Source organism: Elephas maximus, chromosome 12, assembly GCF_024166365.1.
Source record: "Elephas maximus indicus isolate mEleMax1 chromosome 12, mEleMax1 primary haplotype, whole genome shotgun sequence".
Lineage (NCBI taxonomy): Eukaryota > Metazoa > Chordata > Mammalia > Proboscidea > Elephantidae > Elephas > Elephas maximus.
Genome location: NC_064830.1, coordinates 89,399,125 through 89,467,815, shown reverse-complemented (window position 1 = coordinate 89,467,815; position 68,691 = coordinate 89,399,125). Strand labels below are relative to the sequence as shown.

Below are 68,691 nucleotides of genomic sequence, written 5' to 3'. Positions count from 1 at the left end.
CAAAGAAATTCTCTGCACGCAGCAGTAGGGGGGCAGAGATTTTGTGGTGGTCAAGGACAAAGGCGGCTCCATGCCAGAGGGTTACATAAGACTGCCTCAGCAAGGTCACATAACAGAGGCTTGGAAAACACAGTGAACTAATAGAAACTGCAGTGAACTAACAGAAAGCATGAGGGTAACCATGTTCAGCCTCGCAAAGTTTGTTTCCCCCTTCATTGGTGAAGGAAGGTGTGTGTGTGTGTGCATGTGTGTGTACGTGTGTAGGGGAGCAGTACTAGAGTCCATCTTATGTAGAAATAGGAAGCTATGAAAACTACAAGTGGTTCAGTACAGCTTAAATACAAAGTACAGTTAGTCAAAAGAGATGAAACCCCATAGAAAGATGTCATGAATGTCATGCTAAACAATTTAAACCTTATCTTATGGGGAGCCAATGAATCAAAATTTCTACCTGGGGATTGATAAGATTTATATGAAAGCATCATTTTTTGTGGTGTAAGTGGGGAGAATGGACTAGAAGTGAAGCAGGTTGAGATAAGAAACTAGTTAAGAGACTAAGCCTAGTCTAGGGAGGATGAGCGTTTGAACACAGTCAGTAATAAAGAGAGGAGGGAAATTTTTGAGAGATTGTGGTGAGTAGACTCAGAATGACTTGATAACTGAATGCATGAGGTGAGGGAGGGAGGGAGAGTCTAGGAGTACCTCCATGTCAGTCTCTTGGGCAACTTGGAAGAAAAGGATATCATTTTCTGAGATGGGGAATACAAAAGAAAAAACTAATTAGCTTTTCGACCAGTCAAGTTTTGATGTATCTGTGGTACGTCTTGGTTAAGCTCCAACATTAGGCAGAGGGATATTTGTGTCTAAAGTTTAGTATACAGATTTAATATAGAGCTGCAGATTCAGAAGTCATCAGCACATTGGTAAAGCTCAAATGATGGATGTGGCAGAAGTTACCCAGGAAAACTACAGATATACAAAATGAGAAGGCTGAAGTCAGAGGATTGGGTAATACCACCATTTGATGACTGATCCAAAGAAGAGGAATCAGCTAAAGAAGTAGAGAATGGACTGAAAGGTAAAGGGAATGAACAGTAATGCTTTTTTTTTTTTAAAAAAAAAGATAAAGCTAAAGTCCTCTTGGCCACCACCCCAACCTTCTCCCCTCCCTTCTTCCAATAGATAAATATATGGCAGGGGAAGAATGATGTTCTTGAAGACAAGAGAGAAATTTCAAGGAGTGGTTAATACCACTGAGAAACCAAGAAAAGAACACACTTCTGTCTCCTCTGGCTTTGGCAATCATAAAATCATTAACTATTGTGACAAAGAAAGTTTCAGTGGATTGGAGGAAGCTGAAGCCAGGCCAAGAAATGAATTGGAGGTTAAGAAAAGAACGGGAGGTAAGGAAATACAGGCATCCAGAACTGAATATTTCAAAAGTTTGGCTCTGGAAAGCTAGAAAATAAGCTGGTAAGTCATAGTTATGAGGAGAAGGAAGGTTTTTGTTGTGTTTTGTTTTGTTATTTTCTTTTTTTCTCCCCTCTTGGACAGGAAAGACATGAGCATGTTTATATGATGAAGAGGATGTTGCTCGAGTAGAGGAAGAAGCTGAAGATTCAGAAAGAGAAGATACTTGATGGAACAAGGCCTCAGAAGATATTAGGGAGGATGTTTTATGCAGGTGCTGGAGGAGGGAATCTTTAAGAAAGGAGGGACAAAAATAAAGATGAGTGAAGGTATAGGTTAGCTCGTATGGGGAGTGGTGGGTATGGGAAGTATAACTTAAGAGAATTAATATCTAACCTTTACCTGTTCAGTGTAACGTGGCATAATGACTCACCTAAATTCCTGAGGGATAAGAATCGGGATCAGCACAAAGTTGGTTTCTGTGAAGTGGAGGTCAAACATACTCCCACTCTCCAATTTTTCACCATTTCTGACACCAGCTTCCCCCCCACGGCACTCTCTACTTCTTGTTGGGTTCAAGAATTAGTTACAATGGCCGCACAGAACTCACAGACCATACTCACACTCACAGTTATGTGGTTTATTAGGGAAGTAACAGGCTACAACTTGGGATCAGGATCAGGAAGCACACAGGCAAGGTCAGGATTACTCCCCCCAAAGTGGGGAGCACATCCCTTCCTTCTTCAGTACAGGATAGCCTCCAACCAGGACAACTCTTTCAGCTGCTTTCTATAGCCGCCTTCAGGCCTCTCCACTGCTAACTGGCCGAGCTCGTGGACTCTCTGCCTCCAGCTCTCCACTGTCTGCCTCTCTACTGTAAGCCTCACCTCTGCTAACTGGCCCAGCTCATAGCTAGTGTAGTTGCCTGTGTAGCCATGAAGGCCATCTCAGCTGTGTAATTCAAGCCATCCAGTGCAGGCAATCTCAGACATGCAGTGCCAGGCCCTTTCAACCACTGGCTCTGCCACTGGGCCCCTTCCAGGCCTCTCACCATCTTCAGTATTACAACCCTTGACTCTTGACTACAGCTGCTTTAAGAGTTTCCCTCACAGGAACTCCGGGTCCAAACTTCCACTTAAGTCTCTTCTTGTTCTTGATATTTCCTCCTCCCCTTCTCTAAAAACCTCTGTGATGATGGCTGTCTACATAAGCAAATATCTTGTCAATCCCATGGTGTGGCCACCCCAACAGGACCAAGAACTGACCAATCCCCTCAGTGGACCACAGGTTGCTCAATCTTATTGGGTGATTTTACACACCACCTTTCCAACTAGTAAAGCAACCAATTCCTGCAAGGTGAATAAAATAGACCAATCACAGGGCAGACTGTAGCCCAACCTAATCACTTTCAGCAGAATTACAAACTCAGGGCCAGAAAAGCCATATATAAGAGAAACCCATTGCACTGCATTCAGTTAAATGAGAAGTAAAGTTACCTGCTGCATCAATCAGGGCTCTACCAGAGAAATATAATCAACAGAAAATCATTTGTTTGTCTCCATATTGCTTGCAAGGAATTGACTTATGCACTTCTGAGGGCTGGCTAAATAAGTCCTAAATTTGTAAGGCAGGCCAGCAGTCTGGAAACTCCTGGGCAAGAGGTGATGCTGCAGTCCTCAGGGAAATCTCGGTTATGCTTTCAAGGCCTTTTGACTGATTGGATGAAGCCCACTCAGATTATTCAGGATAATCTCCTTTATTTAAAGTCAATTGATTGTAAATGTTAATCACATTTACAAAATACCTTCATAGCAACACCTAGATTAGTACTATAGCCAAGGCAGTGCTGTTTCCTCTCACCTTACTTATTCAATCTGTATGCTTAACAAATAATTCAAGAAACCAAACTATATGAAGAAGAATGGCATTAGGATTGGAGGAAAACTCATTAACAGCCTCTGATACGCAGATAACACAACCTTGCTTGCTGAAAATGAAGATGACTTGAAGCACTTACTGATGAAGAACAAAGACTACAGCCTTCAGAATGGATCACACCTGAAAGTGGAGAAAATGAGAATTCTCACAAGTATATTGATAAACAACTTCATGATAAATGAAGAAATTGAAGTTATTAAAGACTTCATTCTACTTGGATCAACAACCAATGTCCATGGAAGCAGCAGTGAAGAAATGAAACAACTTATTTGCATTGGGCAAATCTACTGTGAAAGATCTCTTTAAATTTTTAAAAAGCAAAGATGTCACTTTGATGACTAAGGTGCACCTGACCCAAATCAGGGTCTTTTCAATCACCTCATATGCATGCGAAAGCTGGATAGTGAAAAAAGAAAGCAGAATTAATGCCTTCAAATTGTGTTATTTGCAAAAGGATATTGCATATACCCTGGATTGCCAGAAGAATGAACAAATCAGTCTTAGAAGAAATACAATCAGAATATTTCTTAGAAGCAAGAATGACAAGACTTTGGCTCACTTACTTTGGACATGTCATCATGAAAGACCAATCACTAGAATAGGACATCATGATTGGTAAAGTTGAGGGCCAGCAAAATACAAGGTAAACCCTCAACGAAATTAGTCACAAAATGGACTCAAACGTACCAATGAAAGGATGCCCTTTATCACCACTCTTATTCAACATTGTGCTGGAGGTCCTAGCCAGCACAATAAGGCAAGAAAAAGAAATTAAGGGCATCCAAATTGGTAAGAAAGAAGTCAAAGTACCCCTATTCACAGATGATATGACCTAATAGACAGAAAACCCCAAAGAATCCACAAGAAAATTACTGGAACTAATAGAAGATTTCAGCAAAATAACAGGGTACAAGATAAACATACAAAAATCAATACCATTTACAATAGTCCCCAAGAAGATAAAATACTTTGGAATAAATCTAACCAGAGATGTAAAAGACCAATACAAGGAAAACTACAAGACACTACTGCAAGAAACCAAGAGAACTGCATAAGTGGAAAAATACACCTTGCTCAAGACTCAACATTGTGAAAATGTCAATTCTACCCAAGGTGATCTACAGAAACAATGCAATCCTGATCCAAATTCCAACGGCATTTTTTAATGAGGTGGAGAAACAAATCAAAAAGCGAAGAGGTCCCAGATAAGTAAAACATAACTGAAGAAGAACAAAGTGGAAGGCCTCATATTACCTGATTTTAGAATTTATTATACCGCCATGGTAGTCAAAACAGTCTCATACTTAGAAGGTTTAAACAGACTTTCAACAACAGTTACGTTTTATGGTACATTGTTGTTGTAATTAGGTGCCATGGAGTCAGCTCTGACTCATAGCGACCCTATGCACAACAGAATGAAACATTGCCCGGTCCTGCGCCATCCTTACAATCATTGTTATGCTTGAGCTCGTTGTTGCAGCCACTGTGTCAATCCACCTTGTTGAGGGTCTTCCTTTTTTCCGCTGACCCTGTACTTTGCCAAGCATGATGTCCTTCTCCAGGGACTCATCCCTCCTGACAGCATGTCCAAAGTATGTAAGACCCAATCTCCCCATCTTTGCCTCTAAGGAGCATTCTGGCCGCACTTCTTCCAAAACAGATTTGTTTGTTCTTCTGGCAGTCCATGGTATATTCAATATTCTTCGCCAACACCACAATTCAAAGGCGTCAACTCTTCTTCGGTCTTCCTTATTCGTTGTCCAGCTTTCACATGCATATGATGTGATTGAAAATACCATGGTTTGAGTCAGGCACACCTTAGTCTTCAGGATGACATCTTTGTTCTTCAACACTTTGAAGAGGTCCTTTGCAGCAGATTTGCCCAATGCAATGCGTCTTTTGATTTCTTGGCTGCTGCCTCTATGGCTGTTGATTGTGGATCCAAGTAAAATGAAATCCTTGACAACTTCAGTCTTTTCTCTGTTTATCATGATGTTGCTCATTGGTCCAGTTGTGAGGATTTTTGTTTTCTTTTAGGTGTAATCCACACTGAAGGCTGTGGTCTTTGATCTTCATTAGTAAGTGCTTCAAGCCCTCTTCACTTTCAGCAAGCAAGGTTGTTTCATCTGCATAACGCAGGTTGTTAATGAGTCTTCCTCCAATCCTGATGCCCCGTTCTTCTTCATATAGTCCAGCTTCTAGGATTATTTGCTCGGCATACAGATTGAATAGGTATGGTGATAGAATACAACCCTGACGCACACCTTTCCTGACTTTAAACCAATCAGTATCCCCTTGTTCTGTCTGAACAACTGTCTCTTGATCCATGTAAAGGTTCCTCATGAGCACAATCAAGTGTTCTGGAATTCCCATTCTTCGCAGTGTTATCCATAGTTTGTTATGATCCACACAGTCAAATGCCTTTGCATAGTCAATAAAACACAGGTAAACATCGTTCCGGTATTCTCTGCTTCCTGCCAAGATCCGTCTGACATCAGCAATGATATCCCTGGTTCCATGTCCTCTTCTGAAACCAGCCTGAATTTCTGGCAGTTCCCTGTTGATATACTGCTGCAGCCGTTTTTGAATTTTATCAGCTGCTACAGTCTGAAATTGATTGAACATGCAGTCAAGATACATTGATAATTACTGGAGATTGGAATGCAAAAGTTGGAAACAAAGAAGAAGGATCAGTAGTAGTTGGAAAATATGGCCTTGGTGATAGAAACAATGCCAGAGATTGAACGATAGAATTTTGCAAGACCAACGACTTCTTCATTGCAAATACCTTCTTTCACCAATATAAACGGCGACTATACACATGGACCTCGCCAGATGGAACACACAGAAATCAAACTGACTACATCTGTGGAAAGAGACAATGGAAAAGCTCAATATCATCAGTCAGAACAAGGCCAGGGGCCAACTGTGGAACAGACCATCAATTGCTCATATGCAAGTTCAAGCTGAAACTGAAGAAAATCAGAGGAAGTCCATGACAGCCAAAATATGACCTTGAGTATATCTCACCTGATTTTAGAGACCATCTGAAGAATAGATTTGACGCTTTGAACACTAGTGACAAAAGACCAGATGAGTTGTGGAGTGACATCAAGGACATCATCCATGAAGAAAGCAAGAGGTCACTGAAAAGGCAGAAAAGAAAGAAAAGACCAAGATGGATGTCAGAGGAGACTCTGAAACTTGCTCTTGAGCTTTGAGCAGCTAAAGCAAAAGGAAGAATTGATGAAGTAAAAGAACTGAACAGAAGATTTTAAAGGGCCTCTCGAGAAGACAAAGTAAAGTATTACAATGACATGTGCACAGAGCTGGAGATGGAAAACCAAAAGGGAAGAACACACTTGACATTTCTCAAGCTGAAAGAACTGAAGAAAAAATTCAAGCCTGGAGTTGCAATAGTGAAGGATTCCATGGGGAAAATATTAAACGATGCAGGAAGCATCAAAAGAAGATGGAAGGAACACATGGAGTCATTATACCAAAAAGAATTAGTCGATATTCAACCATTTCAAGAGGTGGCATATGATCGGGAACCAATGGTACTGAAGGAAGAAGTCCAAGCTGCTCTGAAGGCATTGGTGAAAAACAAGGCTCCAGGAATTGACGGAATATCAATTGAGATGTTTCAACAAGCAGATGCAGTGCTGGAGGTGTTCACTTGTCTATGCCAAGAAATATGGAAGACAGCTTCCTGGCCAACTGACTGGAAGAGATCCATATTTATGCCTATCCCCAAGAAAGGTGATCCAACCGAATGTGGAAATTATAGAACAATATCGTTAATATCATACACAAGCAAAATTTTGCTGAAGATCATTCAAAAACAGCTGCAGCATTTAGGTAACTTATTGATTTTTTTTGTTTGTTTTTTATTGATGTTAAATTGAGTTAATAGATATTTGTCATAATTTAAGCTTATATAGTTTTGTTTTATGTCACAAGAGAAAGGATATGTGTGTATATATATATGTACACATATATGTAAGTCTGCTAATGAGTGTGTTCATCTTTGCCATTTTAAAAGAATGTACTATAAGGGGTAAGCAACAAAGACAATGTTTAAGAGGTTTATTAAAAAGAAATACATTTGATATGGTCAAAAGTTTTATCTGTCTGACTAAAGTTTAATGGTTTAATTTATGAGATTTTTAGGAGTTTTAACACTAAATAAAATATAAAACAAAGAATTGGGTGTCTTGCTGTTAAAATAACAAAATTTTATTTGGTTTCTGAGTTAAAGGGTTAATTTTTTCTTTGTGTTACCTGCCTCAAAGACAAATGTTCGGTCTCTCATTAGACTAAGAATCTTGAGTTGAAAATCAAGCCATATGGCTTTAGGAAAATTTAAAAAATCTAAGGTTTTTATCGTTAAGATTTTTGGTTAGATAACTTAAATATTATTTCTCAGTGACATATAATAAACTCCTAACAACTTTGAAACTTCATGGAAAGCCACAAGAAAAATTTCTATAAGGAAAAAGTGCTAAAAAGTTTTATTTAATAAATTACATGAAATGTGTTGTCAAAATCAAGAGAAATGCCTGATTGTCTTTGGATTAAAATTTTATATGTTAGTATTTCCTCTTGTGTTTTTGCCTAATATTATATAGCAAACACATATTATATGATAATATTATTATTTCTTAATTGCTAACTTGTTTCCAACTTTATCAAAGCCAATGGTTTGATTGGGAATTCACACTTACCTATGAATTTTTTTTTAATTACTATTCAGGTATTTAGAGATTTGGTAATCTTAGTATATTCTGACTATATGGTATTATGTATCAATATCATTATGTATTGTAACTGAAACTCCTTAAAATATGGTTCATGGTTATATTTAGAAATTTTTTTATCTAAAGTTTTTTTTAATTGATTTTATTTGGCATTTATGTTATGCTTGTAATCAATTTCTATCAGGTCTTTCACTATAAGAGTATTATTTATATAAATTAATGATGGCCATATTAAGTTTTGTCATCCACAGATAAGTTTTTACTTTGCTGATTTGCTGAAAACTTTTGATCAAAAAAATGGACTACATTGAACTTGTGAAAAGGGCTGCAACTAGACTGAACAAAATTTCCAGAACTCCTATGCAGAAGCTGATGGGTTCACAGACTGTGACTGACCCAGGATCACATCGAACAGAAATTAACTCCATAAGACTGAGTAAACAAAAAAAGAACTATGGATTTAACATGGGAACATTGCTGATGTCTTAAGGTCCTACTTTCTGGATATAAGAAACCATTTTCCTTTCTCCTAAACTATCTAACTAATAGGTTTAGATATTGAAACTCTTAAATTAGAAGTTCTTGTTGGTAAACTTAGCAAAGTTATAACTATCATAACCAGGTAAGTGTCTAAAGTTTGAGCTATGATTCCACAAAATAGAACAACATTAGATTTCCTATTCATTCTCTTGAGGAACAGTTTGTGCCTTAATAGACATATTTTTGCTGTGTTTATACTAATACTCAATCTGAGGTTTTGCAAAATGTAGTAGCTGCCGAGACATATGAAAATCCATTACGGATGCTGCTTGTGTATAAACAAACGCCTCATAAGATTTCTTTCCTTGGTTCAAAGACCTTAGGGTCATGGTTTCACAGGTTATTTTGGACAACTGGCCTAATATTATTTTTAGTGTTTATATTCTACCTGCTAGTTGGCTGTATGGTGCCTGGTATCTTAAAAACCAGATGGTGCCCAATTACCATTTATTGAGCATTTTTGATCAAAGATTTTATAACAAGATTATGATCCAAAAGAAAGAATGATAAAAGAATTGTAATTCTCCTGGAATCCAGATTTCTGGCTTTCATGGAGGTTAGGCTAACGCACACAGGCCATAGCCTTTGGGTGTCCTTTTGAACCTCAAACCTCAGAAAAGAAAAAAAAACTTTAAGAACTTTATCTATCATCATGGGACAAATAACAGGTGAAGTTGCTAATGAGATAAAAACATAACACTAATCTCTGACCTCATTAGTAAAGGTGACATGAGATAACAAAACAACCTTAGTTTTTTATTAGCCCAAGAAAGTGTAGTCTGTGCTGTAGCAAATACCTCTTGTTGCATTTGGATAAATAACACAAGAGATGCAGAACAGGATACACATAGAATTAGACAGCAAGCTACTTGGTTACACACTGTAACACCCATACAAACACCAGATTTATTTGGTTGGTTACCATCAGAATAAATACCTGGGCTAGATCACTACTGCAAGAGATAGTAATATTCTTCCTATGTATCCTGATAGTACTAGGCATAATAAAACTTATCTTCAGTTGTATTATACACTTAAAAAACCTCAGTCACCTAGGACAGTGACTGGCACACTTGAGTTTTATCCCCCCAATCTGAAACTCAGTACCCTTTGAGCAATAACCTCCATCCCCCTCCCTCAGGCCCCTGAACAAGGTGTTTTTAATGTCTTTCAACAATGTTTTATCGTGTTCAGTGTACAAGTCTTTCACATCCTTGGTTAAATTTATTCCTAGTGTCAGAAAGGAAAATTAATAGCAGACATCTCACTTTGATTTTAAGGTTTTTCTTATCTACGAAACCAAATAATAACCATAAAAAACCTGACCCAAACTGCCAAAGCCTGCCAGAAACTGCTCTACAGCAATGTGAACTTGTCTTATCCTGCTAGAAAGGGATAGTTGTCAAACCTTTGCCTCCTAATTTAAATCTCAAAAAGCCTCATGGCTGCAGCTGGGTCAAAAAAAAATAAATCCAATGGCATTGAGTCATAGCGACCCTGTAGGGTTTCCAAGGCTGTAAATATTTATGGAAGTAGATTGCCACATCTTCTCCCAGGGAGCGGCTGGTGGGTTGGAACCACCATCAGTTAGCAGCCAAGTGCTTTAACAACTGCACCACCAGTGATCCTTGCAGGGGGTGGAGGGCCAGATTATTACCAGCCAGGCCGGAAGTAACTTGATGGCAGTTGACCTCAGTCAATGGGGGAAGGCAAGGTTAAGCCAATCACATTAAGATCAGCCAATGGTTGATCTTCTACATTTCTCCCTCCTCTTCTCTTTATAAGCCTCATTGTACCCAGCTTCTTTGAGCCATTTGCTTTTTCTGGAATCACAATGGTTTCCCTATATTCATATAGAATAACTGCTCATAGTCTGGGGTCATCTAAGATACTTGACTGATCTCACCCCGTCTGGAGCAAGGGAGAATGAAGAAAACCAAAGACACAAGGGAAAGATTAGTCCAAAGGACTAATGGACCACAACTACCACTACCACTGACTCCACCAGACTGAGTCCAGCACAACTAGATGGTGCCCAGTTACCACCACCAACTGCTCTGACAGGGATCACAATAGACGGTCCCAGACAGAGCTAGAGAAAAATGTAGAACAAAATTCTAACTCACACACACACACGCACACACACACACACACACACACACCCAAAAAGACCAGACTTACTGGCCTGACAGAAACTGGAGAAACCCCAAGAGTATGACTCCTGGACACCCTTTTAGCTCAGTGATGAAGTCACTTCTGAGGTTGACCCTTCACACAAAGATTAGACAGGACCACCTTGAAGACTAAGGTGCGCCTGATCCAAGCGATGGTGTTTCCAATTGCCTCATATGTGTGCAAAAGCTGGACAATAAATAAGGAAGACCAAAGAAGAAATGATGTCTTTAAATTGTGGTGTTGGCGAAGAATATCGAATACACTATGGACTGCCAAAAGAGCATACAAATCTGTCCTAGAAGAAGTAAGACCACAATGCTCCTTAGAAGCAAGGGTGGCGAGACTACGTCTCACATACTTTGGACACGTTATAAGGAGGAATCGGTCCCTGGATAAGGACATCAAGCTTGGTAAAGTAGATGTTGTTGTTTTTGGGACCATTGAGTCAGTTCCAGTTCATAGCGACCCTATGCACAACAGAAGGAAACATTGTCCAGTCCTGTGCCATGCTCACAGTCGTTGCTATGCTCGAGCCAATTGTTGCAGCCACTATGTCAATCCATCTAGCTGAGGGTCTCCTTCTTTTTCACTGACCCTCCACTTTACCAAGCATGCTGTCCTTCTCCAGGGACTGACCCTCCTGATAACATGTCCAAAGTATGTGAGACGTAGCCTTGCCATCCTTGCTTTTTTTTTGTTTTTAATTCATTTATTTATTCAAATATTTATTGAGCCCCTGTTGTGTATCAGAGACTGTATGAGGCACTGGAGTTACAATGGTGGTCAGACACAAAGGACATACTGACTATATCCTCACCATTTAGTGAGGGAGGTTGTATGATAGTCTATTAAAATTCAGTGAGAAGAGGGAATTTTTTCAGTAGGCTATGGTAATGGGCTAAAATTAGTAGTGATCAGGGAAAGCTGCTCAAAGAAGCTGAGGCTGGAGGCAAGTGTAACAGTTAGATGGGTGGGTGGTAGGACAAGAGAGAGACAGGAGGAAATGGGTGTTCCAAGAAGAAAGCAAAACCCAGAAGGCAAAAGAGGTTGTCATGTTCTGGAAATTGCTAGTGCTTCAGTTCGTATGAGGCATACAATATGATGGGGAAGTGGTGTGTGGCTGCCAAGGGTGGAGAGGAGGTAACAGGTATCAGTTTACATAAGGCACCGTATGCCATATTAAAGGATCTGGCCTATGTGCTCTTGGTGATGGGAGATTACTGAAGGAATTTTTTTTTTTTTTAATTTTTATTGTGCCTTACGTGAAAGTTTACAAAACAAGTCAGTCTTTCATACAAAAATGTATATACACTTTGCTACGTACACCTAATTGCTCTCCCCCTAATGAGACAGTCCGCTCCTTCCCTGCACTCTCTTTTTGTGTCCATTCCGCCAGCTTCTAACCCCCTCTTCCCTCTCATCTCCCCTCCAAATAGGAGATGCCAACCAACATAGTCTCAAGTGTCTACTTCATCCAAAAACTCATTCTTCAGCAGCATCTTTTTCTATCCCATTGTCCAGTCTGATCCCTGTCTGAAGAGTATGCCATCCTTGCTTTTAAGGATCATTCTGGCTGCATTTCTTCCACGACAGATTTGTTCGTTCTTTGGCAGTCAATATTCTCCGCCAGCACCACAATTCAAAGGTGTCAATTCTTCTCCAGTCTTCCTTATTCACTGTCCAGTTTTCGCATGCATATGAGGCGATTGACAACACCATGGCTGGGATCAGGTTCAGCTTAATCTTCAAGGTGACATCTTTGCTTTTCAACACTTCAAAGAGGTCTTTTCAGCAGATTTGCCCAGTGCAATGTGTCTTCTGATTTCTTGACTGCTGCTTCCATGGGTGTTGATTGTGGCTCCAATTAAATGAAATCCTTGACAACCTCAATCTTTTCTCTGTTTATCATGATGTTGTTTATTGGTTCATTTGTGAGGATTTTTGTTTTCTTTAAGTTGAGATGTAATCCGTACTGCAGGCTGTGGTCTTTGACCTTCATCAGTAAGTGCTTCAAGTCCTCTTCACTTTCAGCAAGCAAGGTTGTGTCATCTGCATAATGTGGGTTGTTAATGAGTCCTCCTTCAATCCTGGTGCCCCATTATTCTTCGTATAGTCCAGCTTCTCGGATTATTTCCTCAGCATACAGATTGAATAGTTATGGTGAAAGGATATAACCCTGACGCACACCTTTCTTGACTTTAAATCATGCAGTATCCCCTTTTTCTGTTCAAATGACTGCCTCTTGATCCATGTACGGATTCCTTGTGAGCACAATTAAGTGTTCTGGAATTCCCAGTCTCTGCAATGTTATCCATAATTTGTTATGATCCACATAGTTGAGTGCCTTTGCATAGTCAATAAAACACATGTAAACATCTTTCTGGTATTCTCTGTTTTCAGCCAGGATCCATCTGACAACAGCAATGACATCCTTGGTTCCATGTTCTCCTCTAAACCTGGCTTGAATTTCTGGCAGTTCCCTGTTAATATACTGCTACAGCCACTTTTGAATGATCTTCAGCAAAATTTTGGTTGTATGTGATATTAATGATATTGTTTGATAATTTCCCCATTCTGTTGGATCACCTTTCTTGGGACTAGGCATAAATATGGATCTCTTCCAATCAGTTGGACAGGTAGCCGTCTTCCAAATTTCTTGGCATAGACGAGTGAGCGCTTCCAGTGCTACATACATTAGTTGAAACATCTCAATTGCTATTCTGTCAATTCCCTAAGGCTTGTTTTTGTCAATGCCTTCAGAGCAGTTTGGACTTCTTCCTTCAGTGCTATTGGTTCCTGATCATATGTTACCTCCTGAAATGCTTGAACAGCGCTCAATTCTTTTTGGCATAGTGACTCTGTGTATTCTTTCCGTCTTCTTTTGATGCTTCCTGCGTCGTCTAATATTTTCCCTGTAGAATCCTTCAGTATCATAACTAGAGGCTTGATTTTTTTCTTCAGTTCTTTCAGCTTGAGAAATGCTGAGCCTTTGGTTTTCTATCTCCAAGTTTTTGCACATGTCATCATAATACTTTACTTTGTCTTCTTGAGCCACCCTTTGAAATCTTCTGTTCTGCTCTTTTACTTCATCATTTTTTCCTTTTGCTTTAGCTACTCAACATTCAAGAGCAAGTTTCAGAGTCTCTTTTGACATCCATTTAGGTCTTTTCTTTCTCACCTGTCTTTTTAATGATCTCTTGCTTTCTACATGTATGATGTCCTTGATGGCCTTGGACTCGTGTGTTCCAGAATTTTATAGAACTGAACACACGTTAAAGCACCATTGACTGACACTAAAGTCAAGTTCCGCAATCCACAAACCGAGGGCCACCCCACAGACGCTGGAAGCAATTTATGAAGCTGGAAGCAATTTATGAAGCAAGAACCTGAAAGTGAAGATCCCGTTTAGAATAAACTGACTTCCAGGCAACCTCTTCTTTATTCATATAAACACTGCTTCTGCCACTTATTTTAGTGAAAACTGTACTCAGCTCAGGGAAATTATTGGATGAATCGATTAGGTGCCTTAAATCTCTGTCGGTTTCGTTGGTACCAAAATTTGTAACTATTTGGAACGAAAAATCAGGCGAAAGGTCAGCATTTACTCAAATCTACGCCTCGAAACCCATAAGCCTGAAGCTAGAGGCAGCCCTGTGTCGGGCGTCGCTCAGCAGCTCCCCCAAAGGCCACTGTCGCCAACGCCAGACGCCCGGGTTGGCGCCGGAGCGCAGGAACCGACGTCAACGGCTGGGAGGTCTAGAATCTACAAGCGTGCTCATTGTAGGACCCGGCGGCGAACCCTAGAGGGCGGTATAGTCTCCAGCCACACGCAGGAGCTTCCGGCGGCAAGTAGCCGTGATTGGTGGTTCCTAGGAGAGGGGCGGGGCTTCGGGAAATTCGAATGGGAAAGGCGGGCCAAAGAAGGGGGTGGAATGGACGCTGGGCTCCGGGCGCAGCGGAGACGACGCGAGATGGCGGCAGCGACTTCAGGTAATGGGTTTCGGCCTGGGTCGGGTGGAGAACCGAAGTCTGGAGCTTTGCGAGGAAATGCGACGGAGTCTAGTCCGGAATTAGAGAGTTGTCCGCGGGAATGGTGCCAGGGCGGAATGGAGCGGCGGGTGGGGGGGAAGGTGGGAGCTTGGGGATCCGGAACTGGTCAACCCACCTCGTTCTCCTTTCTTGTTTCCTGCGCTCGGTTTGGGTCATTTGACCCGGGTTGAGACCAGGTTCCGGCACAAGCCCTTCGTTTGAACCCCTTGCACTTTTCCTTTCTGAGTTTCAGTTTTTTCGCCTGTAAAATGGGGACAGTAACCTCACCTCAGGAGATTACTTGAGTAAGCAGCGAAAAGTGGCTAGCACTCAAACCTAAGGACAGAAAGATGGGAGCTGGACGCGTGTTCTGGGGAAAGGGTTCTGTTTATGACATGGTGCTTGAGTGCGGGGAGATACCTGAGAGGTGCAGGAGGGCAGGCTGAGGATCAGACGGGCCAGCAGCTGGGTACGAGTTGACAGCTTTTTATGATGACAAAAATTAAGATGCGCTGAGACCACAGAAAAGGGAAATACAGGGACTGTTGTTTCCTTTCACTGTAGCCATGAAAAGTGAATACTATCTGCGGCTTGGAAGGGCTGATGGGACCCTCAGAATCTGTTTGTTTACATGCACCTCTCCCCTCCTACCCTAGTCTCTGAATTTTGGTCAGCATTGGTGGTGGATACCATAGTAATTTGTTTATGTATTTACTGTTTGTTAGGCCTTGTGGGGAAACAAAAGATATTTAGGAGAATGTGTAACACGTTTTGAGCCCTTAGTATGTGCCAGGCACAGTTGTAAGCGCTTTGTGATGATGAATCATTTAGTTGCCACACGGTGCTACCAATTGGTTACAGGGCTTCGAACTGATTCGTCCGGGTTTGACCATCTGCTGAGAATTTGTCTTTCTACCCGATATACTGAATCAGAATCTACATTTTAACAAGATCCCCAGGTGATTTCTTACGCATAAATAAGAATCTTGTTTAAACATGTAGATTCTCATTCAGTATATCTGGGGATGGAACCAAAATGACCTGGTTCAAAGCCCTGGTTGCTTACTATTATTGTGCCTGTTTTACAGATAAGGAAACTGCGGCATGGTTAAATAGCTTGACCAAAGTTAACATAGCTACTAAATGACGGGGCCTGATTTTGCACTTGGGCGATCTGACTCTAGAGCTTCTGCTCTTAACCATTCTTTCCAAGCACATACTATTCCTTCTGCCTGAGCAGATACTCCCTTCACTTCTCCAAGATCATCGTGTCTGGCACATAGTCGATATCATAAAAATGTCAGAATGAAAATTATCTCTGCCCTAAGAGGAGCTTATATCCACATAAATAGGTATGATGAAACACAATAGGAGATAATGTAAAATCTGCTATAAGAAATGTAGACTCTGAAGTCAACCCTTGGAGATTCTGGGAGGACTTAAAGAAGCGATATTTGAGGTAGGTATCAAAGGTTGGGTAGGAGTTTGCCAGGTCTTGGTGGGGAAGAAAAGACCACCAAGTGATTTCTTATTAATGATGTAAACAGGGCAAAGATACTATCTTTGGCTTAATTTCTTCATCAATGAAGAGAGAAGTAAAAGTTAAGCTGAATGAAACTTGAGAATTGTGTGTGTTGGGGGGGGGGATTAGAAATCATTGCCAAGCTTCTCCCGACCTCAAGTTTGCTTTTATGATGAAAGGAATAGATTCTTGTACTGTACGCAGCTGTTTACATGTGCCTCTCCCTCCCTTCTCCCCTGGACTGTCAGCTCTGGGGCAGAACGGCAAAGAGCCACTTTTATGATGAAAACTGGAAGTAAACAAGCCAATGTTTTATGTTCTATGAGGACTCTTAATTGCACTACAAAAGGGGCAAGGAAGGCACATTCTACCTTTATCACTAACTGCATGGCAAGGATCAGCCTAAATCCAATTCCCAGCTGGAAGTGGATCCAAGCCTCACCTTGCCACATCTCCATACCTCATGCCAGCCACTTCACCTGGTACTTCCTCTTTCTGACCCTAACCACCCAGAGTTAGGTCAGACCTTACCCCCGACCACCCTGAGCCAAGTAAAAACATCCCTGGCCACCTGGGGGCCAGGTCATTGGGGACCAGGAATAGGCTCATGAGATGGCAGAACTCCTTGCACTTCAGAACAGCTGGCCTAGGACTAGGTCACGAGTTAGAAGGACTCCATCCTTCTTCGACTGCCCGCGCAGCCTTTCCCTGAGCAACAGCCCCCAGAGCTGGGTCTACACAAATTGACCCTGTGCTGCCAGCCCCTGCTGGCTCATTGCCCTCTGTGGGTTTGTTAATTCTCTGTAACAGCTCACAAAATTCAAGGAGACTATTACCTATACTTACAGCTATGCATTTATTATAACCAGAAAGGCTACAAGTGTATAGATCCATCAGGCACGGTCTGGGAGAGGCCAGGCAGCACAAGGCTTCCATTGTCCCCAGGGACATGCTGCGCCCTCTCCTGTGGATATTCACACCAATCCTGGAAGGCCCCAAAAAGAGCGCTCCAAGGTTCAGACTCCTTTAGTCATTGGAATCTCATTGAATGTGTACAATTGCATCATGCTCACTCCCTGAAACCTGTTGCCAGGCTGGAGCCTGTGGACCCCCTATTCATTTACACATGTTTAAGTGTAGCCTGGCTTTTTTAGAAAGACGTAAAAACCAAAACGAACCCATTGCCACCAATTCATTCAACTATTCAACTCACAGCCACCCTACAGGACAGAATAGAACTGCCCCATGGCATTTCCGAGGCTGTGATCTTTATGGAAGCAGACTGCCACATCTTTCTCCTGCAGAGCGGGTTCAAACCACTGACCTCTTGGTTAGCAGTTGAGCGCTTAACCATTGTGCCACCAGGGCTCACCGGTATAGGGTTTGGGATTTAAAACACATTTTGGGGGGACACAACACAATCCATAACAGGTCACTGGGGACTCCACTGACTGCTGGCGCAGGAGCAAGTCGCAGAAAGTAGCAAGAGAAGAGGTACAATGATAATAGCCAACAGTTTATTGAGCACTCCTGGCCAGACACTGTGCTAAACATTGTATGTATATTATTTTTTGAATCCTCACAATCTTACATGTGAGGATTCAACACTGTTACTATTTTTATAAAGAGAAACAGAGGCTTGGAGAGCAGAAGTAGCCTTCCCAAGGTCACACAGCTAGTAGATGGAACTTGTCTCTGACTCCAGAGTCATTGAGAATGCCGAGATGAGGAGGCCTGCGGATTCCCATCATGGACTTTGGGGTTAGACCTTCATTTGAAGTTCTGTTACTAACTAGCTGTTGACCATGGGCAAGTTAGCTAAAGCCTCTATACCGAGGTTTCCTTATCTGGAAACGGGGGTGAATATAAAACACAATATTTACTGCACTTTTACCAAGTACTAGATGCTATTCTAAACACTTGACATGAATTACCTTGTTTATTCTCCTAACAACCCAATGAGTAGGTATTTTTATTTATGCCCATTTTACAGACGAGGAAATTGAGGCACAGGGATGGAAAATAATTCCCCGAGGTTATTTAGTTAGTGGTATGCGGCAGAGCTGGGATTTGAATCCAGGCTGTCTTACCTTGAATAACATACCTACCTTCTATTGTGCTGGTCATTGTGTTGGCACTTCACTTGTCACTTCTTTTAATTCCAAGGTCCACCCCATTTTACAGGCAAGGAAACTAAGGCAAAAACCCCCACTGTACTCTGCCTGGGACCATGTATTCGATTCATCTGTTCGTTCCATCCTGCCCTTCCCTGCTCACCTTCCCTAACAAAACACACACAGTCCTGCCTCCTGCCTCACTGGTTCTCCAAAGGAGCCACGCTTTCACTCAGTGCCTTTGCATGTGCAGTCCTTCTGCCTAGAATGCCTAGCAAGCTCCTCTGTCCTTCATGGTGCAGCTAAATCAAGCACATCCTTCTCTAAGACACCCTATCCTTACTTCTCACCAAAGCTGGTCCCTGCTTCCTCTGTGCCACCACCATACTTCACGTCTAAAACTTCTCTTCTCTCCTCCAGGAGCCAGTCGCTGTCTGCTAAGCAAGGTGAGGGCTGGCCGACGCCCGCCTCCAGCTCGAGTCAGGGTGGCTGTGCGACTGCGGCCATTTGTGGACGGGATAGCTGGAGCAAATGATACCCCCTGTGTCCGAGGCCTGGACAGCTGCTCTCTGGAGATTTCCAACTGGAGGAACCACCAGGAGACTCTCAAATACCAGTAGGATTCAGTCCACTCTTCCCCCACCATTTCTCTTTCCTAGGCATGCTCACAGTATCACTTGCCCAGACAGTGCCTCCGACCTGCCTCCCCAGGATCCTTGACTCTGCCTTAGCACAGCTTTGTTCCCTACCACTTTCATTTGTTCACTCAGGAAATGCTCATGCTGCCCACTGTGCCAGGTATGCTCTAGGATACTGTGAGGAGAGACTGGAGGCTGATTCAGGCACATTCTTGCTCCCAGTCTCATGAAGGAGACAGGTACAAAGGGGAGAAAGAGCAGTGAAGATGAGCAGGGGATCCCCAGGTGGGATCTAGGGGATATGGGAAGAGTTAGGAGCAAAACACACCAGGCAGTCAACCCAGGCTATATCTGAGTGGTGTCAAAGAAGACTACCCAGGTTTGGGGACAGAACTTGCAAGGGCAGCTACTTTAAAGGCCTGTCACTATAGGTGTAAAAATGACAGCACAGTGTCATCTGACGTCCTCTAACTTCATGAGGGGAAGAATCACCACCACCATCAGCCCAAAGCTGATTCCTATGAGGTGGAGGTTAGACATGCCTCTTTCCAACCTTTTCACCAATTCTAACACTAGCCATCCTGCCCACGGCACTCTACTTCTCTGCTAGGTTCAGTAATTCATTGCAGTGACCAGACAGAACTCACAGACAATGCTCACAGCTGTGGGGTTTATTAGGGAAGTAACAGATTACAATTCAGGATCAGGAATGACTCAGGATATAGTTCTTCGGTCAACACAGCTTTTCAGCAGTGCCCATGGGCAGGCTTCTCTCCCTTGGCTCCTTGGCCCCTCGGCCTGGCCTCTCCCTGCTTAGTCAGGTGTTACAAGCTCTTCAGTTCTGCCAATAAATGCCTGGAGGCACCTCACTGCACCAGGAATCCTCCTGCCCAAAGGCTGTTGGCTCTCAGTCCATGGGTCGGCACACCCATTGTAACTGCCTTGCTCCATAGGCCGGGAAGCCCACTGTGCTGTCTCATACCAGTCTCCCAGTTCTGCTGCCACCATTTCTCTGCCACTGCTTCTCACCATATTGTGCTGTCTCCAGTGTTATAGCTTTCTCTCTGGGTCTAGAAAATTCCCAGTGCAGGACCCCAGGTCCAAAGGACACATCCCATTCCTGGCTCTTCTTTCTTGGTGGTAGTGAGGTCCCCCCTTTCCACCTCCAGGATGGTTCATTTTAAGCCTAGCAGGATGGCAAAACTGATCAATCCCCTTGTTAGGATTCTATATACCTTATTTGCATGATTCCACCCTCACAGGGGTGCCATGCACTATTATTAGCAAGCTGTCCAATCCCCTTGGTGGGCCACCAGCACCTTATTCGACTAGTCCCGCTCATTTGGTGGGAGTTACAAGACCATGGCAAGAAAGGCCATATAAAAGCAATCCATTGCACCGCAGTAGACCGGGGGTAGCAAACTGGTCCACAGGTTAAATCTGACCAGCAGTCTGTTTTTATAAAGTTTTATTGGAACATAGCCACACTCATTTATTTCACATGGCTGCTTTCTAACTACAATGGCAGAGCTGAGCATTTGTGACAGGAACCATATGACTCACAAAGCCTAAAATATTTACTATCTGGCTCTTTACAGAAAAAGTTTGCTCACCCCTATTCTAAGCCCTTGACAGTCTGTCTTCTGTTTCTTTCCAACCTCATCCCCCAACACATGCTACATTCCACCTACACTAAACTCCCTGCTGCTGTCTAAGCCACAGACTTCTGGTTAGGGACCAATTCTGAGAACCACTAGTAGAGCAGTGGTTCTCCAGATTTATTACATGCAAGAATCACCTGGGGATCTTGTTAAAATGTAGATTCTGATTCTGTATCTCTGAGGTGGAAATGCACATTCTCTTCAGGGGTTTGAACTGGAATAAACTCCAGCTTCTCCACTAGAGTTCAGTGAATAGGCTACAGATGTATTAAATCTCATCTGTCAAAAGCAGCAGCCTCCATTTACCCCATCATGATTTACAAGTACATAGTACTTTCTATATATGCTGCAGTTGGGGAAGTCCTGCCCATTCACATCATATCTTATCTATGTGCTATTCCTTACACCTAGACTTTTCTTCTTTCCCTTCTCACTGGCAAAATCCTCCTTCCTCTTTCAAGGCCCAGTTCACCTAACATGAATTGTTTACTGGGTGCAAGGCATTGAGCTGAGCCCGGTACATGCATTTAGCTTATGAAAGCCATCCCGAATCTTTCTTTTCCCTTAAGCAGAATCAGTCACTCCTAGCATGTTTTCATCTTTGTTTCCTGAATCATAGCAAAGTATAAGTATCCATTCACCAAACTGCAAAACTCCCCGGAGCAGGATACAGATTCACCACTCTATCCCTGGCACCAATGCAGAGACTGCGACAGAGTAGGTATTCAGTGGGTACTTCTAAGGTCTTTGTGCAGGAAGAGCGATGAGACCTTGCTTTTAAATTCAAGGCCAGTATTAGCCTTTAGGTCTGGGTAAGAATGGAACGCTCTGCTAATTCTCTTGTTTAATCCTGCCTGCAGGTTTGATGCCTTCTATGGGGAGAGGAGCTCCCAGCAGGACATCTATGCTGGTTCAGTGCAGCCCATCCTAAGACACTTGCTGGAAGGACAGAATGCCAGTGTGCTTGCGTATGGGCCCACAGGGGCAGGTGAGGGAGCAGACGGGACCAGCTATGCATTAGAAAAGGCTAGGGAAGGCAGTGGGAAAATCTCCTCACTTTCTCTACTCTTCCCCCAGGGAAAACGCACACAATGCTGGGCAGCCCAGAGCAGCCTGGGGTGATCCCTCGGGCTCTCATGGACCTCCTGCAGCTCACAAGGGAGGAGGGTGCTGAGGGCCGCCCATGGGCCCTCTCCGTTACTATGTCCTACTTAGAGATCTACCAGGAAAAGGTGAGGCCACGCTCTGGTTCGGGAGGAAGAGACAAAGGGTCAAAGTAAGGCCCAGGTGTAGAACATGAGGCTCTGCTCTAGCAAAGAGGGAAGGTGAGACCTGCAAAGACAGGCTGGGGTAGCAGATGGTACAACTCTAAGATCTGATGAGAGAAAATGAGACTGGTACCCAGGAAGTAAGATGCATATATCTGGGGAATCGGCCCCACCTCTCACTGCCCAAACAGGTACTAGACCTCTTAGACCCTGCATCAGGAGATCTGGTGATCCGCGAAGACTGTCGGGGAAACATCCTGATTCCAGGCCTCACACAGAAGCCCATCACTGGCTTTGCTGATTTTGAGCGGCACTTTCTGCCAGCCAGTCGAAATCGGACCGTAGGAGCCACCCGGCTCAACCAGCGTTCCTCTCGCAGTCATGCTGTGCTCCTGGTCAAGGTGAGGCTCCTTGACAGGTATGAGAACCTGCGTGCCCCTGGAGCCTGAGCTGAGCCTGAGGCCCTTGCTCTTACCCCAGGTAGATCAGCGGGAACGGCTGGCCCCATTTCGCCAGCGGGAGGGAAAACTCTACCTGATTGACCTGGCTGGCTCAGAGGACAACCGGCGCACAGGCAACAAGGGCCTGCGGCTGAAGGAGAGTGGAGCCATCAACACCTCCCTCTTTGTACTGGGCAAGGTGGTAGATGCGCTGAACCAGGGCCTCCCTCGCGTACCTTACCGGGACAGCAAGCTTACTCGCCTGTTGCAGGTCAGGCCACCCATCTCATGGTTAAAGGGGCTAAAAAAAGGTGGTTCTGGGGCCTGCTGGGGTGTTGGAGACAAAAGCCAAGGAATGGGAAGTTTGGCTCTCACCCATCCACCCTGCCCAATCCCCATCCCTCAGGACTCCCTGGGTGGCTCAGCCCACAGCATTCTCATTGCCAACATTGCCCCTGAAAGACGCTTCTACCTAGACACAGTCACTGCACTCAACTTTGCAGCAAGGTCCAAAGAGGTGATCAACCGGCCCTTTACCAACGAGAGCCTGCAGCCTCACGGTGAGAACTGGGGAAGGCAGGGGTGGAAAGGCCAGGTCTGAACAATTGGGGAGCTTGCCGAGGCCACCAAGCATCAGCAGAGGCTGACAACCCCACCTTCCCCTAGTTTTGGCACCTGTTAGATTGTCTCAGAAAGAACCACTAGGCCCAACAGAGGCAAAGAGAGCCCGTGGACCTGAAGAAGAGGAAATTGGGAGCCCTGAGTCCCTAGCAGCTTCAGCCTCTGACACCCAGAAACTCAGGTGAGTAGAGAGGAGGGCCCTGGGTGTGTCACCTTGCCTACTGTCTGGGTTTGGTGCAGAGCAGCAGTGGATTTAGCCTGATGGAGCCTTATGCTAGATTACTGTGAACTTGTTCTCTTCCATTGAATTCACTTAAAACCTTACTCTCTTGAATTCACTGAGGTGATTTAAGATTGGTGCTGCTGCCTGGGGACTTCCAAGGAGCGAGTTGCAGTTCTAACTTTGTGTTGTAACCCCTAGCCCATGTAAAGCCTCTCTAAACTGTACAGGTCCTAAGACGCTGAACAGAGGTGACCTGAGGTGGCCAAAAATTAGTGCACACCCTGCCCCCGGGCACTGTTGTTGGGGGAAGGAAGCTACAGAAAGTTGCTTACTCACTCATGACTCCTCTTCTCAATCTTGTCCTTCCCAAGCCAACTGTCAGCAGTGTGCACAAACTCAGAGAAACACACACACGTCTATATTCTGTGTGAACAGGCAAGCTCTGACAGATAGGCACTCTGAGGATGGAGAAGCTCAGGGATGAGGCGCATCAGACCTAGAAAGACTCTGACTTCCGGTGGGCTCACTCTTGAGTGGGGGGAAGTAAGATGCAGACATTAGTAGATGGTACAGAATGCAATAAGGAATCACTGCTTGTTCTGTGAGAGCCAGGAAGGAAACAATTACTTCCAGCGTTCATCACGTATTTTCTGATCCTGCCCCCAGGCATTTGCACATAAAGAACAGGACAGTCTCTGCCCTCGAGTTGCTCACAGTGTAGTAAGAAAGACACACAATCAGCTGGGCATCATGACAAAGGTGGCATCAAACTGACTTTGAAAGATACTCGGGATCACATGTGAGATGAGAAAATTCTAGGCAGAAGAAACAAATGTTAGGCATTGCCACATGTTAAAAACCAGTTCGGGTTAAATCAGAACTCTGAACAGGCCTTTCCTGCTGCCCACAGGATAAAGGTTTGGTGCTTGAGGACTTCAGTGGCTTTCAAAGTCTCTGTGAAGCTTTCCCTGACTTCCTTCAAATGGACAGCCGTTGCTGTTTCCTTATGGTCTCTTATGTCCCTTGTTAGACCATGCCTCCAAAACATGGCAATGTCTTGGATACCTAATACCTGACACTCAGGTGTTCATTAAATGCCTGTTCTCATCTGATCTCCTGACATCCCTCAGAGGTTACTAAGACAGGTGGTGCTCAATCCTCACTCAATTGATGAAGACACTACACCCAGAAAGGTTGGATGACTTGCTCCGGGTTGCTGAGCAGGTTAGCATCAGGGTTCTGGACCCAGATGATGAACCAAGATGTGATGAGAGGAGGCAGGTGGGGAGTAACCTCTTCCGTCTGCTCAGCCCCCTACAGAAGCTAAGCAACATAGACCCAGCCATGCTGGAGCGCCTCCTAAGCTTGGACCGTCTGCTGGGCTCCCAGGGGAGCCAGGGGACCCCTCTGCTGAGCACCCCAAGGCGAGAGCGAATGGTGCTCATGAAGACAGTGGAGGAGAAAGACTTGGAGATTGAGGTAAGTGTTCGGGAGGTGGAGCTGGGATTCTTCCTGGTCTTGAGAAGCAATCCTAGAATCTTCAGGTAGAGAAGGATACTCAAAGCCTGGACTAGATCCAATTTTTACCCAACACTAGAATCCCTCAATTTTCCAGCTTCTGTTTGAATGTCCTTAACAAGGCCGAACCTTGGAAGATGATTAAGATCAGATAAGAGGCAACGAGAGAAAAATATCCAGGTAGAAGGAATGTTAGATGTCATTTCCTAAATCTCAGCTTAGGTTAAATCAGGAGCTTGCTTGAACAGTCCTTCCCTTCAACATTTCACAAAGTGCCTTGCTCCATCTCTGGGCATCCCTGATCATTAGAAAGCCCTGATTATATTGGCTCCCATGTCTCCTGGTACTTTCTCCCATTGGTCCTAGCCCTGCCCTCTAGGGGCTCAGGTCCCTCACACTCTCCTTCAAGCTTCCCTGGAGCTGAGTCTGGGTCACACCTCTCCCTGGTCCTTTCCAACAGAGGCTTAAAGTGAAACAAAAGGAACTGGAGGCCAAAGTACTGGCCCAGGAGGCTGCGGACCTGAAGGAGAAGGAGAATTGTTCTCCCACAATGCTCCGACCCCTTGCCCACCGCACAGCCCCTGTGGCTAAGCCCCTGAAAAAAGCTGTGGTGATGCCCCTACAACTGCGTACGTATGGCTCTGGGGGCCGGGGGGCCCAGATAACCAGGATCCCAAAAGGAAGGAAGTGTCAGGGACTTCTCAACAAATGTCACTTGTGTTCTCCAACACATGCCAGCTTCAGGGAGGATCTGAAGCAGAGTTGGGTGGGTGCTCTGCCCTCTGGGGTGTTTAATTCAGACAAATATATCATTGATTATAATACAAGACCAACTGAGAATACTATGAACTACAGGTATAATGTGGAGACAACAAAAGAGATGAACTCAGGGTGGTGAGGAGCTAGGGAATCAGAAATGGGAGAACCAAGTGGCTACCACGGAGGGTGAAAACTGACTCCAATTTCTAATTCCTGCTTTCAGTGCAGGAGCAGGCAGCATCCCCAAATACCGAGATCCATATCCTGAAAAAGAAAGGCCGGAAGAGGAAGGTGAGTGTAACTAGAGGCTTCGAACCTCCAGTTCTGTTAAAGGGTAGTGAGTTCTGGCGGGAAGAGCACTAACCTTGGAGTTATAAGACCTGGCTGATACATAACCAGCTATTTACAAATCTTAAAACTTGTTTACTCTCTGAATGCGGGGATGGTATCTCACAGGGCATTTAAAATGAAACGCAATGCTACAGAGGTACCTAGCCCACAGTGGGTGTCCATCACCTGTTACTTTCCTTTTTTTCTGAAGGCTCTCACTCTCAGTAGCTATTTACCAAGTACAATGTCTAGACCTCATCTCTACAAACTTAAAAGTACCCTTAGGGAATCACGAGCTAAGCATCCAAGAAATGAAACTACACTAAAAACACCCAGTACCGTTGAGTCGATTTCGGCTCATAGCGACCCTATAGGACATAGTAGAAGTGCCCCATGGGATTTCCAAGCAGCGCCTGGCAGATTTGAACTGCTGAACCTTTGGTTAGCAGCCGTAGCACTTAACCACTACGCCACCAGGGTTTCCGAAACTGCACTAAAACTACCCATACACTGAGATGATATGCAGGGGGCTGTAGGCACCTTCTCCATGTGCTTTCCCAAGGGTGAAGGAGAGCTTATTCTTCCCTTTTTCCAATAAGAAGGAGACTAGATTCAAAAGCTTACTATGTACTTTACACTCACTACTTGTTGAATCTTCACAACTCTGAGATAGGTACCAGTACCATCGCTTTCCCGAGTTAGATGAAATGAGAATTAGCCCAGAGAATGACCAGGAAAAAAGATTTTTTTAAAGACAGATAACTGCCACCAGGCTCCTAGTCTTGACAGAACAGTCCAAAGGGCATGGCTTCCTTGGGCTGGAGAGCAAACTGCCATTTCTGTCACTCACCTCCTCCTAACCTCATAGCTGGAGTCCCTGGATGCCTCTGAACCTGAAGAGAAAGCTGAGGACTCCTGGGAGCCACAGATTAGCCCAGAGCTGCTGGCCCATGGGCGCCAAAAAATCTTGGACCTGCTGAACAAAGGTTCAGCCCGGGATCTCCGCAGCCTGCAGCGCATCGGCCAGAAGAAGGCCCAGCTCATCGTGGGCTGGAGGGAGCTCCACGGCCCCTTCAGCCAGGTAAGGGCTCAGGGAGGGCAGCACTGGCATCCGGCCAGAGCCGGGAAGGGGAGAGTCCGGCGCCCCTGGACCCTGTCCCCACGGCTGCTGTCTGTCCCACCAGGTGGAGGACCTGGAACGCGTCGAGGGCATCTCCGGGAAACAGATGGAGTCATTCCTAAAGGTGAGGTCGCGCCCTGCCTCCTCTCCGCGCCCTGGCCCGGGCCCCCCGCCCCAGCTCTAACGTTGCTCTCCCCTTACCCCCTGTCTTGCAGGCGAACATCCTGGGCCTCGCCGCGGGCCAGCGCTGCGGCCCCTCTTGACTGTCGTCTGTACTCACTACCTGTTTGTTTAATCCTTGTATGACAGCCTGTTGTGTAAATACAGTTTTTATTCCGGTGCTTCAGCCTGATTCTTGGGACTGCGGGAGAAGGGAGAGAAGATGGGGGTAAAACCGCCCTTGGAATCCGCCGCGAGCTCTGCCAGCGAACTTCTTTGGGCGCCATCTTTGGGAAGACACTAACCAGGACGAAAGATAGTAAATAAACGACAGAAATGGGGAGGGGGAAAGGGACGGTGGCCTAAAGGAAACAAAAAGCGAAAGCTCGAGGAAGACGACCGTTAGGCGGGTACGCGCTTAGGATTTAGCCCCGCCCCATCCGTACCCCCAGCGCGCGCGCCCCCATTCCCGCTCAGCAACGACAGCGGTTTTGTGCGCGTGCGCGCGAAATAACGGCCGCTGGCGGAGGGAGGTGGGGGGTGGAATCGTTGAAGTGGGGAAGAGAGGAGCAGCCGCCCTGTCTCCCGCGCGCCCACCACCTGCGCCATCAGCAGCCAATCAGCGGCCGTCTCAGGGGTCTCGCGCTTGGGGCGGCTCGGGCTGCTGGGTGGCTCCCCTGTCCCTCCTCCCGCCAAAGTCCCTCTCGAGCCTGCCCCCTCCCGCTGGCCTCGCGCGCGCCCGCGCTCGCGCCCGCTCCAGCCTCTTGTGTGTCCTCGCGCCCCCCGCCCGCCCTCCCCGCGCGCAGTGTTCCGCTCCCCCCACCCTCCTCCTCCTTCCCCCCTCCCGCCCGCCCCGCGCGCCTCCTCCCTGGGCTCCCCTCCCCCACCGCCGCCTCCTCCTCCTCCCGCCCCAGGGTGAGCTCGAGCCACCTCCCTCCCTCCCTCCGCCATGGATCCCGGCAACTGGAGCAGCTTCATCTTCCAGGTAACAACCCCCTCCCCCCGCCCCTCATCCCCACTTCCCACACCCCCTCCTGCCCGCCCTCCCTCCCGTCCCACCCCCCCTCCGCGCGCCCGGTGCGCGCGCAGCTGTCCCCCTCCCTCCCTCGCGCCCTCCCCCGCCCTCCCCGAGGCGCCGGCTGGGCGCGCGCGCGGCGGGGGCCGAGGCTGCTCCCTCGCTCCCCCCACCCCGCCCCGCCAGGCTCCAACCGCCGCCGCCGCCGCCACCGCCGCCTGGGCCCCCGCCCCCGGCCCCCCGGCCCCCGGCCCCGCGGGGCCTCCCGCCCCCACCCAGGGGGCGTCGCCGCCGCCGTCGCCGCCGCGCTCCGCGGCCCACAAGACGCCCTCCTTCCCTCCCTCCCGCCGGCCGGGGTGCGCGGGCGGCGGGGCGGCCCGCGCGGGCCATGCGTTCGGCGCGGCCCAGCCCGGCCGGCCGGGGGCGGCGCCCTGAGCCCGGGCCCCGCGCGACCCGTGCCCCCGGCCCCCGCTGAGCCCCGCAGGCCCCGCCGCGGCCGAGGCCATGTTCCCCGTGTTCCCGTGCACGCTGCTGGCCCCCCCCTTCCCCGTGCTGGGCCTGGACTCCCGGGGGGTGGGCGGCCTCATGAACTCCTTCCCGCCACCTCAGGGTCACGCCCAGAACCCCCTGCAGGTCGGGGCTGAGCTCCAGTCCCGCTTCTTTGCCTCCCAGGGCTGCGCCCAGAGTCCATTCCAGGTGAGTAGGGGCCGGCCGTGGCGGGCCGGGAGGGCGCCGACCCGCGGCCGCGGCCCACACGGCGCCTTGTCTTCGCAGGCCGCCCCGGCGCCCCCGCCCACCCCCCAGGCCCCGGCGGCCGAGCCCCTCCAGGTGGACTTGCTCCCGGTTCTCGCCGCCGCCCAGGAGTCGGCCGCGGCCGCTGCCGCCGCTGCAGCTGCTGCCGCGGCAGCCGCGGTCGCCACCGCGCCCCCGGCACCGGCCGCCGCCTCCACTGTGGACACAGCGGCCCTGAAGCAGCCCCCGGCACCCCCTCCGCCGCCCCCGCCCGTGTCGGCGCCCGCTGCCGAGGCCGCGCCCCCCGCCTCTGCCACCACCATCGCAGCAGCCGCGGCCACCGCCGTCGTAGCCCCGACCTCGACGGTCGCTGTAGCCCCCGTCGTGTCTGCCCTGGAGAAGAAGACAAAGAGCAAGGGGCCCTACATCTGCGCCCTGTGTGCGAAGGAGTTCAAGAACGGCTACAATCTCCGGAGGCACGAGGCCATCCACACGGGAGCCAAGGCCGGCCGGGTCCCTTCGGGCGCTATGAAGATGCCCACCATGGTGCCCCTGAGCCTTCTGAGCGTGCCCCAGCTGAGCGGAGCCGGCGGGGGAGGGGGAGAGGCGGGCGCTGGCGGCGGAGCGGCCGCAGTGGCCGCCGGCGGCGTGGTGACCACCACTGCCTCGGGGAAGCGCATTCGAAAGAACCACGCCTGCGAGATGTGCGGCAAGGCTTTCCGCGACGTCTACCACCTGAACCGACACAAGCTGTCGCACTCGGACGAGAAGCCCTACCAGTGCCCGGTGTGCCAGCAGCGCTTCAAGCGCAAGGACCGCATGAGCTACCACGTGCGCTCACATGACGGCGCTGTACACAAGCCCTACAACTGCTCCCACTGTGGCAAGAGCTTCTCCCGGTGTGCACGGGCTGCAGCCGCCCACTTGGCCGGGAGGGAGGGACGGGCAACGGAGGTGGCCTGGCCTTGGCTGGCAGGGAGGGAGGAGACTCTCCTGAGGATGGAGACCGGGAGCCACTCCCAGGGAGGAGGGAAGAAGGCCTCTCCTGGTTACCAGGGAGCAGGGGGTGGTACTTAGCAAAGGAGGTGGGTTCTTGGGTTGAAGGAAAGCTTTGAGTGGGAGGAGGAGGAGGAATCCCGCTCGAGGGGAGGGGTTTCCTGTTGAACTAGGACTCCGGAGCCCCGGGCTTCAGGAGAAAGCGCAGGGATCTTTGGAAGAGATTGTCGTACTAAGTTGGAAGATTTGGGGTACCCGCTCACTGTAGGGCCCTGGCCCTAACCCCAACCCCCACGTATCCCCAGGCCGGATCACCTCAACAGTCACGTCAGACAAGTGCACTCAACAGAACGGCCATTCAAATGTGAGGTAGGAAGTCCACCTTCTCCTGTCTTGGTTTTCATGGTTTTGATCCTCATTGTAGCTGTCTGAGTTCAGCCTCTCAGACCCCCTTTTTCTCTTTCTTCTTTTTGCCTTTTCACTCCATTTTCTCCTCCCTTCTTCAAGACCTCTTCATCTCACTCCCATTTTCTACAGATCAAAGATCCCCAAGGCTCTGATTCCTTTAACCTCTTGCCCCCCTTTCCCCACTCCCCCAAGCTTTAACTCTCCTGTGACATCCCCCCACGCCCCTCCCCCCTCCCCAGAAATGTGAGGCAGCTTTCGCTACGAAGGATCGACTCCGGGCACACACAGTACGACACGAGGAGAAGGTGCCATGTCACGTGTGTGGCAAGATGCTGAGCTCCGCTTATATTTCGGACCACATGAAGGTGCACAGCCAGGGCCCTCACCATGTCTGTGAGCTCTGCAACAAAGGTACATGTTGAGGGATGCTGGAAGGGCCAGGGACAAAGGGTGGGGACAGAGTCAGTGGCCTTTCATAGATGTGGGTTAGAGTGCTGTAACCAAGAGCTCATGGCATCAGCTAGAGCCCTTTAGGAAACAAATGAAGTAACATTGGGGTGAGTGAACATCATTAAGTTCTGAGAGGTCGTGGCTGGAGAAGATGATCTACCAAAAAAAGCCAGTCTCCTGGGGGTGGATGGGGAGAATGGCAGTGGGACACAGCTGCTTTGAGGAAGAGAGCCAGTTCCCAAGGGTTGAAAGACAAGTTTTCAATCATACAGGCACAAGTTCTTGTCTCCAGCCTCTACAACAAACGGAGTAGGTTGGCAGGGGTTTAACCCTACCCCAGTAGCAGAGAAAGCTGCTTTTAAATAGTCACTTATTGACGGAATAACTGGGCTAAGAATATGGGACACTGGAAGGAGGGGACACAGCCGTCTCTGCTGAGGGTCAGCTACCTTAGTAGCTAGGTATCAGAGTCTTGTCAGACCAGGAGAGAGCTCTCAGACACAGAGAATGGGTTCTGTGGGCACCGAAGCCCCAAGCTCAGGGAGGGGTTATGCCCCACCAGCCCCAGTAGAATAGTTGGCCCCAGGCTACCAAGGATGGAGTGGGAGGAGGACAGGGCCATCTGAGGAGGGTGTCCCCAGCCTAGGAGAACAGCCCCGTCTCTGGGGTCTCCACCTGGCTGACCCCCACCCCCCCACCCGAATCCACCCCCCCCCCATAGGCTTCACCACAGCAGCATACCTGCGCATCCACGCGGTGAAGGACCATGGGCTCCAGGCCCCGCGGGCTGACCGCATCCTGTGCAAGCTGTGCAGCGTGCACTGCAAGACCCCTGCCCAGCTGGCCGGCCACATGCAGACCCATCTGGGGGGGGCCGCCCCCCCTGTCCCGGGAGATGCCCCCCAGCCACAGCCCACCTGCTGAGGGGGACCCCCGCACCCACCAGGCAAGGCGTGGGGCATGGCTGGAGGGGGTAGGGTGTGTGGGACAAGGGGGCTCAAAGGGCCCAATAGGGGATCGCAGGAAGGCCAGGGATGCCCATCCATCACCCAGGTTAGGGATACTTCTGGGACAGGGAGGACTTTCAGGAGAACCGCTCTATCTAGGTAAGGATGTAGGCTGCAGCCTCTGGGGACCAAACAGGAAGTAAGCAACGGCTGTGTCCCAGGGGAGGGAGCCTGGGAAAGAGTCTGGGCAAGGAGCAAGGCTCTTGCTTTCAGACCACACTGATAATCCTGGTATCTCTCATTGCAGGTACTGGTGAGGTCTGTCCAATGGCAGCAGCGGCAGCAGCAGCAGCAGCAGCTGCAGCAGCGGCAGTGGCAGCCCCTCCCACAGCTGTGGGCTCCCTCTCAGGGGCTGAGGGGGTGCCTGTGAGCTCTCAGCCACTTCCCTCCCAGCCCTGGTGAGCTCCAAGTTGGTGGGGGGAGAGAGTGGAGGAAAGCCCCTTGATACCCTCTCCTCTTCCCCCCTTTTCCCACCAACTCCTGGATACTTCCCCCACCAACCAAGGAGCCTCCAGAAGGAAAGGAGGAAGAAGACATGTTTTCTTAGGGGAATTCACTAGGTTTTAACGATTTGTTTCTCCTCCTCCTTTCTTGTCAGACCTGACCCCATACACACTTGCCCCTCGGTTGTGTTGAAGTCCCTTGGACAGTGGGCAGGGGTGGCAGAGGACAGGAGTGGTCACTGCCCTCACCCCCTCTCCTCTCTGTAATCCCCTGCCCTGCTCTCCCAGGGATTTGAGAGCCTTTTCCCTCAATGGTCCTTCTTGCTCTCCTCCAGTTCACTCCCCCCCTACTGTCTGCTGTCCCTCCCTGGGGAGTTGGTGCTTTTTTTTTTTTTTCCTCCCAGGGGGAGGGAGGAGGGAAAGGAGGGGAATCAAAGATTCTGTCCCAGATGAAACAAGGCAAGGTTTGAGAAGGGGCAGAAACGGGCAAGTCAAAGGTTGTACCTTCATAAGGTGGAGATGTTTGGGGTCAGGCCCTGAACAGCACCCCTGCTTGAGAATCTGTCAGGGGGAAAAAAAAGTCTAGGGGAGCAAAGGAAGGAGCCACTAGGGCCAGAGGCAGGACAAGAGATGGAATCTTAAGGGGGCCAGGGTAAGGGGGGGAATCCAGGGACTAGAGGTGCTTCCTGGGAGTGGGGGAATACAGCTACAGTGGCTCCCCCTTCCCTCTTCCACCCCAGCTCCAGCCCTGGCCTTTTTTTTTTTTTCATCCCTCCTCCCCACTTCAGAAGCTGTGGCCCTGACCATGTCATCGTGTTCCTGTGTCCCCTGCATGTTCCCTACCCTCCTCCCCCCTCCCTTTGCGCAGACCCCATTACAATAAATTTTAAATAAAAACCTGACTCTGGGTTGAATGAATTGCCCTCAGTAAGCCCCCTGTCTCCACCCCAAGGGGTTTCTTTCTGCTTGATGTGGTCTCAGTCCTAGCTTTGCTCTGGGGCTCTGGCTCCTCCCTCCCCAGAGGAGACTCCAGTGACTGCAGTCCAGATTCAGGGTGGGGCCAAGGCTCCAGTGGCTGTGGAGAGCAAGTTCCAGGACTCCCAGGTCTCTGGGGAATTCCCAATCTGGACAGGCCCAGAATACCTACTGGAGGTTTGAAGAGGCCCTGGCTAGCAACCAAACAGCTGCTGGATGAAAATGCTGCTCTTAGTTCTCCCATCCATGCCCACTGCCTGTGGCTCAGAACCCCAGCCAAGCCCCAGACAAATACCTGCACACCCTTAAGGCCCTGAAAGGTGATGGTGGATGCTGGCGCTGCAGAAAGGTGGAGGAAGTCTGAGCTACTAAACTGTGAGCAGTGAAGTTGAAAATAACTGCACTTTTCCCCACTCGCCCCCTCGTTCTTGGCATGGTCCAAACTGCCTGGTCACTCTCCGTTTATGCCGCTCCTCGTCCTGTAGCCCCGTCCAGGGGGTCGAGGCTGACCTGCAGTCTCTACCCTGCTTCTACGAATTTCCTTCCCAGCCCTTACTCTGCCCCTTCCAGACTTGCTTGAGCTTTCTAGAGCCCGTTTCTGCTGCTGCTTCCTTGGGTGTGGAGGGACTTCCTGTTCTGCAGGCTCCCTTCTCTTGAAACCCCACCCTGCTCTTCTGCAGCCTCTCCAAGCTTTGCCCTATCTCCGGTCCCCTCCTTATGCTCATGGGGTGCCTCCACGGGGGCCTGCCTGCTTCACTGGTTCCGTCTCTCGCAGAGCCTTCTCCGTTTCCCCTAGCCCCCTGCCTCTGCCAGGACCCCTGGTGACCGTTAGCGGGAGGGGCCGGGGGCCTGGGAAAGGGGCGCCCCCAGAGGCGCGCGTGGGAAGGGGCAGGGAGGGGGCACAAGTGGTCCCCCGGCCGGTTGCCCAGGTAACGCGGGGCCAGGCACGCGTGGATCCCTGGGGCCGTCTGGGAGGGGCGGGAGGCGTGCGAGGGGCGGGGGCGGTGCAAGGCGGCAGAGCGCAGGGGAGGGGACCGAAGAGGAGGGGACGAGCAGACGCGAGGGGAGAGGAGGGAAGACCCGCCGCCTCCCTCCCTCGCTTGCTTGCTGCCTTGCTCCCTCCCGGGCTGCGGCTGCTGCAACGGCGCGGCGGCGGGAGCATCCCGGAGACCGGCGTCGAGGTGAGACGGTAACTGACTGAAGCTGCGGGTAGGAGTGGACCGACAGACATTGGGCATCAGGGTGGCTGCACCGGAATGCGGGTGCCTGGCGGGCGGGCTTGGTGGTGCTGGGCCCGCCGCACCAAGGGGAGGAGAAGGTACCGACCCGCCGGGAGCGAGGGAATCCCAGAGAGAGGGTCTGGGAAGGGGCTTGGAAGAGATGCCCAGGTCTCCCGGGGAGGGGCGGAGGTGCCTGCGCTCCCAACACGCAGCAAGAAAACCGCACCGCCTGGGCGCCCAGGGAGGAGGGGAAGATGCAGAAAGAGTGGAATGTTCCTCTGCTCAGTCTGCCTGTCGGAGTTTCCGTGTGTCGGCACAGCTCGTTGATTTTGGGCTGCTGGGGCATCTATTAGTATCCGAGTCCGGATCTTGCTGGGGTGAACCCAGGCAGAGACCATGGGGAGAGTCCTGTTCACAAAAGGGTTAATGTTCCCAGGGCTCTCCAAAAAGAACAGACTTTGAGGGGAGCACCCCCCTCCCAGGGATATCCCCCCCAAGGCAGAAGAAACCACAACTCTTTCCTCTCCCCAGACAGCCCAAAGCTGGCCCTGAGACAGGAGCATGGCCCTCTTGGGCTGTCAGTGCTGAGACCTGGCCACCTCTTCCCTCCTCACACCAAACCTGTTTCCTCCTCTTGCAGGATTTGCTGCTGTCTCTGCTGCTCCATCCTCCCCACAGGGGCCCTCTCCCCTCTCCCATCTCAAGATGGCAGCCAGCAGCTCTGAGGGCTCTGAGATGAAGGGGGTCACAGACGGTCCCCAAACCCAGGGAGAAGGGGCTGGTCATCCTGAAGCTGAAACTGGCCCTCCCCAGGCCCCAGCTGGGGTCCCAGATGAGCCAGAGGCCAAGCAGCCAGACCCAGACACCAGTGGGGCCCCCGTAGACTCAGAGCCCAAGGCTGGGCTGGCTCCGGAAACCAAAGAGACCCCGGCTGGAGACCCAGAAACAGCCCAGGCCACAGACCTCAGCTCAAGCCCAGGAGGGAAATCAAAGGCCAGCTCCAGCCCGGAAGAAGCATGCCAAGACCTAACATCCAAATCAGAGGAGAGCAAAGAGGCCACTGCAGGCCAAGGGTCCACCGAGCTGGAGTCTGCAGCCCCACCTGAGCCAGTTTCAGAGTCTGCTCCCCAACAGGACATGCAGTTAGAACCTCAGCCAGACCCCCAGACAGGTTCCCAGCCCACCCCCAAGCCAGCTCTCCAGACAAAGCCTCCTACCCAGGAGGACCCAAGCCCCGAGGCCCTGACAGAGAGTATGGGAGAAAAGCAGGAGAATGGGGCAGTGGTCCCTCTTCAGGCTGGTGATGGGGAAGAGGGTCCAGCTTCCCAGGCTCACTCACCACCTTCAACCAAAACCCCCCCAGCCAATGGGGCTCCCCCTCGTGTGCTGCAGCAGCTGGTTGAGGAGGACCGAATGGGAAAGGTTCACAGTGGGCATCCAGGATCTCCCCGAGGTAGCCTGAGCCGCCACCCCAGCTCCCAGCTGGTGGGGCCTGGGGTGGAGGGGGGTGAAGGCTCCCAGAAACCTCGGGACTACATCATCCTCGCCATCCTGTCCTGCTTCTGCCCTATGTGGCCTGTCAACATCGTGGCCTTCGCTTATGCCGTCATGGTGAGCCCCGCGGGACCCTGGCCCAGGTCTCCTATGGCTCCCAGCTTCCTGCCAGCATGGGGACAGAGCCCCAGGAGTGGCCTTGCCTTCCCTCCCCTCTCTGCATGGATCTCACCTCTCCATTTACTGGGGCTTTGCTTGGTTTTCCCAGGAACTTACCCTGAGCCACCACTCCCCTGCCCCTTCGGTTGGGAGGGATGTCAAGGCATATGTTTTACACATCCTTGCTGACCTGTGCCCCCCCCCCCACCTCCTCTCCAATCTTCCAATCTTCCTCCCTTAATCACTGTCCACGGGGCCGGCCTACTGGATGACTCTTTCACCTGATCTCTGCCGGGGCGGGCTTCTCCTGACCTGGGCCTTGGTCCCCACCCTCACCCTAACCCCAGTCCCGGAACAGCCTGCAGCAGGGGGACGTGGATGGGGCCCAGCGTTTGGGCCGCGTGGCCAAGCTCTTAAGCATCGTGGCGCTGGTAGGGGGGGTCCTCATCATCATCGCCTCCTGCGTCATCAACTTAGGCGGTGAGTGGGGGTCTGGGCCAGGCGGGAAGGAATGGAAGGGTTGGCAAGGGCAGCTTTACTAACTCCTGTCCCTGCTCTCTCCTGTCTGTCCTCCCTACTTCTCCTTTGTCTCTCCTTGTCTCTACCACCCCCCACCGTATGTCCCTCCCTCTCCTTTCCCACAGTGTATAAGTGAGGGGCTCTACCCTGCCTTCCAAGACTTTTCTTCCTGTTGGGAGCTGCCTTGGGTCCATCCCTCCCTTCGGGGGAGCCCAGTTGATGGCCCTGGCCCCCACCCATAGGGACCAAGGGAGCCTGAGCGGCCTTGTTTACAGCTTCTTTCCTGCTCCTGCATCCTGCCAGGCTCCTCTGCCAACTGTAGGCCTCCCTTCTCCCTGCACCGTTTCCAGCCTCCCTGCACTTCTGCCCGCATCCCCTCTAGCTTCTTGGCCTCCCCTCCCTGCATTTCTGAAACCTCCCTGCACTTCTGTCAATCTCCCTGAACATCTCCCAAACTCTGTACACTCTCTCAGCCTCCCTGCATTTCTCCTAGCCGGCCTCCCTGCACCTCCACCAGTGCCCTCATCTCCCTCACCCAACCCAACTTTCATTGTCTTGGCATCTTCCGCATTCGTTTCTTCTTCTCTCCTTTATCATATTCCCTTCCTTCTCCACATCCCCACCTCCTTCCTCTTCCTGCCTCCTCATCTTCCCTCAGCATCCTCCCACCCTCTTGCCACTGTTTATTCTGCAAAAACTCCAGCACTTAGCCTGGGGGAAAGGGGGTTGTCTGGAGAGGGCCCCCTAATCCGGGGCCCAGGGCTCCGACTGTTCTCTGCTGGGATCACCCAGGCCCAGATGCCCCCAGGGCGCCTCCTGGGTCGTTGGGTTAGCGGCCAGGCCACTTCTGGGGGCATGTGCAGGGTGGCGACCACGCCTTCCGAACAAGCACAGGGGAGAAGGGAGTGGCGCAGCGGTTGACGCTTCCCTGGTCAATCTTGTTGACCTGCCCCACCTGGGCTTTTTTTTTTAACTCCAGTGTGTGTGTTTCTAAAGGCGTCGGGGCTCAGGTTATTCCCGTCTTTGTAAGGAAAGAATCCAAAAAATAGGACCAAAGCTCCCGGGGGGGGGGGGGCGGGGAGGGGACGGGGAGCTCTATAATTTATTTTCTAAGAGAACAAGGGAGGTTTGCTGCACACGACGGCCCACAGGAGAGGCAGGGACAGAAGCTACGACGCGATTCGGAGTTGGCGGGTTTTTTTTTTTTAAAGTTAAGTGGGGGGAACTTGAATTCCTAATACGTATATATCAAACTGATTCCCCCTTTTCGTATGCCGGATGCTGCATGGGTATGAAACACCAATAAATGGAGACTGCATGAGACTCGCCTCAAGCCTCAGTTGGTCCTTGTGTCGGCCCGCGGTGCCAGCAGTACTATCTCCCTGCGGGTGGAGCTACTCGGTGATATGCGCATGCGTCCTCCAGGTGGCCATATTTACTGTGGGCCGAAGCCTTTCATACCAGAGTTCCCCTATTCTGCGCATGTGCAAGCTTTCCTCTTCCAAGTGGCTCCGTAGAGCGGAGCCTCCTGCGCCGTTTTTGTGCGCCTGCGTACTGTGACCCTTCGCACCGGGGTGGTGGGTCTTAGCTCCAGGCGCGTACCGCGGCAGAGGTCGCGAGTCCCCGAACTGCGAGGTCTGAAGAGAGGGCGCCCGGTCTAGGTGTGGGGAAGGGCGGTGTGAAGACGAGACAGTGGGCCTGCCACTCTCCTTCCCCTCTCGGGCTCGAAAAGTGGTTTTTGCCGCCCCTCGGGAATATCGGGTCCGTGGGGCGGGGTCCTTGGTGGGGGGGAGCTGAGCGCCCCCTCCTGGGGATCCGCGGTCTGACTTCTGGGACCGCTGTCGGAGCCTGATTGGTTGAAGAGACATTGCCTCCATCTCTGGGGAGTCGTATTTCTTGGGGGTGGACCCCTGGGTTAGTACCCCTGCGTATCCTGTCATCGCGGGGCCACTTCCCTAGTGGTTTATGTCCCTTACTCGGGGTCATGGAGACCCTGCGGCCACCACAGCGGCGCCTCTCTCTGAAGAAGGGGAGGTGACCTCCGGCCTCCAGGCTCTGGCCGTGGAGGACACCGGAGGTCCCCCTGCTCCGGCCGATAAGGCCGAGGACGAGAGGGAAGGAGACCAGGAGGAGGCCGAAGATGAAGGGCCTGGGGCCCAGAAGGCGCAGGAAGAAGCCCCCAGCGCCCTGCAGGAAGAGCCTGCAGAAGGAGAATCCGAGGACTGGTGCGTGCCGTGCAGCGATGAGGAGGTAGAGCTGCCCGCGGCCTGGATGCCCCCGCCCTCCGAAATCCAGCGGCTTTATGAGCTGCTGGCTGCCCACGGGACCCTGGAGCTTCAGGCGGAGATCCTGCCCCGCCGGCCGCCCACACCTGAGGCCCAGAGCGAAGAGGAGCGATCAGATGAGGAGCCGGAGGCCAAAGAGGAAGAAGAAGAAAAGTGAGGACCAACCTTTACACCTTGTCCCTGGGGCTACTCCTCTGATGTCAGGGGGAAATAGGGAAGGAAAGAAAGTGGGACCCAGGAGCATGGAAAGTGGAGGAAGGGAAGAGAGCAGGAGGGGAACAGCAGGCAGGCTGGGGAGAAGCACATGTGTGGGTGTTTATGGGGGGCCACCCTCACCCTTTATTCGCTGTCTACCTGTCCCAGACCGCACGTGCCAACGGAATTTGACTTTGATGACGAGCCAATGACACCAAAGGACTCCCTGATTGACCGGAGACGAACTCCAGGTACAGACAAGAGAAAGAGTTGTGGGGGGAGGTGAAGGGTCTCTGCTCCCAGTTACCCAAGAAGTGTCTCCCTAAAAGAGACCTTTGCTTGGTGCCTTGGTTGTTAGACAGCTGGCTACAGGAGAGAACGGCTTGCCCAGTGGTGCCATCCTTCTGGTTTAGATTGATACCATATCTTCCTTTAAGAGTCCATCTCAGATAATTCCATTGTACTTCTCATACTTTTTGTCTCCATATTCTCAGAAGTCCAAGTCTTCCTGTTCATCTGTGCTACTGCGTACATCTCCTAATCTGACCCAACTTCTCGCCCCACATGTCTTCTTAGAACTTACCATCATCTCAACCTCCGTCATCTCTTCATCTTCTCTGAACATTGGCCTTCTTACCCAAACTGAAACTGGCTGTCTCCCTGAAACTGAGTATGGACACTGCTTTCTTTCATCCTTCTCAAGTAGAGGCTAACTTTTCTCACGCAACCCACCCACCTCAGGGCCTAGAGGTGGAATTGTTGCTCTCCTTGTTCCTCATTGCCGCTTACAAAGCATTTCTCCTCCTTTCAAAACTCTCAATTCTTTTTGAATTTCATGTAAGATGGTATAATTCCCACCTTCTTCTGGGTGTCATCTCACCAGTCCTCCAGCCTTGCCAGTTTCAGCTTCTCTCAAGTCTTCCTTTCCTTTCCTATGCTGACACCATTAACCCCATAATGTCAGGATGCACGTGAATGATCCATCCAATCCTCTGGCCTCTCACTTCAATTCCCGATGATTTTTTTCTTCCATTCTTAGCCACTGCCTACTGGGTGGAGCACAGTTCTATACTGACACACGCAGGGTCGGGGTCACTGTGACAACAACTAGTTTGGTACTGTGGACAGGCTCTTAATCTGGTTATCATCTAACATTGTGCTGTCTTTGAAATCTCACTTTCAAGTGGCCCACTTAACGGGCAACCACTCAGTATCCTTATGGTTCATGCTGTGAGTTTGTACTTGTGCTCCAGACATGCTGACCAGTTCACCCTACCTTTGTCCTTCACCATCCATCCCCTCCTTACCCACCTGGGAATACAAGGTCTCTCTTCATAACCACTCCCTTACAACCATTCTTATTTCCCGCACTTTTTCTCTCTTTCCTTTGCAGTTCCTTTAATAAAATGGCAATCCCACTTAAATCAGAGCTTTGAACCTATTTGTTTCAGTTGGAACCCCTGCTGAGAATTTGCATTTGTACCTTAGATATGGAAACCCTGGTGGCATAATGGTTAAGCGTTATGGCTGCTAACCAAGGGGTCAGCGGTTTGAAGCCACCAGGCCCTCCTTGGAAGCTCTACGATGCAGTTCTACTCTGTCCTACAGGATCACTATGGGTCGGAATTGACTTGACAGCAACGGGTTTGGTTTACTCTAGATACACTGAATCAGAGTGTACATTTTAACAAGATCCCCCAGGAGATTCTCAAGTATAATAAATTTTGAGAAGCACTGTTCTAGTAGTATTTCTCAGAATTGGTCCCTAGCCAGCAGCATTAGCGTGGTCTGGGAACTTGATAGAAAGGCAAATTCTCAGCAGGGGCTCGAACCAGAACTAAGCAGTTCAAAGCCCTGGCTTATATCTAGCTCCCCACTAGTCCCTACCTGCATCTGAGCAGCCCAGCACTACTGGAAAAAAACAAGTGTGCTAACTGCTCTCACTTTAGATTGCTGACTACAGACTGATTATGAGCCTTACTACATTTTCTGACATGGAATGTGTGTATCTTCACTGTCTAAAATAATCGTTTTCTACTTCATTCTCTTTACATTTACTGTGTATCTTCTGTTGTTTGTCCCTACCGCACCAGCCGATAGTCTCCTTTATACTTAACTGTGACAGCAAAGTGAATAAGACAGATGCTACCTTAACATTTTGCTACTAGATCTCCCAGCCCATATCCATCTGCCTGCCCTATTGTGTGGAGGGCCCCGCCCCCAGCAGAGGCCCAGCCACCCAGGTTCTGGATCCTGTCCATTCCCTCCATCAGTGGTCTGTTGCATTCTGCTGGATTGTTCATAGTTGTATAAGAACGTGCTCCAATGCCAGCGACTCCCTTTTTTCTCCCTTTTATAATCACATTTCTCAAGGGTTGTTTACAGTCACTGTCTCTTTTCCTTTAAGCCACTTCACACCAGCTTTGAAGCTCACTCCATTGAAACTGCTCTTGGCAGTGTCACCAGTAACCCACACAGTTGCCAGACCCCGTGGGCTTTCCTTCTGTCCTCACCTTACTCAGTCTCTCATGTCACTCAGCACTCTTGAAATACTGCTTTTGTTCTTTTTGCTTCCAGACCATCATTCTCCTGGTTCTCTCCTTCCTCACTGACTACTGCTTCTCAGTCACCTTCGCTGTTTTTTTTTTTCTCTGCTTCACCTCTTCCGTGATAGTTAAGAGCAGAGACCCGATTGCCTGGGCACAGTTCCTAGCTCTGTCCCTTACTAGCTATGGGACCTTAGGCAAGATATTTAGAAAAGTGCCCATCATATAAGTGCTAGAAGTATTTATTAAATAAACTCCCTAAAAAAGTTTTTTGTTTTTTATTTTAAGATGGTTGTCCCAGGGCTGAGTCTTCCATCTGTATTCTATTCCAGGCCATCTTCTAGGCCCGTGGGTTTAGACATCACTTAAATCTCTAACCCTCATCTCTCACCTGAACTCCAGATTCCTCAACAATCTGGCATCTCCACACCTCCCCTCAGATTTCTCCCAGAATCCATATCCACCTAGTTCAAGCCAAAAGCCTTAAAGTCATTCTTCATTCTTCTGTTACCCCAGCATTCAAGCATGCAGCAAGGAAGTGCTATTAACTTTGCACCCCAGCATTTCCAAGTCCATCCACTTTTCTCCACCTTCAACACCTCTCCTCATCCAAGCCGCCACCATCTCTTTTTTATTTTTTTTAAATTTTTATTGTGCTTTAAGTGAAAGTTTACAAATCAAGTCAGTCTCTCACACAAAAACTCATGTACACCTTGCTACATACTCCCAGTTGCTCTCCCCCTAATGAGACAGCCCGCTCCCTACCTCCACTCTTTTCATGTCCATTTCGCCAGCTTCTAACCCCCTCTACCCTCTCATCTCCCCTCCAGGTAGGAGATGCCAAGATAGTCTCAAGTGTCCACCTGATCCAAGAAGCTCACTCCTCACCAGCATCCCTCTTCATCCCATTGTCCAGTCCAATCTCTGTCTGAAGAGTTGGCTTTGGGAGTGGTTCCTGTCCTGGGCCAACAGAAGGTCTGGGGGCCATGACCACCAGGGTCCTTCTAGTCTCGGTCAGACCATTAAGTTTGGTCTTTTTACGAGAATTTGCATCGCACTGCTCTCCTGCTACCTCAGGGGTTCTCTGTTGTGTTCCCTGTCAGGGCAGTCATCGGTTGTAGCCAGGCACCATCTGGTTCTTCTGGTCTCAAGCTGATATAGTCTCTGGTTTATGTCTGCCACCATCTCTTTACAAGATGGTTGCATAGCTCCTAGCTGGTCTCCCTGTCTCCAGTCTCAGCAACCAGAATAATACTTTAAAAATATAAACTATGTCACTTCTCAGCTTAAGGCTTCCATTCCACATAGAGTAAGAAATCTGTACTCTCTACACAGCCTGTAAGGCCTTGCATCATCTCCTTTGCTTCTGTCTCACCTGTCCCCCTGCTCTCACTCTCCTCTGCTCCTGCCCTTGGGCTTTTGCACATGCTCTTCCCTCTGTCTGGGATGCTCTTCCTGATCTTCACATTACTAGTGCCTTGTCATACTTCAGGTGCACCACCACCACCCTCTTCGAGAGTCCTTGATGGCCCACCTCTTCTGAGGCCCAAACCCAAACCTCAGAATTTCCATGACAGAGACCTGGAAATCTGTATTTTTAACAAGCTCCCCAAGTGATGAGTAAGATGCAGGCAAGTGTAGTGCCCACTGCCACAATCCCTTCCACATGTCTCACCTTCCCCTACTCCAGGAAGCTCAGCCCGGAGCCAGAAACGGGAGGCCCGCCTGGACAAGGTCCTCTCAGACATGAAGCGGCACAAGAAGCTGGAGGAGCAAATTCTTCGCACTGGCAGGGACCTCTTCAGCCTGGACTCAGAGGACCCCAGCCCTTCCAGCCCCCCAGTCCGGTCCTCAGGGAGCAGTCTCTTCCCCCGGCAGCGGAAATACTGATGGCTGCTGCTCCTGCCTCCAGGGGCAGAGTCCGCCCCTGCTGAGGCCAGGCCCTCCTTCCTCAGCCCTGGACAGCAGGGAACACGGGCGGAGCAGAGAAATGCCAAGCTTCCAACAAAGTACCTGGCAGGAAGAAAGGGGTCTGTGTGTGTGTTTATGTTTTCTATTTCTATTTGGAGATTGGGGCTGAATTTCCTCAGTCTGAAATAAAAAAATGCAACATCTTCTCTTAAGAATAGGGGCTGTGGCTTGAGCCTGGACAGTTGGCCACACTTGGGGGTGAGAGGTGGGTGCAAAGGCAGACTTGCACTTACTTAGTTTGGGAAATTAAAGCCAAATGGGTCAGAGGTGAATTCAGTCAGCAGTTGCCTCTTGTCTTGCACCCTGCTACCCTTCGTAGTCTCAGCCGGCACTGCCAGCTAGCTCTGAGGCAGCCCTTTAAATGCCCAAGCCTACTGCCAGGCAGGAAGTGAAGCCTGGGCTGAGTGATGGAGTTTCCAGTCTGATCCGAGTGAGAAGTTGCTCAGCTGCACCTGTGGATGTAAGTACTTCTTACTGGCCCCCAAGCCAGTGGTGGAACTATGTGCCCCTCAGGAATCTCTCTAGGCTGCCCTCTTTATAGGGCCATGCTTCTGTAGGGGCAGGCAAGACCTCACTGAACCAGAGGGGGGAAAAAGGTGGGTGGAGGCTTTGCCTTGGGAGGTTTTGCTGTCCTTATTGGAGGTTTTTCTGCATTTTGAAACAAAGGTAGATCAGCTCATCAGCACATAACCCCAAAAATCTGTGACTTCAGGTTCCCACATGCAAAGTAAGGAGGGGATTTGAAGGGGTCCATTTGAACTCCATCTTGGAGCTAGATTGGCCCCTGTTTGCCTCCCATTCCCTCTTCTTAGGCCCTGACCTGTTCCCTTGAGCTCCTAGAATATGACTTCTCCCCACTGAGACCCCTCACTCTGCCCAATGTTGAGGTTCTGCTGCCCCAATCAGGGCTGTGCAATCTGTGGACCTTGGCATATCAGCTGAGAAGTCACTAGCAGGGTGATCTAAAGGTAGGCTCAGGGTTTGGAGAGCAAGGCTCTTTTCTTTCCCCTTGGGAGGGGAAGTGAAGCATGCTGTAGTATTGCATAAAAACCAGGAAGCTCAGTTGGACCCGCCAACCCAAGGTTCTGGTGACCTTAGAGCTGGCACTTAGGTGTGAAGCACTTGATGGGGGAGCTGGTTGGGGCAGATGCCCTCTGCGTTCTCTGCTCCCTGCCTGGGTGGCCCCCTGAGTTATGAAGAAAAGGCTGGCTGTCACGTGGGGTGGCATGTGGCTCTCCTGGAAACTCCTGCCTATTCCCATCCTTGACACACTGGGCGCCTGGCCTGGGCTTTTTGGGCAAGGCAGCTCTCTGTAGCCATGAGCAGGTAGAGCAGCCACCTTGAGTTGAGGACCCCAGGGTAATTCTGGGTGCTGCTCCTCCTGGGTTTGAGGGCGCAGGATCTGGGCACTTGCCCAAGCTACAAAAAGCACTCACCTTTGAAAAACCATTGGCCCTATCACCGGGGGCGTGCCCAGCCTCACCCAGGTCCTTAAGCCTTTATTGGAATCTTGTTAGTGTTTCTGCTTGAGAAGTAAACTGCCTCCTGGTTTGGGGGCTGTGCTGTTACTGTACTCAGGGTGGAATTCTGGTTCCACCCTTTGATAAATGTGGTCCTAGGTAAATTCCTTAATTTCTAGGCTCTTATAATGATTAAATGAGTTAATTAAAGACACATGGCATGGTACAGATTAATTTCCTAATAAGTCGTAACTGTTGTTTGGGGACGCTTGCCAAAAATACGAGCTTCAGAGGCCAGTGGGCCTGGGAAGAGGCCTGGGAATCAGCATGAACAGGATTAACGATCTCAGCAGAGTCCTGTGATTGGCTGGGTTTGAAAACACTGATCTAGGGTTCTGAAACCTGGTTCCTGGTCCTTTGTCATCGGCAGTCCTCCGACTGCAGTGGCTGGCACTAGCTGTCGGCATCTGGGCCGTGGGATGAACAGAGCCCTTGGCTGGCAGAGCCCACACCTCTCCTCCCCCGACCTGGGACCCACCAGGCAGCTGCTACTCCCACAAGGTAGTCCAGTTGGGCTGGAGCTCAGATAAGATTTTCTTACGAAGAAACGTTCCAAAAACTTGGCAGCTAAAAACAGTGTTTACATGAGGCATCTTCTCCAGAATTTCCACTAATAGTCCTCTAAAGCAGATGCCATGGTTTCCCCTCTGAGAGGCTGCCTGGTGAAAATAGCTTTTCTGTACTTCCTGAGTCATGTGACTCACATTCTCTAAACAAAGAACGTTTGACTTAAAAACCAGTGAAGGGAAGCTCCACGAAGATGAGCCCCTGTTTATCCGGAGCTTCACATGCCTTTTCCACTCCCTCGGGATTGGACAGTGGATGATAATGCCCCAGTCTAATAAACCTGAGGTTGATGACGTGATGGTGGCAGGGCTGGGTTATCAGCCTCACCTCTAACATCATGCTGCTTGGACCAAGAGCCCAAGGGTGGGGACAAGGGGCTTGTGTTGGCAAGAAGGCGGCTGACCCAGTGTTTCACCAGCACCTGAGATGGGAGAGGAGCTGGAGGGGAAAAAATGAAGTTCCCTGTGTGTAGTCAGAGTTCATGCTTATTTCCTCTTGCCTTTGCTCAGTGAGCCTCTACGCTGTACTAGAGACATCCTCCATTCCCTAATTCCTTCAACCCCAAGAGGGAGTCACTTTTATTCCCATTTCACAGCTGAGGAGAGTAAGGCTCAGAGGCTAGTAGGTGGCCCAAGATGACACGAGCAGTGACAAAGCCTGCCAGATTCATATTGCCCCCATCGGTTCTCAACACTGGCCGCATGTTGGAGTCAGCGGGACAGCCTTTAAAAATAACACTTAGATCCCACCTCAGACCAGTTAAACCAGAACCACCAGAGATGGGTGACTTTAAAAGATCTCTGGGTGGCTCTGATGTGCAGCCGGCATTGGAAGTAGCTGCATTCAACCACAGCTGATGATGGAGCCCAAATCAGTGTGGATCTAGTTACAATGCTGATTGACTTTGTGGCTCTGGGGTGAGGCCCAAAAGTCTGCATTTCTAACATGCGTCCTGGTGGTGCTGATGCTACTCACTCTAGAGCAGACTGAGTGTAAAGGCTTTGGACAGGTTAGTCTCTTTAGCGTTTGCAGTTTAAGATTCACTGTTTTGGCTACTTGGAATTGACCTTGAAAATCTCTTTGTAGTGACTTGTGATTCATTCATTCATTCGTTCATTCTTTATGCTGTAGCATAGATTTACTTTCTGAACCAAGAGGCTGCTCTCTTAGCTAGAGGGTAAAATTACTCTCTGCTTCTTATAGGCTGTTCTGTTCTGTTCATGCCTTACCCAGCCATTACCCCTCCCTTTGTGTGCAGGGGAGACTTTGGTCTCTGCAAGAATTCAGGTGAATGTTGGCAGTGGTTAGCACTCGTAGAGTGGGGTTCTTGAAGGAGCCTCATGACAATTGAAGGAAGTGTGCTTGGGCAAGGCTGGGCACATTCCCAGAGTACACTAGGGGGTGGGTCTCAGCAGCAAAAACTGAAGGTAGGTCTGGGTAGGTGGGTAGATTTTGAGAGTTCGGGCCAAACCCAAGGGTTGGGGAGGACCTTCCAAATGTTACCACAGTTATAACCATTGTCTTTTGAGGGCCCTGATACGTTGGGAGTAAAATGATCTAACTGTACACAGTGTCATTTGGTAAACCACGGAAGTCTAAATCTGAGACTTGTCAGGAACATGCTGGCTGAGTCATATGGTTTGCCTGGATCCCCCAAGAGGCCCCTGTTGGGCTCACCTCTATGGAAGGATGGGGTGGCAAGGGTAGGAAGGCAAAACCTGTTATAGATGAAGTTGGTAGGTGGTCTAGGAGGAAGGCACAGCTGCCTTTTGGCATGTTAGGTCAGGTGGGTAGTGAGGGAGGAAAGACGGGTTCCTGGTACTGCAATAAGGACTTGGACTTGGCCTTGGAACAAGGCAGGAGTCCAGCCCAGTCCTATCAGCTAAATGAATGACTCTCAGCTGAGTCACCGAGCTGGGTGAGGCTCTTAGCCCCCCCTGACTGGGACCAGCTGGGGTGGCAGATGGTGAAGAGGCCTCAGCCCTGGGGGATGTAGGATCATCCAACAAGGAGCCAACCTAGGCTGTTCCCAGAGCCTGCTCCTAGCCCTCTGTGGCCTTCTAGAATTCAGATCTCCCCTGCGGGGTCTCTCAGAGCCTTGTCTGCACCTTCGCCTACAGCCCTGGCCCTTCCTCTTCCCCATCTGGTTTCCTGGCCAGGCTTCTACCCCTGCAGAGAACCTGCCAAAGACTGGAAAAGGCTCCACCACTGCTTTGCTGTTCTTCTAGCCCGACAGCTGGGGTGTCTTGCTACCCTCCTGACAGTAAACAAGTGAGTACTTAAGGCCGGGATGCCAGGGGGGTAGGGAGCCTCTAATGTTGTCACTTCCCCTAACTGGATAGGAAAGCTGAGCCTCAGAGGCTATTCCCTGCCTCAGCAGGAAAAGCCTGAGCCAGATTCTAAAGGGTTTATGTAGTAAATCTCTTAATCCTTATAACTCTGAGGAAGATGCCGTTATCTATGCCCATTTTACAGATGAGGAAATTCAGGTACAGGGAGGTCACTTGTCTAAGCTCACACAGTGAATTAGCTTGAGACCCAAGCAGTTCCAGCCCCATGGACTCTTGGAAGTACTACCTCCAGGACAAATCCCCACACTGGGAACAACTTAGAAGGATGGGAACAAGGCTGAGCAGGACAAGGAAATACAGAGGAAGGAGAGAGGAGGAGCAGGGGAACAGGGCCCAGAGATTACAAAGGGGCCCCTGTATTTTTGAACACTACTGGAAGACAACAGAAGAGGGAGCTCTGAAGCTAGAAAAGCCACCCTCCTACAAGCTCTTGTAAAAAAAAAAATTTTTTTTTTTTTACAAGCTCAGGGAAACTAACTACACGTCAAAATAAGCAACAGAAATGTATCAGAGTGTAAGGTCAAGTCCCATACAAAGTTGCAAGATGAAATTATGAAGAGCAGAATAACATCCCTCTGGTGTGGAAAGTGTACCAGGAAAGCAGATCAAAACTGTAACCTCTATATTCACACAGTGGAATACTACGCATCTATAAAGAACAGTGACGAATCTGTGAAACATTTCATAACATGGAGGAACCTGGAAGGCATTATGCTGAGTGAAATTAGTCAGATGCAAAAGGCCAAATATTGTATAAGACCACTATTATAAGATCTTGAGAAATAGTATAAACTGAGAAGAACACATACTTTTGTGGTTACGGGGTGGGGGGGGGGAGGGAGGGTGGGAGAGGGTTATTTACTGATTAGTTAGTAGATAAGAACTACTTTAGGTGAAGGGAAGGACAATACTCAATACAGGGAAGGTCAGCTCAACTGGACTGGACCAATAGCAAAGAAGTTTCCGGGATAAACTGAATGCTTCAAAGGTCAGCGGAGCAATGGCAGGGGTTTGGGGACTATGGCTCAAGGGGATTTCTAAGTCAATTGGCAAAATAATTCTATTACGAAAACATTCTGCATCCCACTTTGAAGTGTGGCGTCTGGTCTGGGGTCTTAAATGCTAACAAGCGGCCATCTAAGATGCATCAATTGGTCTCAACCCACCTGGATCAAAGGAGAATGAAGAATACCAAGGTCACAAGATAACTATGAGCCCAGGAGACAGAAAGGGCCACATGAACCAGAGACTTAGATCATCCTGAGACCAGAAGAACTAGATGGTGCCTGGCCACAACCGATGACTGCCCTGACAGGGAGCACAACAGAGAACCCCTGAGGGAGCAGCAGAACAGTGGGATGCAGACCCCAAATTCTCATAAAAAGACCAGACTTAATGGTCTGACTGAGACTAGAAGAATCCTGGCGGTCATGGTCCCCAAACCTTCTGTTGGCCCAGGACAGGAACCATTCCTGAAGACAACTCATCAGACATGGAAGGGACTGGACAATGGGTTGGAGAGAGATGCTGATGAAGAGTGAGCTACTTGTATCAGGTGGACACTTGAGACTGTGTTGGCATCTCCTGTCTGGAGGGGAGATGGGAGGGTAGAGAGGGTTAGAAACTGGCAAAACCGTCATGAAAGGAGAGACTGGAAGGAGGGAGCAGGCTGACTTATTAGGGGGAGAGTAAGTGGGAGTATGGAGTAAGGTGTATATGAGGTTATATGTGACAGACTGACTTGATTTGTAAACTTTCACTTAAAGCACAATAAAAATTATTTAAAAAAAAAAACTGTAACCTCTTTCAAAACGAAGTAAGACATTAAGGAAACAATACAAGGTATGAACAGGACAAATCAGAAATGTAAGCCTGGGCAGTCTGGCTTTGAATCCATGCCCCTAGCCACTGTACCATACCACCACTTTAGAAAGATGGGCAGACATTAGATCCTGAATAACTCATTGTCCATATCTGGGTCTCAGCTATTTACAGCTGCACTGTCCAATATGAGGTCAACCAGCCACATTTGGCCCTTTACATTTAAGTTAATTAAAATTTAAAAGCCAGTTATTCTGTCTCACTAGCCACATTTCAAGTGCTCCAAAGTCACTTGCGGCTAGTCCAGAGACAGCGCAGATTTCGAACATTTCCATCATCACAGAAAGTTCTATTGGTCAGTGCTGATTTAGAGAGTTTAAACTAGAGCAAAGCCATTGCCGTCCAGTAGACTCTAAATCACAGCAACGCTAAAAGAAAGTAGAACTGCCCTATAGGGTTCCAGGAAACATCTGTTGTATTCGAACTGCCAGCTTTTTGGTTAGCAGCCATACTCTTAAACACTGCACCACCAAGGCTTCATGAAACTAGAGCACAGGTGGTAAACTTAAATGCACACAGGAGCCAGGTGGAAGACGTAAGTCCAATGACCCAGGTATAAGACATTAGGGAATGGTGGGGACTTTGGTGAGTGGAATGCTTGTGCCCACGAATTTAGCACAGCTGCTACTTGGCTTCAGCCTATTTTGCCCTGTGCAAATGTGGGTTCAGTGTTGCTGGTCTCCTAATTTTTCAAGAGAAGTAGAAATCAGAGCTGTCTGAAAACTTTAATTTCTAAATACCATCCAAAAAAATGAAATTATAAAGACTTATGGACCATGTGTAATGTACTACCATCAGACCTTGCCTATATTCAGGAGGTGGGATGAGAATCACCATCAGCACAAACACCTCCTATGATGACTCTCCAACTTTTTTTTACCATTTCTGACACCAGCTGTCCCTCCCATGGCACTGTCTACTTCTCTGCTTGGTTGAATAATCTGTTGCTGTGGCCACGGAGAACTCACAGACCATACTCACAATTATGTGGTTTATTAATGAAGTAATAGGCTTCAACTTGGAATTAGGATCAAATTGGAAGTAACGGGATGCATCTCGGGAGACAGGAAACAGCCTGTCAATCAGGACAACATCCAACCAAGGCAACTGTCAGCTTCTCAGCTGTACCTGCAGGCAGGGGGCCCTTCTCTCGGCTGTGCTCACTGCCAGGCCTTCTTTAGGCTTCTGCCTTTCTTGGCAAGTGCTACAGCTCTTTAACTCTGCTGACAATTGCCCAGAAGCACCCCACACCACCTGCCCAAAGGTGCTCAGTTCGCTGCTGCATGGGTTCCCAAGCCCACTACAGGTGCCTTGCGCAGGTCTCTTGGTTCCTGCTGCTCGTGCTGCTGCCACTTGTGTTGCTGCACTGTCTTGTGCCGTCTCACACCGTCTTCATTGCTAGAGCTGTCTTTCTACTGTGTCTAGGAGGTTCTTGGTGCGTGGACCCCAGGTCTAAAGGATAAGCTCCAACCAGACTCTTGTTGGTAGTGAGGTCCCCCTCAACCTCTACGCATTTGGCCCTTATGTAAGCCTACCCACCCACTGCCGTCGAGTCAATTCTGACTCATAGAGACCCTATAGAACAGAGTAGAACTGCACCATAGAGTTCCCAAGGAGCGCCTAGGGGATTTGAACTGCCGACCTCTTGGTTAGCAGCTGTAGCACTGAACCATTACGCCACCAGGGCTACTTCTTGTCAATTTCAAATCATGGTGTTCCGACCAGGCCACAGGCTGACCAATCCTCTTGGAAGGCTAAGTTGCTTAATTTGCATACCAATGGACCAATTTCCCCCCCTCCCCAGGTCATTAATCCTATTGGGTGGTTTTACACATTTTGTTGCATAGTAGACTGACCAAGCCCTGCAAGGTCCATGAAATGAACCAAACATAAGGCAGGCTAGAGTCCAACCAATTATTTTTGGCAGAACTACAAACCCAAAGCCACAAAGGTCATATATAAGAGAAACCCATTGCACTGCACCATGTAAAACTCTTCTCTTGAGCCGCTCCCTGCCTCAATTCTGTAATTTTATGGCTCCTGAGTATTTTTCCTACGCTGAGCCACCCCCTTTTCTTTTTCACTTCCCATTCCTCACCCAGGTTGGAAGCTGGGTGAATGGTTGAGTTGAAGTGGTGCAATTGCTCTCTTGTGATAGCTTCAAAAATGTCCGGCCAACGTCTCAGAGGACAAGGCTCTAAGTCACCTAGTAAACTTGATTCCCTTTGAGTTACAACATGTCCAAACTCCAACAGTGCAGGCAGTTGGGATGGGGTTTTGGTAAACCACCCAGTTCAGAAGCAGGTAGGATGAAGGTGGATGGAATATGGTACTCATTCATCCTCTTTTATGTTCCGACCCATCCCTGCCCATGAGAGAGCCAAGGGTGGTTACAGACCAGAGAGGGAAGTGAGGAGGAAAAGGCTAGAACTGTTTGTGTTTTTCCAGTCTGGCTGATTCTCTGGGGGCATCTGTTCCGTCATGGGTTTCCTTCTAAGAGAGGAGGACCATGTCTTAACAGTTACCCCAGGATTGTTTAAAGCACAAGAAAGGTGGGGGTGCAGACAAAGATCATGCAAATATTCTTTGGCTCTGGGGTATATTTATGGGTAACATTTGAACACAGCTGAGGCCCTCAGGATCCCCTGTAACTATGACTGCCTACCTTCAAGAGCCAGCGAGCTGTTCAGAGTGTTTTCCCTCTGTGCTGAAGGTCCCAGAAGGACCAAATCTCCCAACTCCCCCACATTCTGCGGGTGTTGGTGCTTTGATCTAAGGCAGTTTGGGAGAGGCAATGTTAGTGGGTGGGAGGGAAGGGAGTCAGCAAAGAACTCTGAGCTTCAGTAATTAATGCATCAGGCAAGGGTGAGGTCTTGGTGGGCATGTTATGCTGGGTCGGACAAAGAAGGGCAGTGGGCACTGGCTGTGCTGACATGTGGAATGATTGGAGCTGGAGGTCCATTTCTCCACCCACAGTCCCTCCTCAGACTCCTTCTTCCTTGGCCCACACTCCATGTGCTCATCCGGTGTCCTCTCCCCACCTGTCTGTAATTCTCTGTGCTGCACTCTGGCCAGCCCTGGAATCACCATGGCAACAGAAGAGTTCATTGTCTACATCTCCCCATACCACTACATCCATGTCCTGGGCCAGAACAGCAACATGTCCCACTTGAAGGTTGGGCCAAAGACCTACATTCTGCAGGACAATGAAAGGTTAGTGTGGGGTAGGCTGTGTGTGGAGCACTTGGGGCTGTGGAGACCCCATTAGGTCTCAGTTCCCTTCTTCCTGCTTCTAAGCAGGAGCACTCTGGTGACAGGAGGATTTCTGTGGGAATAGGTGGACAGGTTTCTCTCCCATTCACTGCCTCTGGGAGTTGGGGTGGGGAGGAGCCCTGCCTGGGTCCTCACCCCTCTTCTTACACTCCAGCAGGGTACTGTTTGCCCCTGTGCCCATGGTGACTGTCCCCCCACGCCACTACTGCACAGTGGCCAATCCTGTATCCCAGGATGCCCAGGGTTCAGTGCAGTTTGACGTCACAGGACAAGTACGTCTTCGCCATGCTGACCTGGAGATCTGGCTGGCCCAGGACCTCTTCCCGTTATACCCAGGGGAGATGCTGGAAAAGTTACCTGGCTTGCCTCCCCTGTGCCCCACTCTCTCTGTCCTGCCACCCTATCTTAGGGCTCCGCACTGCTGAGGGGAAAAAAGCCTGGGGCAGTGGAAGGGGCTGGGAGAGGACAGTTGCTGATTCTCAGCAGGGGAGGAAATGATTCATCCCCCCTTCACCATCCTTCCCCAAACACCCCCTCCTCCACACATGCCCACAACTGTTGGCCCATCTCATCAGCTCAGAGGCTGCCTGAAGCTCCCAACCAGTTCTGGCACTAAATGACTTGTGTGTTTCGTTTGCACAAAGAGTGCCAGACAATGTCAGACAGTGACAAAGCAATAACAGACAAGTGAAGGTCCAGGCTCAGATGACCTGTTCCAAGGGAAGGCATTGGAGGCCTTGTTCACGCTGTCCTCAGGCCCTAGGCCAGGAGCAAGGGGACATTGTGCCCCCATTTCCTTAAGTGTTCTTGTCCCCTTACCCTCTTTCCATTTTACATTTTTTCACTCTGGGTTCCTCAACTAACTAGTGGTGGTTACTGATCCCGGGCGCATAATTGTGTGACCTGGAGAACTGCCTAAAACATGGTGCCCACTTAGATGCAGACAGCTTGGGGGGAATGGTGTGTGTAGAGAGGCAATGATGAAGAATGTGATTACAACGTTACCCCTTGGAGAATCTGGGTAGAAGGGTGTACGGGAATTCTTGGTACTATTCTTGAAACTTTTCTGTAAATTTGAAACTGTCCAAATTAAAAGTTAAAAAATAAATTCGTGTCCTGGCCCTACCCCAGATCAATGAATTCACCCTGTGAGTGGGGGCGGGGCTAGTCCAGGCATCAGTATTTAAAATCTCCCCAGGACTGAGAGTAAAAGCTTTCCTCATCCCTACCTTGTTTTAACCTCTGCTGCCTCGAGGATTTGGGTTTTCCCAGCAGTCCCTGCCCATGATGGCAGCTCAATGTCTCAAACCCCAGGTGCCCCAGATCAGGAGGCCAAGGCCTCTCCCTCCTTGGAGCATAATGTCACTAAGTGCTCTTTTCCCGTCTTTGAATCAGCATTCCTCCTTTAAGGCATTCACCTCTGCCAGCACCATCACTTCTTTTCCCACCATTACTGGTTCAGTGGGCACCTAACTCAGACCTCCCTTCCACCCCCATCCATCCTCCTGTCCCCCCAGATCCCTCACTAATATCCTTGCAGATGACCCTGCCAATGACTTGGCCTTATTGACTTCAACTCTGAGGACTCTCACAAGGTCTTTTCTGCTCCAGCCCGTGCCCAGTACCATGTCCACTCCGGACTTGGTTATTCTCCCATCTGTCCCAACTCTGAGATCTAAACTCCATCTTCCTCCTTCCCACCATCTCTCTCCTTTCCTTATCACATTTCTGTTGTCTTCTCTCCCATCTTTAGATTCTATTCCTGGTCTTTTTTTGCTGTTCCAACAGGACCTTATCACTTCCACACTTCTCACAAACTCTCTCTATTCCTGTACCCTTAACCCTCGGGCAAAACTGGTCCTGGATCAGTGTTACATCTCACCTATCCTTTCCATTCTTACACTCAGGAGGAAGTTTCTGTTAGAAGAATATGGCCCTGGAGACAAATGCCACCCTGATGACAGTATTATACTTTATGGATTAAGGGTTTCCTTCCAACCTAAGCCATGTTCAATAACTCTCTTCCTTTCTAGCCACCTTTCTTTTTCCTCTGAATGCTTCTAAATATTTATAGTTCTCAACTCTCTTCCTATTTTCTACACCCTCACTCTTGAAGAACTTGATTACTTACTTAGTTAAAAATTGAGGCCATCTGGCAATATCTGGGCCTGTGTCTCGTCCCTGAAACTTATACCTCCGCTCATCTCCCTTCTACCTGTTAGAGGGAGAGGAGGAGGTTGCCCTCCACACAGGTGGACCCAGGCTTCTGACCTATCCCACCTGTTATGGATTGAATTGTGTCCCTCCAAAAATGTGTGTCAACTTGGCTAGTCCATGATTCCCAATACTGTGTGATTGTCCACCATCTGATCATCTGATGTAATTTTCCTATGTGTTGTAAGTCCTACCTCTATGATGTTAATGAGGTAGGGTTAGCAGCAGTTATGTTGAGGCAGGACTCAACTACAAGATTATGTTGTATCTTAAGTCAATCTCTTTTGAAATATAAAAGAAAGAAGCGAGCAGAGAGGCATGGGGACATCATACCACCAAGAAAGCAGTGCTGGGAGCAGAGTGCATCCTTTGACCTGGGGTCCTGTACCTGAGAAGCTCCTGGACCAGGGGAAAATTGATGACAAGGACCTTTCTCCAGAGCTGACAGAGAGAGAAAGCCTTCCCCTGGAGCTGGTGCCCTGAATTTGGACTTCTAGCCTCCTAGACTGTAAGAGAATAAATTTTTCTTTATTAAACCATCCACTTGTGGTATTTCTGTTATAGTAGCACTAGGTAACTAAGACAGAATTTGGTACCAGGAGTGGGGTGCTGCTCCAACTGATACCTACAATGTGGAAGCAGTTTTGAAACTGTGAATAGGTAGAGGCTGGAAGAGTTTTTAAAGTGCCTAATAATGAAAGCCTAGATTACCTTGAAGAGAGTGTTGGTGAAATTATGGACATCAAAGACAATTCTGGTGAGGACTCAGAAGGAAGCGAGCAGAACTGGATACAGTGCAGACAGTGAGAATCAGCAGCAGCAGAACCAGGAGACCAGTGCAAGACTACAGCCAACCAATAGAGTGAGGGAGCTGAGAGCCTTGGGTAGGAGGCTTCCTGGTGGAGTGGGGTACCTCCAGGCACTTGTCAGTGGAGCTAGGCTTGCTGACCCACAGGGCAAAAGAGTCAAGTGCCTTCTGACTGAAGTTTACTGGTGGAGTGGGGTACCTCTAGGCACTTATCAGTGAAGCTACAGAGCTTTGGAACACTTGCCCCAGCAGGGCAGACATGGGCAGTGAGGGCCAAGGGGCTGAGAGGCCAAGGAACCAGGAAACAGAAGCTGAAGAGACAAGGAACACTGGAAGCAGAGCTGCCTCAGTCTCAAAGAGTAGGATCACAACCTCTGGGGTCTCAAAGGCAGTAAGTACATCCACTCCTCACTTATCGACATGGTTAGGTTCCAAAGACCAGGTCATTATGTGAATATAAGTGTTATGTGAAAAGGGAGGATGACCACATCGGGTCACAAAATGGAAGATGACTACATCATTACATAACTGCCAGATTACATCATTACATAAGCCAAATCACTGAAAGTCATGGCCCAGCTAAGATGACACGTAACTTTAACCATCCAGCCAGTGTTACACTCGCCTTGCACCTCAGCATTTGTTACTGACAAACATACATTGTTAATGTGCAAAGTAATTGGATAGTAGATTTTTTACTATTGTTGTAAATGAGGGAAGGGAGAATGTCAAATAATGAGATAGTTGATAAGGGAGGGGTAGGTGTATTCCCTTGTTCTGTTCAAACAGCTGCCTGTTGATCTATATACAGGTTCCAAGTGGGCACAATTAAGTGTTCTGGAATTCTTCATAATGTTATACAAAATTAATTGTGATCTACACAGTCGAATGCTTTGTGCAGTTGATAAAACGTAGGTAAACATCTTTCTGGTATTCTCTGCCTGCAGCCAAGATCCATCTGACTTCAGCACAATGTAATCTCTTGTTCTATGTCTTCTTCTGAATCTGGCTCCATTCTCTCCTCCCACCCCAGGTACACATTCTAGAAACAGCAAGCTTGCCTTGGCTCCCTGTGGGCCTTCGCCCATGTAGTTCTATCTGCCTCCCCTGGGAGAGCCTTCCTGGCCTTACCCCATGCCTGGACCCTGGAGCTCTTTCTCTTCCATTACACATCCCTTTCTTCTGGCAGCTTTGTTGTCCCTGGGGGTACATGGATGTAACTTCCTTGGATTCAGTGATACCTGATTTTAAAAAATTTCTCGATTCACCCTTCTCCTCACACACAACTCTTCTCCTTTCTGAACTATACGTGAAACCACCAGGGGTCAGCAAACTTTTTCTGTCAAGGGTCAGGTAGTAGACAATTTAGGCTTCATGGGCCATATGGTTTCTGTTGTAACTATTCAACTCTGCCATTGTGGCAGGAAAGCAGCCATAGACAACAGGTAAATGAATGGGTGTGGTTGTGTTGTTATAATACTTTATATATAAAAGTAGGAGAAAGAAAAAGTGGAAACAACCCAAATGTCCATCAGCTGATGCATGGATAAACAAAATGTGGTTTATCTATACAATGGAATGTCATTAAAAGGAATGAAGTACTGATACATACTATAACATGGATAAGTCCAGAAAACATGCTAAGTGAAGAAGCCAGACACAAAAGGTGACATATTATATTATTCCATTTATATGAAATGTCCAGAATAGGCAAATCTAGAGACAGAAAATAGATTAGTGGTTGCCAGGGGCTGGAGGGAGGGAGAATGAGGAGTGACTGCTAACGGGCCTGGGGTTTCTTTTGGGAGTTATGGAAAATGTTCTAAAATCAGATAGTAGTAATAGTTACGTAGCTCTGTGAATATACTAAAATCACTGATTTGCACACCTAAAAGGGTTAATTTTATGGTATGTGAATTATATCTCAGTAAAGTATATTAAAAAAAAAAAAAAAAAACAGTAGCAGGCCAGAATTGGCCCAAAGGCCAGAGCTTGCCAACCCCTGGACTATATCATCTGAAGAAAATAAAAACATGGGAGAACTGAAGAGGAACAATAGGTGAATTCTTAACCATTGAGCTTGTAAGGCTACAGGTCATGAGAGAGCTGAACAGTCCAGATAACTCTCCACTGTGTTGTGACATGGGGTGGGGGTGGGGGTAGATAGTCATTCTAGGCTGGTATCCTCAACACAAGCCTGAGGCCAGATAGTGCTGGGGGAGGTGACACCAAAGGCTCCTGTAACCCTGGGTGGCAGCTGTTCCAACCCCACCTTTCCCACCAAGGAGAGAAGTCTTTCTTCCTGCAGCCAGGGGAGAGGCTGGAGCAAGGCATCCAGGACGTGTAGGTGCTGTCGGAGCAGAAGGGCCTGCTGCTGAGGGCCCTGCAGCCCCTGGAGGAAGGGGAGGATGAGGAGAAAGTCTCACACCAGGCCAGGGATCACTGGCACATCCACAGGCCCCTGGAGTACTTGCTATCCACCAAGGTGAAGGTGGTGGAAGAACATCAGGCCATCTATCATGGATTGAACTGTGTCCCCAAAAATACGTGTATCAATTTAGCCAGGCCATGATTCTCAGTATTGTGATTGTCCACCTTTTTGTCATCTGATGTGATTTTTCTATGTGTTGTAAATCCTACTTCTATGATGTTAATGAGGTGGGATAGGTGGCAGTTATGTTAATGAGGCAGGACTCAATCTATAAGATTAGACTGTCTTGAGCCAATCTCTTTTGATATATAAAAGAGAGAAGCAAGCAGAGAGACATGGGGACCTCATATCACCAAGAAAGAGCACTGGGAGCAGAGCACGTCCTTTGGAACAGGGGTCCCTGCACAGAGAATCTCCTAGTCCAGGGGAAGATTGATTACAAGGCCCTTCCTCCAGAGCAAACAGAGAAAGCCTTCCCCTGGAGCTGATGCCCTGAGTTTGGACTTCTAGCCTACTAGACTGTGAGAGAATAAATCTCTGTTTGTTGAAGCCATCCACTTGTGGTATTTTTGTTACAGCAGGACTGGATAATTAAGACACCATCCCTCTGAATGAGAATGAAGGCATCTACGTGCAGGATGTCAAGACTGGAAGCTGGGATAGGCAGCTGTTTCTGCTGTGCAGCCACCAAGGTCACTTCTCTGGGCAAGTGGGGTGATGCTTAAATGGGCAGGTACATGGAAGAGGTGGGAGAGGGGACCTCAACTGCATTGATAGCAGTACCTCAGCAGGCTGGTGTGCATGAGGGTGTTCCTTGATGTCTTAGTTATCTAGTGCTGCTGTAACAGAAACACCACAAGTGGCTTTAACAAACAGAAACTTATTTTCTCACAGTTTAGAAGGCTAGAAGTCCAAATCCAGGGTGCCAGATCTAGGGTAAGGCTTTCTTTCTCTGTTGGCTCTGGTGGAAGGTCTTTGTCTCTTTGGCTTCTTTTTCCTGATTCCTTGGAGATCACTATGTGGCTTGACATCTACCTTTCCCCTCTATGCTTGCTTAATCAGCTCCTTTTATATGTTGTAAGAGATTGACTCAAAACACATCATGTACTAACCTTGCTTCATTAGTATAACAAAGACAACCAATTCCCAACTGGGATTATAACCACAGTCATGGAGGTTAGGATTTATAACATATTTTTGGGGGACACAATTCAATCCATAACACTAGGTTTCCTCTTCTACAGGACAAAGGACAGTACCTACCTCATACAGTTGTTGTGAAGATTAAATAATACATGTTCACGGCATTCACAAGGTGCTTGCCACATAGAAAACTCAGTATAAATAGGAGCAGTAAGCTGTTTGAGGGTAGGAGGTGGTCTGTCTGGCTTACCACGCTTTGATTTCCTTATCTGTGAACTACATGAGACTATAATATCTCTTATAGATTGTCATGCATATTAATAAACACAGGTGAAGGATACCCACCCAGCTCCTGGCACTGTCGGGGGACAGGCCCAGTAAGGAAAGACCCTCACTGTGCGTCCTGGCAGATAATCTGAAGAACTGACACATAGCGCTTTCCAGATTCATACGTTCAGGGAAACTTGCTGACACGGACAAGCAACTGCTCTCCAGTGGCGGCTGGCTGGAGTATTTTCCCCAACCACCTAGCAAGGGATCCAAGCTTATATACCATTCCAGCTGGGACCAAGGCTTATCATTTTCTCCCACACGGGCAGTCAGTGTTCCCAGGGACTTCACGTCCAGGCCCAGGTGTTTTCCTTCTTGTTGCTAAGACATTCTTTGGCCTTGGCCACTGGCCCAGTCATGCCACTCCTGGCCTCATACCTTAGCCCGAGTCCATCCTGAATTCATCCCCAGCATGCTTCAGGGAAGAGCAAAGCTAATCCCGTTAGGGAGTGGATGCATATAGCTGAATAGCATTACCCTACAGGCACTAAGTGGGCACCCGGTAAATCTTCCCCTCCCGTGGCCTCGCCTCCCACTCACCATCTCAATGGCCAAGGCTTCCACTTTCAGCTTGGCCTGCACCATAGAGCCTTCTCCCTCGATCCATGCTGCCTCTGCATAGGACTCGGCCTGTGCCTTGGCAGTCCTGGTGCTCCCCATAGCCATGCTGGAGAAGGAGGCAGCCTGGTCATGCAGGACCCAGGAGGAAGCCCTGTCCTCCCTGGACTTGATTTAGGCTGTATCAGCTTTCACTTGCCTGCTTCTCCCTGACTAGCTGCTTTTCCAAGACCTTTGGTATTTTGCCAACTTGTTCCTCCTCTAGTTCTCGACTTACCTCAGAGCCGCCAGCTCCAAAATTTCCCTGTGACCTCATTCAGCTTCTGAGATTGGCCCAAGATCTTCTGCGTCTTAAGCCTGCCTCTGGCTTCTTCCTGTAGTCTCTAACCTTTGTGCTTGGACAGGAGAGGGGACAGGTAGGATGCTAGCAGAGGGCCAGACCTGGCATATGAGCTCTAAGGGAAGGGACCGCCAATCTGTCTGGTATCCAGGACAGACTCTGCCCATGGAAGGCCCTCAAAGTGTAAACGAGGGAACAGTTTGGCAGCTCACTGTGAGCCAGGTGCATTCTAGACCCAGGGGAACACAGCATGATTGAGGCCCTGCTTTCACACAACTTACCTTCCCATGAGGACAAGAGTAAACAGGGATGATATCAGACAGTGAGAAGTACCTTGAAGGTAGTAGAATGGGTGCTGTGAGAACACGTCTGGGTAAAGGGTGGTGCTTCCCTTGGGGCAGAAAGGAAAAAGCTCTCCAAGGAAGTCATCTCTGGGCTGAGGCTGAAGAAGAAGATTGCCTTGCACAATTCTGGGGGATAGCATTCTGGGCAGAGGAAGCAGCCAGTGCAAAAAGGAATAAGCTTGCATTTAGGAGCAGAAGGACTGCAGCATGTGAGCTAGGGGAGAAGGCTGGAAGGCAGATGGCAGGGGGGCAGGGCGGGACCTCAGAGGGCATGGAAGTCACAGAAAGGAACTTGGGTTTTATCGTGAGCAATGTGGGAAACCATAGTAGCAGAGTTGGTACCTGAATCTCACTGAACCTACTACCTGTTAGGTAGACAAGGGGGCCTTGGGGGACAGGATTGGCAGTAGGCAGACCACTAAGAGTGCCCTGCAATCCAGGTCCTTGTGATGGGATGATGATGGGGACCCCAGAGTGAAAGTCTGACCTGCAGTTAATGCCATTGAACAACACTAGAAATGGCAAATGTTCTGCTACCTATATACTTAACCACAATAAAAAACAAACAAACAAAAAACCCCATGGAGCACAGTTCTATTCTGACACACATGTGGTTGCCATGAGTCAGAACTAATGTAGAAAAAAAAAAATAGCTTACTCCTCATACTTATATTGAGCTTGCTAGGTGCCAAGCACCTTGAGAATGCTGTGAACATGTATTACTTAATCTTCACAACAACCCTATGAGGTAGGTACTGTCCTTTGCCACGCAGAAGAGGAAACTGGCCCAAGGTAAGACAACTACTAAGTGGATTAAAATTTGGAAAGTCTGGCTCCAGACCCTTTGCTCTTGACCAGAGTCCTGTACCACTTCCATGTGCTGTTGAATTGAGCCAAGTCTGAATGAAGAGGCAAAGGAACTTGAGGATGATAAACACAGTGAAGAATGCAGGGTTTCGTGGCTTTTTGATGAAGACGGTCTGAGATTTTTCTGAGATGCTGACTTAAAATTTAAGTTAAGTAAGCTCTGAAAAGAGCTAGAGAATGTTGCGCGAGTTCACACACAGCTGAGAGGTAGTAAGGCTGTCACTGGAACACCAGCTGGCCTGTAACCTTGACTTCACCCCTCATGCGAAACTTGCTCTCCAACTTCCCTGACCCTCCTAGCCACAAAGTTTACCTCTGCCCAGTCTTCATACCCAGCCTGCATGCCCAGCCTGGAATACCTGCATCCCCAAACCTTGAGGGCCCTCCAAGAAGCTTTCAAGAATTCCAGCCCTTTGATCTTGCCCACCTTTGAATTATTTCTGTCCTAGACAGCATTGTGTGCTTTGGCCCTCAGCTTACACACTCTGTCATTGTCTTGTCTTAATGTCTATCTTGTCTGATATTGATATAGCCATTCCTGCTCTCTTTTGGCTACTCTTCACATGGAATATTTTTTCCATCCTTTTACCTTCAACCTACCAGTGGGTCTAAAGTGTGTCTTTAGTAAACAGCATGTAGTTAAAAGATGTTTTCTTTGTCCATTCTGCTTTTGGTCAGAGAACTTAATCCATTTACATTAAAAGTAGTTACTGATAAGGAAGGGCTTACTTCTGCTATTTTGCTATTTTCTGTGCGTCTTCTACTTTTTTTGTCTCTCTCATTTCTTCCAATACTGCCTATTTTTGTGTTCAGTTGATTTACTGTAGTGAACCCTTTTGATTCTCTTTTCATTTTCTTTTGTGTATATTCTTTAGATCTTTTCTTTGTTGTTACCGGGATAATTACATTTAACATTCTAAATTTATAACAACCTAGTTTAAATTGAAAACAACTTTACTTCAAAAAACATGCAAAAACTCTGTTCCTACTCTGCTCCTCCTCCCCTCTTTATGTTGCTTTCACAAGTTACATCTTTATGCATTGTATGTCCAGTGACATAAATTTATCATTATTTTTATGCATTTGTCTTTTAAATCAGGTAAGAAATAAAGAGTAGCATTACAATACAAAAATACTAGAAATATGACCTTTATACTTATCCACTAAATTACCTTTACTAAAGATCATTTTTTATTTCTTCATACATCTTTGAGATACTGTCTACTGTCTTTCTTTTTAATATGAAGAGCTTCCTTTAGCATTTCTTGTAGGGCAGGCCCTGTGGTAACAAACTCCCTCAGCTTTTGTTTATTTAGGAATGTCTTAATTTCACCCTTATTTTTGAAGAACAGTTTTACCAGATATAGAATTCGTATCTGACAGTTTTTTTTTTTTCTTTCAGTACTTTAAATATGTCTTCCCACTGCCCTCTGTCCTCCAATATTTCTAAGAAGAAATCAGCACTTAATCTTATTGAGAATCCCTTGTGTGTGATAATTTGCTTCTGTCTTTCTGGTTTCAAAATTTTGTCTTTATGTTTGGTTTTTGAGAATTTGATAATAATACAGTTCACTGTGGATCTTCTTAGTTGGGTGTTTATCCTGCTTGGAGTTCATTGAGCTCCTTGAATGCATAGATTTAAGTCTTTCATCAGATTTGGGATGATTTAGACCATTTTTCTTCAATTAGTGTTTTTCCTCCTTTCTTCTCCTTCTAGAACTCCCATAGTATGTACATTAGTCAGCTTGATCGTGTTCTACAATTCTCTTGGGCTCTGTTCCTTTTTCTTCATTCTTTTTTTTTTTTTCTTTCCTCAGCCTTGATAATCTCAATTGCCTTATTCTCAAGTGCATGAATTCTTTCTTCTACCAGTTCAAATCTGCTGGTGAGCACTTCTAGTGAAATTTTTATTTCTGTTATTATACTTTTAAATTCTAATATTTCTGTGTGGCTCTTTGAAAAAAAAATTCTGTCTTTATTGAAATTCTAGTGTTCTTCCTGTATCATTTTCCTGATTTCCTTTAGTTCTTTGTCCATGTTTTTCTTTAGCTCCTTGAGCATATTTAGTACTTTTGTTTTAAAGTCTTTGTCTAATAAGTCCATTATCTGTCCTTCCTTAGGGATGATTTCTGTCACTTTATTTTGGTCTTTTGCATGGGCTATTCTTTCATATTTCTTCATATATCTTGTCATTTTTTGTTAAAACTGGGACATTTGATTATTATACTGTGGTAATTCTGGAAATCAGCTTCTTCCCTTTCCCTAGGTTTATTCCTCTATTTTTGTTATTGTTATTTTAATTGTTGAAGGCTGTAGCCATCTGCTCCCACACCAGGTCCTCACCTGAAGGCACCAATTGTCGCCGCTCTAACAGCAGACTCCCTTTCTGGGTGCTCCAGTCACTGAAGCTGCCCCAAGATGGTTGTGCCAACCTGGGGAGAAGGTGGGACACAGACAGGTGGAGGACCAATGCTATCTTATAATTTATATGTCAACTTTTCTTTATTCAGCATTCACTTAGATGCTCTAACCCTTTGGTTAACTGTCAGTTATGAGACTGTTGATTCCATCAATTTCTGCTTGCTTTTTTCTGATTTTGTCGTGGGGGAATAGGAGCATACTGCTGCTTACACTGTCATCTTGTTCCATCCTCTAGCATTATCTTGTTCTCCAAACTCTTTGCTGTCCCCCTAGTAACCTTTGAGGGTCCAGAATGTGTCTACATCTGTATTCTCATCCATAGAGAATGTGTTTGGATCCTGACAGAAATTTCAGCCTCCGATTTAAGGGCAGATTGGTTAAAAATCTTTATATGGGAGTGACTTATAAGCAACCAACTTGAGTAGTAGGCCTCTCTCCAACCCTGATACCTTGTACTACCAACTTCCCCCATCCCAGTCTGTTCTATTTTCACTATAGTCCCTGAAACCAGGTAGGATACCAAGTAGGTAGGTGCTCTAATATAAAGCCCTACTCAAGTATTGTGTATTTTACAAAGTTCTTTGCCCTATATAAATTCACCTTTCTTGAAGGTAAGGATTGTTATCAAATACCTCTCTTGAAAGCAAGGATTATTATACCTATTTCACAGAAAAGTGCTCAAACATTAGCCAGCTTTATAATAGGTATTGCATATGTTTTACATACATGATCTTATTTAATGCTTGAAATCCCATCAAGGTAGGTATTACCTCCATTTTACAGATGAGAGATCTGAGGTTCAGATTAAGGGGCTCCCCATGCACCAGCTAAAAGGTAGCATAGCCAGGATTCATGCCTAATTGACTGCAAGTTTACAACTCCATCCCCTTCACCTTAGTTCCATCAGACTTGTGGCTAGAGGAACTTGCTGGATAATTTCCAGGGACCAAAATTAGAATAATTCTGAGTTTTTTCCCTTCCAGGCTGAGCTCCAGTGGTACAGAAAGTGCAGGAGCTATAACTAGTCTATGCCCAGGCCCAGCTGAAGCTGGAGGTGAGCAAGGCCCAGCAACTGGGTGAGTTGGAGGTAAAGAAGTTCAAACAGATGGCAGAGGCCCCCAAACCATCAGGGGCCTTGCTGTGGCTGGGCCAGAGATGCACGTGATAGTAGGGGAAGGCAGAAGAGGATGGGTGTTTGTCTTGGGACCAGTTTAGAACAAAGAAGGCAGGGCCAGGGAGGCAAACACATCTAGAAAGACATCAGGGAAGAGGAATGAGATCAGGTAGCAGTTGAACTGCCCCATATCTTGTATCATATATCAGGATTTCTGTATCATTTGAGCATAGTATCATTCTCAAATACTGTGCTGCCCTTATGTGTCAGGCACTGTACTAGACCCAGAGTGAGCTGAAGCTCATGGGGAGGCGGCATGCAAATGGGCAGCATCAGTCTATGACAAGTGCTTTAAAGGAAGTCAAAAAGGGCAGTGAGATGATTGGGGGGTGGGTCGTCACTTCAGATTAATCATTTTAAGTAAAGTCACTCTGAAGAGGGGGCACTTGAGCCCTTCATGGAGTTGAGAAGAGTTTCCCACTAGAGAGTCCAAGTGAAAAGACACAAAGAGGACAAACTTGGTACATTTAAGAAATGGGAAGGATTCCGGCTGCAACAGAGCAAGCAAAGGGGTGAAGTACTGAGCTGTTGGAAAGATAGTCCCTCAGGCTTCCCTAGTGGTGTTCATTTTTCCTGACTGATCCTTTGAGGATGGGGTGGCAGATAGCTGCAGTGTCAGATAAGAGTGAATGGAAGTCTGTCGTAGAGAGGTAGTCACGGAGATGAGGGAGGTGGCCCCGTGTTCTCATCCTCCTCCTCCCTCCTTCTAGGTAAAACTACTCCAGAGCCTGAACCTGAAATCAGCCTTCATCACTGACAGCTCCATTCCCATCAGTCTCTTCAACACGGCCTTGGACTAGCTTGGGGAAGAGTCTCAGGTTCAGCCCCCAGCCGAGAAGGTAGCTGGTGGGCCTAGGCCCCAGGAAAGCTTGCTTCTCCAGTGCCCTCCTGCCTCTCAAACTCTTGAGAACACCCACACCGTGCCTTAGCTCTGTATTGCAGTGACTAATAAAACTAAACATTTCTGGGCATTTAAACCTTTTCCTATTTCCTTAAGGTGAAACCCAAAACTAACTCAAAGGGGAATTTAGTAGTGGGGAGTATCCCTGTAATCTTGAGACAGTTACTAGGAACTACTGTCATTTGTAAAGTGGAGAGGAAGCTGAGGCAGGGAGAAGACTATCTTGAAGCCACACTGATAGAAATATGATTCCAAAGCCTTACCAACCAAGCCAGACCTGTCCTTTTGTTAGGTACTCAGCTTTCCTGGACCTTAGGTGGGGGAGATAAAGCCACAGGTGGGAAAATGGGGCCTGCCTGGCCAGCCCAGCCAGCCCCTCGGGGCGGCTCCTGCACTAGCAACATCTCTTCTCACTGCCAATTCCTCCTGCTGCCCAGCCTGGCCAGGAAGTCCTCTTGGAGGTCTAACCCTCCAGCTGCCAGTCATACATCCCTGCCTCCCACCTCCCATCCTTGGGGAGTTTCCCCTTGGCACCACCTGCTGGTCGAATTGTGCAACTTTCCGGCCTGTTAGCTTGTCCCTTCTCAGATCAGGGAAGATGACCTTGCCCAGGGGCAGTAGGAGCCAGAGTAGCTCCCTAAGCTTCTGGTCTGGGCTCTTTGGAAGCATGGAGGGAGGGAGCTAACATAACCAGTTGTTGTTAGCTGCCCTGGAGTTGACTCTCGACTCATGGTAACCCCATGTACAATGGAACAAAATGCTATCCTGTGCCTTCCCCATGATAGGTACGGATTGAATTATTGTGATCCATAGGGTTTTTATTGGCTGACTTTTGGAAGCTGAATGTCACGTCTTTCTTCCCAGCCTGTCTTAGTTTAGAAGCTCTGCTGAAAGGGGAAGGATCCAGCCTCGATCAATCTGGTTGCACAAGTGGGTGCTGCAAGGTGCACCAGCCCCTTCCAGCCAGTAGAGCTGTAAGTGCTAGGCCTGCCTGGTTGGTGCTGAAGGAATGAAAAGATTCCAGGGAAGGAGGGAGAAGCTTGGGCTTACTCACTGTGTGGTTAGAGCAGGCAACTCAACCTCTCTGACCTCCTTTCCTTGTCTGTAAAATGGGCCAGCAATTCTACTGGGTAGGGTTGGTGTGAAGGTACAAATGTAATGGATGACTCTTTCTTAGGGTCTGATTCCTTTTTCCCTACTGGGGCCTAATACCATGGGCCTTCTCTCTTTTTGAGTTGAGTTGCATTTGTGTGGTCAGTGGCTTTACTCAAGCACGAGCTTGTTGAGGCAGGGTCCACAGCACTCAGTGGTGCTGGCTCAGTGTTTATGGACTAGGCAAATGAGTCCGCCTCCACCCTCCCAAAGCTCTCCTGCTTTTCCCCTTACACTGTGCCGTCAAGTCGAGGAGAGGGAATTAATTTAAAGTTCTTCATCTGGTTTCTGGTGCATATTAAGTGTTAAAAGTTAGCATTGTTTATTACCAAGGGCCTCTGGGGATGAGTGACAACTAGGCAAGATTGGCCCAAGTGGATATGTGGTAGGTTCCTTCCCATCTCAGTCCCCGCTCCTATGGGCATCCTTTGACCTTGTCATTGCTAATAACCACATAACCTCTAAAACCTCAACCCTTGCTGTCTCATCCTCAGTTTCCAAGTAGCCATTTCTCCACCTCAAACTTCAATAATGTTGACCCCAGCCATTTTCTTATCATCTACAACCTCCTTTTCATTTCCATCTTTGCCCGGTTTAGATGGTCTATCAATGTAATCACTGACGTGAAACCTCCTTTAACTCCTTCGCCCCCTCCCCACCATGACACTTAGTGGGAAAAGCCCATCCCTTCTTCTATCAACTAGCCTCTGGAGGCACCTGCAGCCTGCCCTGGACCTGACTAGCCACATGCTGTTGGAAGAGAAATATGCCACCTT

The 68,691-nt window shown here is 48.5% G+C and overlaps 5 protein-coding genes across 9 annotated transcripts; all 5 read left to right on the top strand.

Moving 5' to 3' along the window:
* The first annotated feature begins 14,733 nt into the window (after window positions 1-14,733).
* KIF22 (kinesin family member 22) lies at window positions 14,734-27,401 on the top strand. Its single transcript, XM_049903716.1, has 14 exons — window positions 14,734-14,813; window positions 18,909-19,104; window positions 21,648-21,775; window positions 21,865-22,019; window positions 22,247-22,456; window positions 22,536-22,766; window positions 22,902-23,055; window positions 23,162-23,297; window positions 24,650-24,818; window positions 25,318-25,486; window positions 25,840-25,907; window positions 26,815-27,027; window positions 27,131-27,190; window positions 27,282-27,401. The coding sequence occupies exons 1-14, from the start codon at window positions 14,756-14,758 to the stop codon at window positions 27,327-27,329; spliced, it is 1,995 nt and encodes a 664-aa protein (XP_049759673.1). The 5' UTR covers window positions 14,734-14,755; the 3' UTR covers window positions 27,330-27,401.
* A 309-nt stretch (window positions 27,402-27,710) lies between these two features.
* On the top strand, window positions 27,711-34,169 carry MAZ (MYC associated zinc finger protein). Of its 4 annotated transcripts, XM_049903719.1 has the most exons (8): window positions 27,711-27,862; window positions 28,140-28,210; window positions 28,850-28,936; window positions 29,015-29,871; window positions 30,274-30,337; window positions 30,616-30,787; window positions 31,548-31,772; window positions 32,081-32,169. In XM_049903719.1, the coding sequence occupies exons 2-7, from the start codon at window positions 28,175-28,177 to the stop codon at window positions 31,748-31,750; spliced, it is 1,419 nt and encodes a 472-aa protein (XP_049759676.1). In that variant the 5' UTR covers window positions 27,711-27,862; window positions 28,140-28,174; the 3' UTR covers window positions 31,751-31,772; window positions 32,081-32,169. The 4 variants fall into 4 exon arrangements, with proteins under 4 accessions (XP_049759676.1, XP_049759677.1, XP_049759674.1 ...); XM_049903720.1 differs by lacking the exon at window positions 31,548-31,772 and having other exon boundaries at window positions 27,712-27,862; window positions 32,081-34,169; XM_049903717.1 differs by lacking the exons at window positions 27,711-27,862; window positions 28,140-28,210 and having other exon boundaries at window positions 28,666-28,936.
* A 135-nt stretch (window positions 34,170-34,304) lies between these two features.
* Window positions 34,305-36,756, top strand: PRRT2 (proline rich transmembrane protein 2). Of its 2 annotated transcripts, XM_049904655.1 has the most exons (3): window positions 34,305-34,432; window positions 35,112-36,082; window positions 36,472-36,756. In XM_049904655.1, the coding sequence occupies exons 2-3, from the start codon at window positions 35,177-35,179 to the stop codon at window positions 36,664-36,666; spliced, it is 1,101 nt and encodes a 366-aa protein (XP_049760612.1). In that variant the 5' UTR covers window positions 34,305-34,432; window positions 35,112-35,176; the 3' UTR covers window positions 36,667-36,756. The 2 variants fall into 2 exon arrangements, with proteins under 2 accessions (XP_049760612.1, XP_049760611.1); XM_049904654.1 differs by having other exon boundaries at window positions 35,112-36,565.
* Window positions 36,757-37,821: 1,065 nt separating this feature from the next.
* Window positions 37,822-47,840, top strand: PAGR1 (PAXIP1 associated glutamate rich protein 1). Its single transcript, XM_049903420.1, has 3 exons — window positions 37,822-39,081; window positions 39,292-39,374; window positions 43,360-47,840. The coding sequence occupies exons 1-3, from the start codon at window positions 38,609-38,611 to the stop codon at window positions 43,557-43,559; spliced, it is 756 nt and encodes a 251-aa protein (XP_049759377.1). The 5' UTR covers window positions 37,822-38,608; the 3' UTR covers window positions 43,560-47,840.
* Window positions 47,841-53,047: 5,207 nt separating this feature from the next.
* Window positions 53,048-53,657, top strand: LOC126087516 (major vault protein-like). The gene is made up of 2 exons (XM_049905045.1): window positions 53,048-53,172; window positions 53,390-53,657. Exons 1-2 carry the CDS (start codon window positions 53,048-53,050, stop codon window positions 53,655-53,657), a joined length of 393 nt encoding a protein of 130 aa, XP_049761002.1.
* Window positions 53,658-68,691: the final 15,034 nt, after the last annotated feature.

Bases quoted from the DNA above. Each gene is read 5' to 3' on its own strand.
- KIF22 (XM_049903716.1), top strand. From the start codon at position 14,756: ATGGACGCTGGGCTCCGGGCGCAGCGGAGACGACGCGAGATGGCGGCA. The intron at 23,298-24,649 runs GTGAGTAGAGAG...CCGTCTGCTCAG, and splicing joins TCTGACACCCAGAAACTCAG to CCCCCTACAGAAGCTAAGCA. The intron at 27,028-27,130 runs GTAAGGGCTCAG...CTGTCCCACCAG, and splicing joins TCCACGGCCCCTTCAGCCAG to GTGGAGGACCTGGAACGCGT.
- MAZ (XM_049903717.1), top strand. From the start codon at position 28,745: ATGTTCCCCGTGTTCCCGTGCACGCTGCTGGCCCCCCCCTTCCCCGTG. The intron at 28,937-29,014 runs GTGAGTAGGGGC...TTGTCTTCGCAG, and splicing joins GCGCCCAGAGTCCATTCCAG to GCCGCCCCGGCGCCCCCGCC. The intron at 30,338-30,615 runs GTAGGAAGTCCA...CCCCCTCCCCAG, and splicing joins AACGGCCATTCAAATGTGAG to AAATGTGAGGCAGCTTTCGC.
- PRRT2 (XM_049904654.1), top strand. From the start codon at position 35,177: ATGGCAGCCAGCAGCTCTGAGGGCTCTGAGATGAAGGGGGTCACAGAC.
- PAGR1 (XM_049903420.1), top strand. From the start codon at position 38,609: ATGTCCCTTACTCGGGGTCATGGAGACCCTGCGGCCACCACAGCGGCG. The intron at 39,082-39,291 runs GTGAGGACCAAC...TACCTGTCCCAG, and splicing joins AAAGAGGAAGAAGAAGAAAA to ACCGCACGTGCCAACGGAAT. The intron at 39,375-43,359 runs GTACAGACAAGA...CCCCTACTCCAG, and splicing joins TGACCGGAGACGAACTCCAG to GAAGCTCAGCCCGGAGCCAG.
- LOC126087516 (XM_049905045.1), top strand. From the start codon at position 53,048: ATGGCAACAGAAGAGTTCATTGTCTACATCTCCCCATACCACTACATC. The intron at 53,173-53,389 runs GTTAGTGTGGGG...ACACTCCAGCAG, and splicing joins ATTCTGCAGGACAATGAAAG to GGTACTGTTTGCCCCTGTGC.